The 72,089-nt window shown below is 38.5% G+C and overlaps 3 protein-coding genes and 1 long non-coding RNA gene across 4 annotated transcripts in view; all 4 read left to right on the top strand.

Annotated features, from left to right (window-relative positions):
- Positions 1-853, top strand: part of LOC131012495 (uncharacterized) — a 2,834-nt gene extending 1,981 nt beyond the window's left edge. Inside the window, exons 7-9 of the mRNA XM_057940482.1 lie at positions 46-140; positions 267-376; positions 496-853. Of these exons, the coding sequence (XP_057796465.1) occupies positions 46-140; positions 267-376; positions 496-512 (222 nt within the window). The 3' untranslated portion in view covers positions 513-853. The remainder of the gene's footprint in view (positions 1-45; positions 141-266; positions 377-495) is intronic.
- A 37,146-nt stretch (positions 854-37,999) lies between these two features.
- On the top strand, positions 38,000-38,867 carry LOC131012500 (uncharacterized). Its single transcript, XM_057940498.1, has one exon. The coding sequence runs from the start codon at positions 38,077-38,079 to the stop codon at positions 38,716-38,718; it is 642 nt and encodes a 213-aa protein (XP_057796481.1). The 5' UTR covers positions 38,000-38,076; the 3' UTR covers positions 38,719-38,867.
- Positions 38,868-41,689: 2,822 nt separating this feature from the next.
- Positions 41,690-46,078, top strand: LOC131012524 (uncharacterized). The gene is made up of 4 exons (XR_009097357.1): positions 41,690-42,897; positions 44,650-44,802; positions 44,883-45,257; positions 45,338-46,078. It is a non-coding gene; the product is annotated as an uncharacterized LOC131012524 (long non-coding RNA).
- Positions 46,079-53,644: 7,566 nt separating this feature from the next.
- LOC131013648 (uncharacterized) lies at positions 53,645-54,346 on the top strand. The gene has a single exon (XM_057941777.1). The coding sequence runs from the start codon at positions 53,645-53,647 to the stop codon at positions 54,344-54,346; it is 702 nt and encodes a 233-aa protein (XP_057797760.1).
- Positions 54,347-72,089: the final 17,743 nt, after the last annotated feature.

The raw sequence follows: 72,089 nt of genomic DNA, 5'->3' as shown, positions 1-72,089 counted from the left end.
TTACATGAGTGTTAAAAAGTCGATTTTTCCTTTATGTTATTGAAGGCAAAGGATGATGGTGAAATTGACAATTTAATAATCCAAACGATGAACAAGAAATATCCTGTTATAACGGAAACCTTTTTCCATGAGAGTGACCGGTTAGTGTTTTCATCACTTGTGAATTAATGTTCTAATTCTTCATTCTGCAATTCTAGGCTTTCTATCCTTGTAACATTGCATGTTTGGTTGTTTTATATTCTATATTTTTGGCTGTAAATATATAGATATATGTCGACCAAGTTACTAGAAGTTGCACGCAAGCATAACATAGTGGTTGCTGTTGTGGGAAAGTACCCTATCAGGAATCCAGAAGCACTGGAAAGAACCTATCGAGGTGAAACCGGTTGTTGATTTACTTTGTTCATTTCAAATTCTCTGATCGTTCCACATTGTATTTTCAAATACACGTCTGCTCGATATATGTAATTAACTCTACGTTCTTGAATGTTTTAGATGAAGCAACTTCTTAAGGTACCAATGTCAAGGAATGCAATCACGATGGGCATACTCAGCACGTATCCGATCTTCATGATTTTGAGGTGGTGGTTTGAAAAGAGTTGATTGGCTGTATCATGAAGATTCATGCAAATGAAATGAATATTAATATTCTCACGAGCTGTTGTGAGCATTTGATTTCTTACGCATTTCATTTCATGCAAAATTTGCTGGTAACCTACTACTTCTGGAATCATAAATTAGGTTTATTATATCTTATCTTCTCCTGAATTTATAATATTTTATGGGATTTGAAGTGGAGGACTCGATTTGAATTTATGTTGTTTTATTCTTATTATAATTTTACTATATCTCATTCTTTGAGTATTTCTTATCGTAAATTATCTAGAACTAGAAGCATATTGGAATGCGAACTTATTTCTTTTTGCTAGAACTACTGTGTAACCGGTCGAAAATCGACGAAATTTTTTTTTACATCATAATTATTTATTGTATATTATTTATAATCATATCATATGACAGGGTTTTTATATATAAAAAAATTAATTAACAAAATTAAATTGGTAGTACAGTTCACACTATAATACTCTCAATAATTTTCATTAGTTATATGTTAATTTTTTGTTGATAGTTAGAATAGATTGTCTTTTTATATAAGTTTTTATTTGATGATATTTAATAAAATATAGATGTGGGGTTGGAGATTTTAGAAAAATAAGAAGAAAACAATATATGTTAATTTGACATAGTATATGATGGATGATTGACACATCGTATTTCTTATTAATCGTGTATAAAAAAAATTTACTAAATTTATAGAAGTATAATTTTTTAAAATTGATAAGTAAAATTTAAGACCATATGAAACTTTTGAGCATTATCTTGTCTATAGCTGGAAATATCTCATTTGACTTTTGTACGTCGAACTTCTAATTATCATTTTGTCTGAAGCTTAAAATATGACATTTAACTTATAAGTATCATCATTTGGAATTTGAAAGAATGTAACTTACTTTTGAGCATCATCTCATCTGCAGTTTGAAATATAAGAATTGATTTGTGAGCAGCATCTCATCTGGAGCTCGTAAGACGATAACATTAACTTGTGAGCATGCATCATCTTGTGTAGAGATCATAAATGACTTTTGAGCATCATATTGCCCATAATTTGATAGATTGAAGTTGAGTTCTAAGCGTCACTCATTTGGAGCTTGAAAGACTGTAGCTGAGTGCTACCACTTCTAACTTGTGAATATCATATTGTTTGGAGTCAAACTAAGTTATGAGTGCATCTCCTATGGTGTTTAACAAACACGCATTTGACTCTTTAATAATATATCGTCTTGAGTATGACTGATCAAAAATGAATTTTGAGAACCATCTCTTCTAAAACTATAAAAAAGACTAGTGTATTACCCGTCGAAATTCGACGAGTACATATTTTCTTGTAATTTATATATTTTATGTTATTCTTATGATAATTATATAAAATAATTTTGTATGTAAATTATTTATATAATTAATTAAATTAAATTAAATTAAATTAGTAATACATTTTAAATTATATTAATCTCAACAACTTTTAGTAATTAAATTATTAATTTTATTGAGATCATAAAAATACCCATTAGTTTTCATATGAAATTTTATAGAAAGTTGACGCGTAAGAAAAAAAAAGAGTAGAAATACATATAAATTTGACATAGGTATGATGGAGGATTGATTTGTTGCATTTGTTGTTACAAGATTTATTAATTTTGTTCAATTTTTTTTTTTATTTTTCCTTTTGACCATAATTTTATATGGAGTTTGAAAAATCATAATTGAATTGAAAGTATCATATAATTCCGAACTTCTAAAAGCATAACTAATTATGAAAATAATCTCGCCTGATATTTAAAAGACCATAACTGATTTATCGAACATCGTATCATTTGGAGTTTTAAGACCAACCAAGTTGTGGGCATCATCTCGTCGCAGATTTGACAGATCACCTCTAACTTCTGAGCATCATCTTGTCTGAAACTTGAAAGAGAATCATCTCGTCTAAAACTTGAAAGAGCATCATCTCGTCTGGAGTTTTGAGCATCATCTCATCTAGAGTTTGAGAGAGCATCATCAAATATGAAATTATATTCAACCATGACTCCAATTGTCAACTATCTAACTAACATAACTCTAACAATTTAGATATTTTATTTATGTATGTAATTTTATTAGTTCAAACTCTAAAGAGAAAGGAAAGAGAAGAGTTCTTAAAGCAGTAAAAGAGAGAGCGTGTGCTTTATTTCATCATCGTAGGTATTTATAGGCATTACAGTCGGGGTAAAGTAGTAAATTCGTTTGGTCATCTATTCTGCATGCTCGCCATTAAACTAATTAAGGCTATTATTAGATTATAACTTGTCAGGTCGTTGTCCCCTAATTACAGAGCTGGATTCTGTCCTCATCATCCCGCTCTGTCTAGTAGCCCTGTATTTCCTTCCTTGGGGCAGACTTCTACTCTTTGGCTCTGCTCTGCTAAGTAGCTCCGCCTTCTGGCGAATTGTCTCTGGCGTGTGGCTCCACGCTCTGGCTCCAATAGCTTAGCTCTGACTCTGGATCTGGCGATTTGGCTCTGGCTCTGACTCTAACGACTTAGCTCTGACTTTGGATCTGGCGACTTGGCTCTGGCTCTGACTTTAATGACTTAGCTCTGGCAGCTCTGCTCTGGCAACTTGGCTCTGGCCCTCTGCTCTGGTTAGCTCTGGCTCTGGCAGCTCTGCTCTGGAAGCTCTGCTCTAGAAGCTTTGATCTGGCATCTCTGCTCTGATTAGCTCTGGCTCTGGCATCTCTGCTCTGGCTAGCTCTGCTCTGGCATCTCTGCTCTGGCAACTTGACTCTGGCCCTCTGCTCTAGAAAGCTCTGCTCTGGTTAGCTTTGGCTCTGGAAGCTCTGCTCTAGAAGCTCTACTCTGGCAGCTCTGTTCTGGAAGCTTTGCTCTGCCAACTCTGCTCTGGACTTTTTCCTCTGCCTATTTCTCACAGCTTCTTTGCTCCCTGCTGCTCATCTTTGGTATTCCAAGCAAAGCCATGTGTCCTGATCTTAGGACCTTGCATATTTCACCCCTCATCAGAGTTGATAAATCATATTGCTTCCATGCAACAATCACAACACGCTTGATAGCAGATGCCAAAATTCTTTCCAAAATTTGTTCTTTCTAAAATAATAATCATTCTATATTTAAAATAGTGAAACGCGTTATTAAATTAGGAAACTAATTTAATACTTACCATAGGTGTGTAGGAAGAATCACGGCTAATCAGGAAATGGAGGTATCAAAACAGAGAAGTCGTCGGTGGGGTGGGGCTCGACGGCACGGTGGACGAACTCCAGGGCTCAGCGGCGGACAAACCGCAAGCTCAGCGGCGACTATTTCGCCGGAGTCTAGAAGAAGGAACGACAACGGGTTATAGGAAAAAGAAATCTTAGGGCTCTTGTATTAATTGCTTCGAATGGAGAATTCTCATGGGTTTAAGAAGTGGAAACAAAATCGAACTAATTAAGGAATGGAAGAGGGAGTCAGAGATGAGGCGGAGCAACGCCGCCCTTAGGACGGCGGCGACGCCTGAATTTAGAGGGAGAGAGAGGCGGGCAGTTTAAGGGGGGGAATTAAGGCTTGATTTGAGTGTGCAATCGACTTTAGAGAGAGAAAAGGATTGAGAGAAGAGAGAGACAGTGAAGGGGGAGACGACGCCGACCGGATTCAGGGACGGCGGCGATGGGGTGAGGAAGAGGGAGGCGTGACTTTTGTTTTAAAAGTGAGAATGAGAATATGTAGATTAGATTCTCAAATGCCACGTTGGAGATTGAGATTGAAAAGAAATAATTTGAGGCCTGCCACGTAGGCTAAGGCCTAATCGTATTATAGAATAGATATTATTATTATTATTATTATTATTATTATTATTATTATTATTATTATTATTATTATTATTATTATTATTATTATTATAGTAATGGACGAACAGAAACAAATAAAGTTTGCAGAAATGAAAAATATACTCCCTCCGTCCCGCGAGTCTTGACACGTTTGGGTTCGGCACGGGAATTAAGGAGTTGTAGATTAGTGTTTTAAGTGTGTAATTAATAAAGTATAAAATTGATAAAGTAGGAGAGAGAAGATAATAAAAGTGATAAAATAGGAGAGAGAATATAATAAAGGTGATAAAGTAGAAGAGAGAAGGTAATAATTATTGCCAAAAAAGGAAACGTGTCAAGATTCGTGGGACGGCCCAAAAAGGAAAACGTGTCAAGACTCGCGGGACGGAGGGAGTATTTTTCTTCCCTATATAAATAAAATGTATGGATTTATTTTATAAAAAATAAAAATAAAATTTTAATTATTTTGATAGACATAAAATAAGATTTTGTTTTAAAGTAATCAGTTTATAGAATTTGTGCCTTATTATGCAAACAGTAAATCAATGACCGGACCCGTTTATAATTTACATATACGTGCATGTCTCAATTCAAACTTAATTTAAAATTAATTTTATTGAAACTTAAGAATATAAATATTATATATATATATATATATATATATATATATATATATATATATATGGAGAGGTTCAAGAAAGAACCATAAATAAAAAAAGACCGGAGAACCAATTTCAGCCATTCGATCATCAAGATCTACGGTGGATGCATCATCTTGTTGGATGAATGCAGATCCTGGGTTCGAATCCTGAAGGGAGCATTTTTTTTTTATTTTTTTAGTGCATTAATTTTAACAGCGAATGCATTAATTTTTACAGTGGATGCATTAGATTTGATGGTTCTCCCGTTCTCACAAATAATGCAGTTCTCTCTAGAACCACACCCTATATATATATATATATATATATATATTATATATATACAATATAATATATTGCAACATATACATATAATATGTACGCTATTGTAGTGGGCAAAATTCGTCAACTTGGCTCAAGTCCAATTAACCTTCCAAGCTGGACCAATGACCTAAACAGCCCGGTCAATCCAGCCCGACAAACCTCGGACCAACTTGGATCATTAACAAGGTTGGCCCAATTACTTAAGAAAACTTGTCGTCTAGCCCAATAAGTGAAGTTATACTTATCACAGTATCAACCTGGACCGACCCAGGTTGACTATCCACTTTAGGTCCAAATTGTCTAAACAGTCGGGCTGCATTCGGCCTAAGCCCACCTAGCTAGTTTGCCAGTTTGGCACAATCCTAAAAGGCCCAACTAGTCAAACGGACTGGTCCGTCTAGCCCGAAAAACTATAGATCGACTTAAATCCACAACCAAGCTGGATATATCGCATGCGGCCCAAGGGTTATAGCCGACCTGGATTGACGAAGTTATAAGACCTAGCCGTCAAAACCCTAAAAAAGGTCGCCCAGCCGTCAAACCCTAAAAAGACGTCTTCCACCAAGCTGACGCAGTCAGAGGGAAATCTTCATGATCCCGTCCAAATCGCAACAATCGGAGGGATGAGGGTTTTGATGGGGCCAGGCTGTAAAAACCCTAGCGACTGGATGTCTCCTATATAAACACCCCGACTAGGTCATCAAAGGGGGACGAAAAAATCTTACTTGCTATCGACTCCTTGAATTCTCTCTACTCCGCCGCCTAGCCAACTTGGCCTATCTCCGCCTCCCATATTCCATTATCACAACACACTGTCACCGTTTCCACCATCCGACGCCGCTTACAGCCTGGAGTAACCGCACACTCCAGCCTGCCTTTCTCTCTATTTCAATTCGCTTATCATTCTATTTTGCTATTCCGCTACTGACTTGAGCGTCGGAGGCTCTACGGTCGACACCCCCACCCGGTGCTCAACCTAGGGCTCTTACGTGTTCTTGTGTTGACAGGTTGCTAGTGCCCAATCTATCCGGACGTGCAGACGTCAACTTCAATTGTAGATTTTAGCCTCTACTATTTGGCGCCCACCGTGGGGCCCTAGCAATCAAGCGAATCAACGCACTTTCCTTAGATCTCTACGAGCATCAATCATGTCTGACGGTTGTGACGAATCTGAAACTCCTGATGCACCCCATGTGGCTACTCAGGCTGACCTAGCCGCCTGGATCGCCACCAAGACGGAACACATCACTCTTGATCCCGTCAAATGGTACGTAGGCAACTCTACGGAGCATGGCTCTACGGAGCACAACCTGGCCCAAGAACTACATTTGGCTTGATCCTCGCAAGATGTATGTAGGCGACTCTCCGGAGTGCAGCCACCAACCTCAAATAGCAATGTCTCAACCTGCCCTACGATGTTAACACCTTGCGAAATACAAGTCGCCAATGATGATCCGTCTACGACGACAATATTAACCTATGTCAATAAAATCATCTTTAATCATCAAATTGGATAGACTACCCAGCTTGGAGCAATCGACGGTTATAGTCTAGAAGTTTGTACACATTTATCTTTTATAAATTTGAATATGCCACATGTTCGTCATATTGTACTAGCCACCATTGGTCGAAGTCAGTACGATCTCATCTAATGAAAACCAGCTTGCTTTAATTTCAAGTATTTGACTTAGGCGATTCGGAGTCGACAACTCTACAATTTCAGAATTTGATTAAAAAAATAAGTTCCAAGCTGACATGCTGCATGAAATTATCTGATTAGCTTGCACGCCAAAGTGGGGGCACAACCCGCCAAAGTCAAACGCAACAATAGCTCGTCCCGGCTTGGCAAAATAAATACAAGTATACATATCAAAATCACATACAAGACGACACATATGAATTCAGCCTGGTCTTGTCTAGATGCAATAAAATTCTCCAATATCAATTCCAGGCTGGAAAATTCGAAATGAAAATAAAATGACAAGCTGTGTCTATGCATCTCTTTAACATATTGTTGTTATTTCGATATACAAGCTGCAATATATTGCACAAATTCATACGTTATCGAAACCATGATAATCAAGGTATTTACTTCATCAAATATGATATTCAAACATGTGCACATGTATCAGCAAAGCACATCAATTCATAGAACAAGGCAAATCTCTCAAATATCTAGCAATGTCGACTTTCCAAAAATTCACAAATGAAACATCCTAATAAGATAAATAGCTCAAACTGACCCAATGGTCAAAAGCTCAAGATGGAGATAAAACAGGCACATGTCAATCTAGGAAAGTCACTCCCCGTCTGAGGTCGGTCATCTCTGGTGGTCATCCCGGCAAAGTTGCTAGCAAGCTGCTCCTGCTCCTCCTTGTCAGCCCTACACTCATTAAATTCATCTATATATTGATAGACATCCCAAGTCCTAGGGGGCTGATTCTCGAGATACACCAAGGCCATCTCACTCCAAACTCAAATCTCCGTCTCACAGCTTGCATAAAGGATTTGTTGCTTCAATGCAACAACCTTATCTTTGAGATCCTTGCAGTCCGCTGCAGCTCGCTCCAGCCGACGAGCGTCTTACAACTTGGCAGACTCCAATTTCTTGACAATCTTATTAGCCTTATCACGCGCCTTCTTGACGGCTACCATCTTGTCTTGCCAACTTGCTCGTTCAGCCCTCAACTCATTAAACTCCGCCACCATCGCAAGAGTTCTTTCCATAAGGAAGACAGCTTTCTGCATACTCTACAACAAACACAAAAGTGCAACAAGTTGGTGTCCTTATTTCGATAATTCCACGTTGGTATACGACACAAATTTCATACAATTAAATAGACTCAGCTTAACTCACTTAACTACAGGCTAGTATTTAATTCTTGGTTCACACATCTACAAATAATATTATATATCGGTGGCACCAACTTGTGAGATCCCAACTTGTGAAGACAGATACAAGTTGAATTTCTTATTTGAATAATTCCAAGCTGGTAAAACACCACTATTCATATTGGCAAATGGCTACATGCTATACTCTTTCTTTGAATAGTTCCAAGCTGAAAAATCATCAAATTTCATATTGGCAAACAGATCCAGCCTGACTCACTTATGTATAAGTTGATACTTTGATCCCAAGCTGACAGACAGGTCCAGCCTGACTTACTTATTTATAAGCTGACACTTTCCCATGTTGACAAACGGGTTCAATGTGGCTCACATATTTACAGGCTGATGTTTAATTCTAAATTGGTCCACGCCATCTACCTTCGCGATAATCTCCAAGCTGGCAAGCCAATTCATATATATATATATATATATATATATATATATGCATATATGTGCTAAGCACAAAAAAAAAAAAATGGAAAGATGCACCTTCTCAACCCAACAAATCACTCCAGCATCTCATAATCAACCTACAACAATATGCGCCCCATATTTTATTTGAAGCAAACATTTCAGCATAGCCATCAGACAAACAAATCAATACAAAAAGTCTATCTGCTACTAGATACAAGTATTCTCAAATCTGCATGGGCCCAAACTCATGATAGAAGGATAAAAACTAAATTACAGTTCCAATTCAAACAATGGCCGAGCACAATCGATACAAACCTCAGATAACGATTCAAATTCAAAGATCAGCGGAAACTAAACAGTTGCTAATTCATACTCGCGGCATTTGCGTTTTCATTTAGTGATACTCGGAAATAGCAAACAAAAATTCAAAAAGAGAATATACATTGTTGGCAAGTAAAACCCAATGAAATCTAAAATTCGACATGTTTCCGTCTTGCTACTCGCCAGCCCCTGCAAATACCCAACTGATGATTTAACCATGTAGCGTTGTCCTTACCTAGGACACAATATCTAAGCCTTCATCAAAGCCGGAATCCACCGGTGACTTTACACAAATAAGCTCCAGCAAGATTATTTCATAGTTAATTACAATATCTATCAATTTCATACGAGTATGCAGTCTCTAAGATGGGCAAGTAATACAACTTTATGAACCAAGTCATCATAAAACCGATTGAACCTCCGCCGCTGCCTCCAAAGATTCCGGCAGAGAACAGCTGGATTGAACATCCCAGGTCGTCTCTCTCGCCAACCACAAATCTTCCGCTAGGCCGCCAGCGACGCCATGCCGCCACCTACCTCGCCTCTCTGACTGCTCAACTCTCTCTCCCTTTGAGATACCTCGCTCGACTCCCTCTCAGACCAGTAACTGAAGATTCGCAAATCTGATTCCGACTTCCCCAACACACCTCCTTATCTCGCAAACTGGCAACGGCCGCCGAAATGCCACGCCGCCGCCGCGTGCCGTCCCCTCTTCCCGAGTCGAGCAGCAGAAAAGAGAGGGAGCCACCCCTTTCTTCTTTGGCGCAACGAGTACAACAACAAACTCCCACCATCGCCACCTCCTCTGACCTTCGGTGACCAAGTCACGGCCGTCGCCCTCGGCCCAGGGCTCCTCGCCTCCTCTCTTTTCCCGAACAAGCTTCCTCTCTCAAACGTTGTGATCGTCGCCGCCTATTGAATGGCGGCACCACCCAGATCCCCAAATCGCAGCCGCCGCTGCCCTCTCTCTCTCTCTCAATCTCCTCCATCGCTCAAATCTCCCTCAAATAATATCACAGATTCGATCAACACCACATCTCCTCCTTCGCCTATCCGGCGAAGGGCGTCCCCCAGGCTACGCCTGAAAAACCCCAGGCACTAACCATCGACGACCCTCCTCAGAACTTGAATCACGCCAGCAAAACAGCAGGGATGTCGTTCTCTGCTCGACGGAAGAGATGAGACGGGAGAAAGAGAATCAGACGAACCCATGTAGAAGAGGCAGAACCCTCAAAATTTTCGAACCAGACTGGAGGAAAGACACCTTTGTTTTTTATTGAGCACCAACCTAAAGAAAATAAATGTGAAAAATCCCTCTCAAGAGAATATCAACGATTATCTTTCAGCCTGTAGATAATGCGAATTAGAAAAAATCCCGTATTTAGCACCATTTTCGAGAAGTGCAGGCTGGTAAACAATGCCAACTCCACGCAGGTTAATGGGTTCAACTTGGCTTAAATAGCTCCATCTCGGCCCAAGTATCTACAGGCTGGAGCAATTTCTTATTTCAACAAATGAGCCAAGTTGGAATAATTAAAAAACACTCCTATTTCAAAATTCCAAGCTGGGAGCCAAGCTCACATATCAGCTACGGCCACCGGCGACGCCACGCCGCCGCCGCGCGCCTCGTCTCTAACTCCACCCTGGAGAGCTGCTGACCTCTCTCTCCCTCATTCTTCCCTTCCCCCTCACTCAGAAGAAACGGACAAAATCCGCCCAGCCAGCCGCCGCCCCAGGCGAAAGGCGTCGCCTCCGACCGCCGTTTGCCCAAGGGCCCAGGGCCGCGCCTGAAAAGCCTGATGCACCATCGCCGCCTTCAGCCCATCTCCTCCTCTCTTCTCCTTCACAGGCGCGCGCCGCCGGGAGGCCCCCTCTCCTCTAATCAAGCAATGGCAGAAAAAGGGAGCCACCCATCCAATTTCGACCTTCGGCGAAATCGCTGCCTTATCTCACCCTATCTTTCGTATCCCATTCGATATCAGTCACCATCGCTGTCTATTGAGCGACGACGCCACCCTGAACCTTAGATCCCTAATCTACGCGACCACTGCGACGCCGCCTCTCCGTTGGCAGCAGCCACTACACGACCACCACTCATCCAACGACCATAGCCCCTAAAGCCGCGCCACCCGCTTTGAAACCAACGACCAGAGACTGAACGGCGCCGGCGAGCGGCTGGCTGCCGTGATTTGTCCAACGGAGGAAGCGAGACGGGAGAGAGAAATATCCCCTTCCTTCTTATTTTGAACCAGACAGAGGAACCGAGAGAGCACATCTCATCTTCCTTTATTTTTTATCTCTTGTTTGGTGTGGGCCAGGCTGGAGTTTAGTCAATTTCAAAATTGAATTCAACATACTACAGAGAGGCTGAAGGAATTAATTCGAAAATCAAGCCAGATTGAAATACTCCACAATTTCGATAAACAGGCCAGGCTGGAATACTTAGCAAATTTGCCTCTGCAAGTTTTAACTCTCAGAAATTGAACTAGACTGAAATACTCCACTATTTCGATAGATGAGCCAGGCTGGATGGATACCTATGTTTTTTCAAAAATCAGGCTGGATACATTATAATATTAATTCTGTTTTCCTTCTTCAAATGTCGAATCAGATTGGAGATTAGGCAAGATTGTAAAGATCTACATCAATCGTACAAAATAATCCAACATCTAGAAAATTCGAATCAGGCTGGGATAAATAGAAGATTCGTCCCAGGCTGGAAATGAGTTAATTTGAAGAATCAATTCTATTATTGGGTTCAATATGTTACATACAGGTTGGAGCAATTAGTTACTCAATTTTCGAAAGCTGGAGTAAATGAAAACTTTGTGTATCCTACAATTCCAAGCTGTGTTATATTTCCGACAATAAGCCAGGTTGGAGTAATAGGGAATTTTGCCGATTCCAAAAACCCAAGCTGGGAAACATTTACCTATTTCAAATTTCTAAGAGAAAAGAAAATTCAAGCTGCTCTACATCTCTACAAGTTGTATTCTTTTAGTCCCAAGCTGGACACGGTTATTAGTTGTTAACACAGACTGAATTCTTCATTGGCCAACATAACTACAAGCTGTATAATTTGTATCGACAATAACTACAAGCTGTATTTCGACAAATAAGCCAGGATGGAGAAATTATAAAAAATCTCCACCTCAAATTTCCAAACTAAGAAATATCTGCCTATTTCAACGTGCCTATTTCGAATTTTCAAACTGCAAATTTCAACAGAACAAGAGAAAAAGAATTTCCAAGCTGGTGAAGCAACCCAAACACTACAAGCTGTATATTTTCTTCGAAAAATCTCAACCTGATAAAACAATCAAAATTTATGTTGGCAAATGGATTCATCCTATACGGATTGTCATTTTAATTCGAATAAACTCACGTCATCTACCGTCACAACGATTTTTCAGGCTGACAAGCTAAATTAGATATACGTATATATTTCTCAAAAAAAAAAAAAAAAAACAACTTGTGAACTTTACGTCTCTACAAGATGTATTTTTCTCTTTGAAATAACTCCAAGCTCTACAAGTTGTATTCCTTCTTCAAATATCAAATAAACCTCAAACCGGTAAAGCACTCCAAGTTGGTGAAGCACTCCAAAGCTTTACAAGCTGTATTATGAAGAAAATAAACCTTAAACTGGTTAAGCACTCCAAGCTGATAAAATACCAAGACTCATGTTGGCAGATTGATCCAACCTGGTTCACAAGCTGGCATTTAAAATTTAAACTACTCCACGCCGTCTACTTTCGTGGTATTTTTACATGCTGGTATGCCAAGTTGCATATATACATTTTACCTAGTGCATTACTATCAGATAGTTTCACGCCAAGCTGAGAAGAATTTGTCTCTGACTTGCAAGCTAATTTTGCAATCTCCTTCAACTTGGAAATATAGTAGTCGGTCAATGCAACCGATTGGCTTTTTGCAACCAACTAGCTATACCAACCGAGACAGTCCGATATTTTGACATATTCACCTATGCGGAATAGCTATAATCAAATTAACTATCCAATTAGAAAATTCTAATTGTAGAGTGGGGGGCTAACTGTAGTGGGCAAAATTCGTCAACTTGGCTCAAGTCCAATTAACCTTCCAAGCTGGACCAATGACCTAAACAGCCCGGTCAATCCAGCCCGACAAACCTCGGACCAACTTGGATCATTAACAAGGTTGGCCCAATTACTTAAGAAAACTTGTCGTCTAGCCCAATAAGTAAAGTTATACTTATCACAGTATCAACCTGGACCGACCCAGGTTGACTATCCACTTTAGGTCCAAATTGTCTAAACAGTCGGGCTGCATTCGGCCTAAGCCCACCTAGCTAGTTTGCCAGTTTGGCACAATCCTAAAAAGCCCAACTAGTCAAACGGACTGGTCCGTCTAGCCCGAAAAACTATAGATCGACTTAAATCCACAACCAAGCTGGATATATCGCATGCGGCCCAAGGGTTATAGCCGACCTGGATTGACGAAGTTATAAGACCTAGCCGTCAAAACCCTAAAAAAGGTCGCCCAGCCGTCAAACCCTAAAAAGACGTCTTCCACCAAGCTGACGCAGTCAGAGGGAAATCTTCATGATCCCGTCCAAATCGCAACAACCGGAGGGATGAGGGTTTTGACGGGGCCAGGCTGTAAAAACCCTAGCGACTGGATGTCTCCTATATAAATACCCCGACTAGGTCATCAAAGGGGGACGAAAAAATCTTACTTGCTATCGACTCCTTGAATTCTCTCTACTCTGCCGCCTAGCCAACTTGGCCTATCTCCGCCTCCCATATTCCATTATCACAACACACTGTCACCGTTTCCACCCTCCGACGCCGCTTACAGCCTGGAGTAACCGCACACTCCAGCCTGCCTTTCTCTCTATTTCAATTCGCTTATCATTCTATTTTGCTATTCCGCTACTGACTTGAGCGTCGGAGGCTCTACGGTCGACACCCCCACCCGGTGCTCAACCTAGGGCTCTTACGTGTTCTTGTGTTGACAGGTTGCTAGTGCCCAATCTATCCGGACGTGCAGACGTCAACTTCAATTGTAGATTTTAGCCTCTACAGCTATTAACTAATATAAAATTAATAAAAAATATACATCTAATCACTAATATTCAATTAAAATAATTTATCGTCTATAGATTATAATTTTTTTCTTATCAGACATGTAAATCTAATTTTTATCTAGAAAAAATAAATAATAAAATTTATTAATTTAGATTATATGTAATGTTAATATTATTATATATATATATATATATATATATTTATTATTAATTATATTTATTATGATTAATGAATCTTTATATAGAATGTAATAGTTAATTAATTAATAAATGATGAAGATTATATATGGTAAATTTTGAAATTGTGAGATTTTAGATATGCCACATAGGTTAAGGCTTAATCCTATTATATAATAGATATGTCTAGCGGAAATTAATCTTTATCAATTAATTAGTCAATTTATATTGTCATTAATTTAAAAGGATAATTTGTCACATTGAACAAAATAAAAAACTTATGCAGACATGCCAAGATATGCCAAGATTTAGTTATAAATATATCAAGTCAAATTTTATTATATTTTATTTTATATATAAATATTAGTGTTTAGAAAATCATCTTATGCTTACTAAACAATTAGAATTTTCAGCTTTCTCAATGATAGTACCATGGTATTCTCGTCATTTTTTTTAAATTGAATAAATTTAGAGCTTTCACATCTATCTAAATTTCCCTCGAACCAATAACAAATAATTGAATATTTCAACTTGATTATTGAATAAATTTATTCTCAATTATAACATGACCTTATTTAGATTATTTTTCATCATGGATGTATTAATATTTATTGTATTTATATTAAATTGTTATGTATAAAATATTGTTAATTAATTGATTAATTTTTATAAAAATTAAGTTAGATAATTAATTATTTCATAATATATATATATCAAGATATTATATTGATGGTTTAAAAATACATACATATACACACACACACACACACACATATAGATATATATATATAGGGGAGGGCTACGGTAAAAAAACTTCTTAAAATATAAATATAAACGTTTTTTAATGTACGAATTTTATCCAACAGGGTTACGAATTCATCAAACATGGTTACGAATTGCGAAAAATATTTTTTTGCTACCTTTGGGATTCGAACTCGGGACCACGAATTCATCCAACACACACACACACACACACACACACACACACATATATATATATATATATATATATATATATATATATATAGGGGAGGGCTAGAATAAAAACACTCTTAAGTGTATAAAATATAAATGATTTTCAGCCCTTAGATCATCAAGATCTACGGTTGATTCGTAACCATGTTGGATGAATTCGTGGTCCCGAGTTCGAATCCCAAAGGTAGCAAAAAAACATTGTTCGCAATTCGTAACCATGTTTGATGAATTCGTAACCCTGTTGGATAAAATTCGTACATTAAAAAACGTTTATAATTATATTTTAAGAAGTGTTTTTACCGTAGCCCTCCCCTATATATATATATATATATCTATATATATATATATCTATATATATATATTTTCAACACACAAATGCATATATATATATATAAATTTGATTTTAATATTCTATTAATATATTATATATATAATAATAAGTATTTATTTATTTAAATTATGAAATTATAAAATATTAGGACCAATAAATAATTTAGGTACATATATAATAGAAACTATGTTAAAAAGTAAATAATATTATATATTATTTAGATATAGATGTATATTTATCAAATATATATGTGTATATATATATATATATAGTATATTGTGAGATGAAAAGAAAATTAAAAATATTTAATGCATTAAACTTTGATATTATTATACTAAATTAATTACAAGGTCATGTTATAATTGAGAATAAATTGAAACTTGGTGTATTTTCTTGTCAGACTATAAACTTATGTTATAATTGAGATTAAATTGAAAATTGATGTATTTTCTGGTCAAATTATAAAGTCATGTTATAAACCAGAAAATTGACAAAATACATGTATTTTCCGGCAATAACCCCTTTATTAATTTATTATTTTAATATATGCATTCACATTGTTCAATAAATTTAATTATTGGCCAAAGTAATAAGTACTTATTAGATAAATTAAATTGACTTTTTAAACAAAAATATAACTGTTTATTTGACCAATTAAAACTAATTGACCAAATTAAATTGGTGTTGCAAATATAAAAAAAATGATATACTACACACTAGTATTTATATAGATTTTAGTAAAAATGAAGTTTGATCAAAGATAAATGTAAGATACGGATGTGACTTGTAAAAAAAAGTGAAAATGAATGAGAATAAAGATATTTCAAAATGCATGAATTTTAGAATTCCACATAGATAAATTTCGTTTTCCTATTCAGATTTAAACTATACATACAAATTATAGATTCAAAACCTATATGCATTTTCATAGTTTAATTTTATAGAATAATCATCATCTTAATTGATTTATTTTATATAAGCTAATATATTATACTCCCTCCGTCCACGAAAAAGCGCCCCATTTGGGTGCTGGCACGGGTTTTAAGAAAGCTGAAAAATGTGGTGTAAAGGTGGTGTAAAAGACTAAAAGGGTAGTGTTAATGTATTGTGGTTACTTTTACTAATCTTGCACTAACTATTTGGCATTATTTTATTAGGTGAAAATTCAGAAAATAAATATATAAATAAAATGGAAAATAAATAAACTGGAAATAAATAAATAAATAAGTAAATAAACTGGAAATAAATAAACTGAAAATTCAAAAATAAATAAATAAATAAACTTGAAATTCAGAAAATAAATAAATAAACAAACTGAAAATTCAGAAAATAAATATATAAAAAAATGGAAAATAAATAAACTGGAAATAAATAAATAAACTGAAAATTCAGAAAATAAATAAATAAATTGGAAATAAATAAATAAATAAATAAATAAATACATAAATAAAATGGAAATAAATAAACTAAAAATTCGAAAATAAATAAATAAATAAACTGAAAATTGAGAAAATAAATAAATAAACTGGAAATAAATAAATAAACTGGAAAATAAATAAACTGAAAATTCAAAAATAAATAAATAACTAAACTTGAAATTCAGAAAATAAATAAATAAATAAACTGAAAATTCAGAAAATAAATAAATAAATAAATAAACTGGAAAATAAATAAACTGGAAATAAATAAATAAATAAGTAAATAAACTGGAAATAAATAAACTGGAAAATAAATAAACTGAAAATTCAAAAATAAATAAATAAATAAACTTGAAATTCAGAAAATAAATAAATAAATAAACTTAAAATTCAGAAAATAAATATATAAATAAAATGGAAAATAAATAAACTGGAAATAAATAAATAAACTGAAAATTCAGAAAATAAATAAATAAATAAATAAATAAATAAATAAATAAACTGGAAATAAATAAACTGAAAATTCAAAAATAAATAAATAAATAAACTTGAAATTCAGAAAATAAATAAATAAATAAACTGAAAATTCAGAAAATAAATATATAAATAAAATGGAAATAAATAAATAAATAAATAAATAAATAAATAAATAAACTGAAAATTCAGAAAATAAATAAATAAACTGGAAATAAATAAATAAATAAATAAATAAATAAACTGGAAATAAATAAACTAAAAATTCAAAAATAAATAAATAAATAAACTTGAAATTCAGAAAATAAAGAAATAAATAAACTAAAAATTAAGAAAATAAATAAATAAATGGGATTAATTGTGTGGGTTAATTGCATAGATTAAATAAAAGTGTGGATTTATTAATGACATAAGTTATAAATAAATTGAAAAGTAAAGGGTATGAACGTACAAAAAGGTAAACAGGGCACTTTTTCGTGGACAAAAAAAAGGGGTAAGTAGGGCACTTTTTCGTGGACAGAGGGAGTATATTTTAAAATTTAATATGTTAGCGCCTATAATGCACGGATTCGCCTAAAATCAACACCGTGCAGTATCCGATTCGCGCGGGGGGCGGGTGCGGGCGCGATTCGCGTGGGATTCGCCACCTGGCGAATCTCCCCAAAAAAAAAAAAAATCGGATTCGCGAATCGGGTGCGCCAATCTCACGAATCCGGCTGTGGCGAGGGAGATATAGAGGAAGGAGGGGATGTTTCCGGCGAGGGAGAGGACCGACTGTCGGTTCTTCGTCGGAGGAGGAGCCGCGTCGGCGAATTTTGTGTGAATTGCGGGCGGATTCTGGCGTGAAACCGAGAGAGCGAGAGAGAGAGAGATCTGTGATGTGCGCGAATTTTGTGTGAATTGTGGCCTTCAAACGACGGCGGCGGTGGCGGTTAGAGAGAAGAGAGGTTAGAGAGAAGAGAGAGCAGCCTTGAGAGGGTGAGTGTGCGGTGTGGGTGTGCGACAGAGGGAAAGAGAGAGAAATAGAGAGGTTAGAGAGAAGAGAGAACAGCCTTGTGGTGCGTATGAGTGTGTGGCTGAGTGTGTGTGAGTGTGTTTTAGTGTGTGTATTAGGTTAAAAGAAATTGGGCTTGGGCTTGGGCTTCTAATTAATTAATTGCTTTGGGCCTTTAACAAATTTTAATTCTTTAAATGGTCATATATAATAACAATATATATATATATATATATATATATATATATATATATAGCAGACGTATCCTTCACGAATCGCACCCTATAATTTTTAAAAATCTGTATCCCCACACCCGAATCGTATCGCTCCCGCACCCGCCCCCTCGCACCTATGCAACATAGGTTAGCGCTTATCATTGATAGAATACGCTTGCAAAAAAAAATTGATCTGCTTTACATAAACTAAGATACTATGTTATATCTTAATAGAATGACAAAAAATGATTTAAGATTCAAATTGTATCATTTTATTTAGATTTTCAATTTGTGAAGTTTAATAAAAAAATGATGTGTAATTTAAAATCTGATTAAAAGATTACAAAATATATTATTCAATTTAGATGTTTAATTTGTAAAGCTTTATCTCAACGGCGCCAATTTGGTGGACGTCGTATACCACCAAAATAATTCCTGCAGAATTACCAAAATAAATTAATACAATGGCAAGCAGGGTCGATCCCACAGAGAGCAGTTAAAACCATTCAAATCCCTAAATCTATAAAAACGGTGATGCCACCACGCCTTAATTTTGAAGAAAATATTAATTAACTAAGAAAAGCAAATTAAATCAAATAAAAATAATTCTTGAATTAAATCAATTAAAAAGGTAATTCGGCTCAAATAAATCCACACTAATTTAATCTTTGATCCTTGACGCAATAATTAATTAATCCCTATCAACCAATTAGTTATAGGATACCGTGATACGCACTGACATACCCCAATTCCTACTTACTGTGTCGATAGACAGCTAGATACGCTAGTCTTGTCTATTTCCCTTATTAAAATATAACCTAGCTGGATACGCCAGTCTTAGATTTAATATTCTAATAGCATTAAGGTGAAGGAACCCAATTTATACCAATTATCCTAGATACGCTAGTAATAATTAATATACCAATTAATTCCTACTACGAACATGGTAGTTTTGCCACTAATCAGCCCTATTCCAACAATTACGGATTGAAGGTGCTAATTAACTATAATCCAATTAAACCTAAGTTGATCAGAATTAAATAAAATTGGAATTATCCTTAAACCTAGGAATTAATCGAAATGAATAGGAATCAATTTTAAAACCAATTAGGTCTCACAGATCATTAAATTAGAGTTTCATTATTCTCGCCGAATTAAAAGATTTAGCTACTCATGCTTAAATTAAAAACAATCAAATAAATAAAATAAAACATAATAAATAATAAAAGCAAATTAACGAAAATAATTTTGCAAGAAATTAAATCAAACTTGAACCGAATTGAAGAGAATTCGTCTGCCTCAATCCAAGTTCCAGCCGCTATGATAATTGAATGAACGAGAATTAAAAACTAAAGCTAAACTATGGAATCAACTGCCAAACACGTAAACACAATTTGCATGGAAGAAATAATTTGGTGGACGTCGTATACCACCAAAATAATTCCTGCAGAATTACCAAAATAAATTAATACAATGGCAAGCAGGGTCGATCCCACAGAGAGCAGTTAAAACCATTCAAATCCCTAAATCTATAAAAACGGTGATGCCACCACGCCTTAATTTTGAAGAAAATATTAATTAACTAAGAAAAGCAAATTAAATCAAATGAAAATAATTCTTGAATTAAATCAATTAAAGAGGTAATTCGGCTCAAATAAATCCACACTAATTTAATCTATGATCCTTGACGCAATAATTAATTAATCCCTATCAACCAATTAGTTATAGGATACCGTGATACGTACTGACATACCCCAATTCCTACTTACTGTGTCGATAGACAGCTAGATACGCTAGTCTTGTCTATTTCCCTTATTAAAATATAACCTAGCTGGATACGCCAGTCTTAGATTTAATATTCTAATAGCATTAAGGTGAAGGAACCCAATTTATACCAATTATCCTAGATACGCTAGTAATAATTAATATACCAATTAATTCCTACTACGAACATGGTAGTTTTGCCACTAATCAGCCCTATTCCAACAATTACGGATTGAAGGTGCTAATTGACTATAATCCAATTAAACCTAAGTTGATCAGACTTAAATAAAATTGGAATTATCCTTAAACCTAGGAATTAATCGAAATTAATAGGAATCAATTTTAAAACCAATTAGGTCTCACAGATCATTAAATTAGAGTTTCATTATTCTCGCCGAATTAAAAGATTTAGCTACTCATGCTTAAATTAAAAACAATCAAATAAATAAAATAAAACATAATAAATAATAAAAGCAAATTAACGAAAATAATTTTGCAAGAAATTAAATCAAACTTGAACCGAATTGAAGAGAATTCGTCTGCCTCAATCCAAGTTCCAGCCGCTATGATAATTGAATGAACGAGAATTAAAAACTAAAGCTAAACTATGGAATCAACTGCCAAACACGTAAACACAATTTGCATGGAAGAAATAATTTGGTGGACGTCGTATACCACCAAAATAATTCCTGCAGAATTACCAAAATAAATTAATACAATGGCAAGCAGGGTCGATCCCACAGAGAGCAGTTAAAACCATTCAAATCCCTAAATCTATAAAAACGGTGATGCCACCACGCCTTAATTTTGAAGAAAATATTAATTAACTAAGAAAAGCAAATTAAATCAAATAACCCTGCTGTCTTCGACCGAAAGAGGTCGCCGTCTCCGGTTTCGGGACAGCACACACCGAAGGGCACGTTACACCAGATCATTGGAGCTCAGGCCGAGCATCTTGTTATCACCAGCGAGAGGATTCATGATTGGCAACAACCGAGGGAGGATATGCAGCATCCGAGCATGGAGATGCAGCAACAGCAGGCGAAGTTATCTGATCAGCTGCAGCCGGTGACGTCCGTTCGGCAGCAGCAGCAGGTGGAGTTTCCAGATCAGCAGCAGCAGATGAAGTTTCCTGAGCAGCAGCGGGGCTCCGATCAGCAACAGCTGTCACACCCCAATTCTTGAAGGAATAAATATAATCGAGGTGTGAATAATTCATAGAAATAAACAAGGGAAAAACCTTGTTAAAACCGAAATAGGATTGAAAGTCGGGCTATGCCCCTTTGGATCACAAGTTTTGTTTCATGCTTCTGACAACCGACATTCATTGGCATAAATTTAGTAGTGAAGAGTCTAAGCTCGGTCAAGTATATCATTTGAAATTTAACATGAAGATCTTAAGTTGGGATAACAAAAGACGGATATGAGTGAATGCTACAGCGGAAGTCTAAAATATGAATTTAAACCCTAGCCTCAGCTCCGCCCCGTCAGCACCAGCCAACCAACCTGAAAACATTTGAAAGTATTTTTGGGCTAAGTACTAAAGTACTCAGTGAGCATGCATTTTCATAAACATTTCATATTTTTTTTTCTTAAAGACAGTTTATCCAATCATACTTGACATAACTTAGAAGGTTTTAAATTGAAAGAACTTCTAAGCATGTTAAAATAATTTATTTCATTTGTGCGCACATGTCACACTCCCTTTCTGTTACTCGCTGTGATCCCGGACCTTTTAGCCACCGACGGATCCATTTCTCCCATTGCACTTGCCCTGAGGATGTAACTCAGACAAGTTGAATTGACCTCGGGACGCTACCCAGGCAGGCCCTTACATTACATGCTTCGGAACACATCCAGCAAGCACCCTTATAACGCCTCTTAGTTAGTGCCCGATGGAGATCAACCCACTGAGTCAGCTAACGAGTGTACACAATTCTCAAATAACTTGTTAGGCCATAAGAGAACCTCAATTGATTCGTTGTGGCGAGCCTTAAACAGAGCAGAGTGCACATAAATATTTTATTGGATAAACAGTTTGCATTTCATTGAATAAATAATTTGCATTTCATTGAAACATTTAGAGCTTAATAACTCAATCATACTTTATACATTTGGAAAGTAAGCCCACCTGCTTAGGCAAAGCCTGTCGTTTAACTTAACTCTGAATCGGAATAGCAGTGCTAATCCTCCTGACGTTCAAAGCCTACAAGAAATCTATTCTTAATAGGTCTCTTAATCTAAACTCAAGTCATGGTGTAGTGCTCATCATCCTATGATTCACTTAGCCGGGTTTTCAAAATTTTAAGAATAAATACTTGAAAACAATTCTCTTGAGTTAAGAACACCAACAATATTCTTACTCGTCTTTCTTTTGAAATCGGAGTTTTAAATAACCAATTAAAACATGATGCAATGCATGACTCCAGAAACTGAACACGAACAGCAGCCTTAAGTTCATGCAAACTCTAACATTTACACTTCAAAACTTCATCATGCTCATCAACCATCCTAGAACACAAACACATCAAAACCCTTAACATGCATCATCTTCAACCTCAAACTTTCATAAAAAAAATGGCAGCCTTGAACTTCAAACTTTGGTAGCCAAGATCTTCATAAAAACATGCTATTTTCATGCTTGGAAGACTATGAATTTAAAGCACAACAATCCTAGCATGCTCCTAAGCACAAACGACAAGTTACAACAATCAAATGGAAATCGAAGGATGAAGAGCAATGAAGAACAAAAGCGGGCTGCCCAACTGGGTTTCCTAGCTACGGTTCGAACCGATCTTAACTCTTTCATTAAACATGCTCGATAATTACCCAAGAACAACATACTAAAAATTCACATCAGTCCGACAACGTTTGAAAAAAAAAGTCGAGAATCGACGTTTTTTCAACGTCGACGAAAACTAAGAATTAAACCATCAAAACGTAGGTTAAGCTGTTACCTACTTGAATCTATGATCGAAATGATGATCGGGGCTTGTCTCGGCACTCAAATCGGAGCTTGAAACCACCGTCCAAGCTAAAAAATGGTGTTTGGCGTGATAAGTAGGTGTTTGAGTGTGAGTGTGTGAGAGAGAGATAGAGAATGAGTGTTGTGGGCTGCCAACAGCCGTGTATTTAACAAATTGGGCTGCTGGGCGGTTGGGTGGGGTGGTCATGGGTAGGGTAGGTTAGATCTTTTAGGATATTATCCCACTTAGTTGTTAAATATCCCGTTTCGTCTCGTTTTAACGACTAATTACCCACATTCTTCGTTACTCGCCCTCTCAACCTCTACTCAATTTCATTACACTCGTAATTCTATATAAATATAGAAAATGCAAGCTCGTTCTCGAAATTCTGATAAACGAGATCTACACGTTTATCGAAAAATTCCGGTTTACTATTCACTTGTCGTTCAAAAATAAAAACTTTCATTTTTGGACTCGTATCGAAAAACTAAGAATATTTCTCGACGACGTGCACGTAAGATTTTGAAAGTCGACAAAAAGACGAAATAGCAGTATTTTACTATTCATCATCAAAAAGTCCAAAAATTTCAAAAACGTCGTAACGGACTCAGATCTCACTTCCGAGTTCACCGTTCTCATTCAAATAATTATCTCGAATTATTCGAATACTCAAACTCAAGCAATTAAAAGCTTAAGGCCTAAATAAAATTAAAGCTCACTCATAAAAATGCTTGAATGCTTAATTAAATAAATATGCAAAGCATATAAATTTAATTACTAAATTTACAAATGCTTTTGTAAATCATTTTTGTTGGAATTAAAATAATTTCTTTTTCTCAATCCGGCGTGAATCATCTTAAATCTAAGTTCAAAAATTATTCTAAACTTAATATTAATGGGCGGGGTATTACATCCCTCCCTCCTTATAAAAATTCCGTCCTCGGAATTACATATCTGGTATTCTAACTTGTGATACTAGTCGTTCGTTTCATTCATCTCTTTTGTGGCCTTTTCCATCATGTGATGGTTCTACTTCTTGACGAGAACAATATTATTGTCTCGTAAAACTTGAACCTTGCAATCAAGTATCTGGACTGATTTCTCTTCATAACTTAGGTCCTGGCTAGGACTATCTCATCTTGCTTCTTTGATTCTTTACTAGATGTGATCGACTTTCTCGACCAGCCTTGATACTAGTTTCGGATCTATCACTGGTGCAGTAGTCAGCCTAGTCTTGAGTTCCTTAAACTTGGTTTACAAGCTTCGGACCAAACATGCTTAGTCCCTTTTCTCAAAAGCTGAGTCATTGACCTAGCCAATTTCGAAAATCCTTCGATGAAACTTCTGTAATAACCTGCTAGACTGAGGAAACTTCTGATTTCATTGACGTTTGATGGTGCCTTCCATTCCTTGACTGCTTCGATATTGGCGGGGTCTACTTTGATTCCTTTAGTCAACACTATGTGACCGAGAAACATAACTTCCTTTAACCCAAATTCACACTTGTTGAATTTGGTAAACCATTTCTCATTGGGCAGGGTTTTGGGTACAATGCGTAAGTGCTCTTCATGTTTTCTTCGGTCTTAGAGTATATGAGGATGTCGTCAATAAACACTAAGACAAAACTATCAAGATACTAGTGGAAAACTCTGTTCATTAGGTCCATGAAAACGGCTGGGGCATTCATTAATCCAAAAGGCATCACGGTGAACTCGTAAAATCCGTAACGCGTTCGAAACGCTGTTTTTGGGATGTCTTCTCTTTTCATCCTGAGTTGGTGGTAACCAGATCTTAGGGCAATCCTGGAAAACACACCGGCTCCTCTCAACTAATCAAACATGTCGTCTATCCTCAGAAGAGGATATCTATTCTTATGAGCTTGTTTCAACTTCTTATAATCAATACACATCCTTAGTGTATCATCTTTTCTTTTGACATCTTGAATTAGTGCTTCCCATAGTGACATACTATGTTGCATGAAACTAGGTCTGGTGAAAAATTTGGTAATTCCTTGGGAAAAATATCTTTGTACTCTCAAATCAGTTGAACTTCTTTAATTGTTTCCTTCGTCCTAAGTCTCCTTCTTAGATTGACTAAGGAATTCTAACATCAAACTTGTCTCGTCATCTTGATAACTTTCACTTCAAAGCTTAATGGCATTCCTTCTGCCATGTAAACTCATTTTCTCATTATTGTCCACCATGTGGACCACATATTGACAACTGGTTGAAAAACTTCATCATACTTACTATCTGCTCCAGTTCTTCGCTTGGGATTCCAAAAATCGCTTTGATTATCAAATCTATTGTAACAACTATATAGTGCGAGTCTATATATTGGGATGATGCTCTTCCTCGAGATCAAAAATCTTAATTGACAATCACCGAGATCTTAGTCATGTGGGCTGGCCAGACCCAACAAAACGAATCACTCAGTCAAATGGGATCTTCGCCCCCAATCATGTCAACTTCTTATTCATGTAAGGCTCTGGTCAAACTTCTAACTTAACATACTTACTAATAAGTACTTCATCATAAGTCACTGATACCATGAAGGTCCATTCTATGCCGTTCTAGCAAAGCTATCACGACTAACATCATAATCATAAGCAACATAAGTTCTTATGTGAAAAACTTAATCTCACCGCTATTGAAATAGCTCAAGTGAATCCTTAGTCTTAAGGCATTGCCTCTATGTTGTAACATATCTATGTTAAACATTTCTATTTTACCAATCCTTACTTAAATCGATCAAGTGGTGCTATCACGACTAACATTCTCAAGGCATTCTTTGGTGGTACTCAAACGGTTTGTAAGAGGACTCATCATTCTAATCGTATAGGCAGCTAGCCTAAAATGACAACATAAAGCTTTCTCATTCATTCATTCATTCATACATACATACATACATACATACATACTTCTGTTTCTTTTAAAACCTTAACATATATGGACATTTAAAGTCCCTTTCTTGAAATCTTTGCTTGTGCCGGAAAGATTCAAGGAATCTAACTCGACCATACATACATTGATTCGTTAAGGGCTCGGGTTGTCCCAAACACGAAACTATCGTTAAGGGTTCGGGTAGTCCCTAACACGATACTTGCTTATCTTATCGTTAAGGGCTCGGGTTGTCCCAAACACGACATACATACATACATTGGTTATATGAGTCAAAGGCTCAAAATAACTATATGAAGGCGATAAGCAATTCATATAACATCATTCATTGAAAGCGCACACTTTTTTCTTGGAAACATTCATAACATCTGAAATACATATACGTATAATTTTGAAACTATTATCGTACCTTGATTGCGGCAGTGTGACGGCGAGCTGAGGGCTACTGACATTATTAGAAGTCTAGAGATACTATTCTAGACTCGACATCAAAAAAAACTTTATGGTTATCAGAGACATGAAAGAAAACTTATGCTCTGATACCATTCTGTCACACCCCAATTCTTGAAGGAATAAATATAATCGAGGTGTGAATAATTCATAGAAATAAACAAGGGAAAAACCTTGTTAAAACCGAAATAGGATTGAAAGTCGGGCTATGCCCCTTTGGATCACAAGTTTTGTTTCATGCTTCTGACAACCGACATTCATTGGCATAAATTTAGTAGTGAAGAGTCTAAGCTCGGTCAAGTATATCATTTGAAATTTAACATGAAGATCTTAAGTTGGGATAACAAAAGACGGATATGAGTGAATGCTACAGCGGAAGTCTAAAATATGAATTTAAACCCTAGCCTCAGCTCCGCCCCGTCAGCACCAGCCAACCAACCTGAAAACATTTGAAAGTATTTTTGGGCTAAGTACTAAAGTACTCAGTGAGCATGCATTTTCATAAACATTTCATATTTTTTTTTCTCAAAGACAGTTTATCCAATCATACTTGACATAACTTAGAAGGTTTTAAATTGAAAGAACTTCTAAGCATGTTAAAATAATTTATTTCATTTGTGCGCACATGTCACACTCCCTTTCTGTTACTCGCTGTGATCCCGAACCTTTTAGCCACCGACGGATCCATTTCTCCCATTGCACTTGCCCTGAGGACGTAACTCAGACAAGTTGAATTGACCTCGGGACGCTACCCAGGCAGGCCCTTACATTACATGCTTCGGAACACATCCATCAAGCACCCTTATAACGCCTCTTAGTTAGTGCCCGATGGAGATCAACCCACCGAGTCAGCTAACGAGTGTACACAATTCTCAAATAACTTGTTAGGCCATAAGAGAACCTCAACTGATTCGTTGTGGCGAGCCTTAAACAGAGCAGAGTGCACATAAATATTTTATTGGATAAACAGTTTGCATTTCATTGAATAAATAATTTGCATTTCATTGAAACATTTAGAGCTTAATAACTCAATCATACTTTATACATTTGGAAAGTAAGCCCACCTGCTTAGGCAAAGCCTGTCGTTTAACTTAACTCTGAATCGGAATAGCAGTGCTAATCCTCCTGACGTTCAAAGCCTACAAGAAATCTATTCTTAATAGGTCTCTTAATCTAAACTCAAGTCATGGTGTAGTGCTCATCATCATATGATTCACTTAGCCGGGTTTTCAAAATTTAAAGAATAAATACTTGAAAACAATTCTCTTGAGTTAAGAACACCAACAATATTCTTACTCGTCTTTCTTTTGAAATCGGAGTTTTAAATAACCAATTAAAACATGATGCAATGCATGACTCCAGAAACTGAACACGAACAGCAGCCTTAAGTTCATGCAAACTCTAACATTTACACTTCAAAACTTCATCATGCTCATCAACCATCCTAGAACACAAACACATCAAAACCCTTAACATGCATCATCTTCAACCTCAAACTTTCATAAAAAAAATGGCAGCCTTGAACTTCAAACTTTGGCAGCCAAGATCTTCATAAAAACATGCTATTTTCATGCTTGGAAGACTATGAATTTAAAGCACAACAATCCTAGCATGCTCCTAAGCACAAACGACAAGTTACAACAATCAAATGGAAATCGAACGATGAAGAGCAATGAAGAACAAAAGCGGGCTGCCCAACTGGGTTTCCTAGCTACGGTTCGAACCGATCTTAACTCTTTCATTAAACATGCTCGATAATTACCCAAGAACAACATACTAAAAATTCACATCAGTCCGACAACGTTTGAAAAAAAAAGTCGAGAATCGACGTTTTTTCAACGTCGACGAAAACTAAGAATTAAACCATCAAAACGTAGGTTAAGCTGTTACCTACTTGAATCTATGATCGAAATGATGATCGGGGCTTGTCTCGGCACTCAAATCGGAGCTTGAAACCACCGTCCAAGCTAAAAAATGGTGTTTGGCGTGATAAGTAGGTGTTTGAGTGTGAGTGTGTGAGAGAGAGATAGAGAATGAGTGTTGTGGGCTGCCAACAGCCGTGTATTTAACAAATTGGGCTGCTGGGCGGTTGGGTGGGGTGGTCATGGGTAGGGTAGGTTAGATCTTTTAGGATATTATCCCACTTAGTTGTTAAATATCCCGTTTCGTCTCGTTTTAACGACTAATTACCCACATTCTTCGTTACTCGCCCTCTCAACCTCTACTCAATTTCATTACACTCGTAATTCTATATAAATATAGAAAATGCAAGCTCGTTCTCGAAATTCTGATAAACGAGATCTACACGTTTATCGAAAAATTCCGGTTTACTATTCACTTGTCGTTCAAAAATAAAAACTTTCATTTTTGGACTCGTATCGAAAAACTAAGAATATTTCTCGACGACGTGCACGTAAGATTTTGAAAGTCGACAAAAAGACGAAATAGCAGTATTTTACTATTCATCATCAAAAAGTCAAAAATTTCAAAAACGTCGTAACGGACTCAGATCTCACTTCCGAGTTCACCGTTCTCATTCAAATAATTATCTCGAATTATTCGAATACTCAAACTCAAGCAATTAAAAGCTTAAGGCCTAAATAAAATTAAAGCTCACTCATAAAAATGCTTGAATGCTTAATTAAATAAATATGCAAAGCATATAAATTTAATTACTAAATTTACAAATGCTTTTGTAAATCATTTTTGTTGGAATTAAAATAATTTCTTTTTCTCAATCCGGCGTGAATCATCTTAAATCTAAGTTCAAAAATTATTCTAAACTTAATATTAATGGGCGGGGTATTACAACAGCAGCAGGCGAATTCCGATCAGCAGCTGCAGCAGGCGAATTCCGATCAGCAGCAGCAGCAGGCGAATTCCGATCAGCAGCTGCAGCAGGCGAGTTCCGATCAGCAGCAGCAGAGGACGTCCGATCAGTAGCCTCAGCATCAGTCCGATGATCAGATCGCAGTCGATGATCAGAACGCAGTTGCTAAACAACAGGATCAGGGGACGACTTTGGATAGTCGGCGAACGACGGGTTTGGCACTCGAAAATCAAATAAGAGTTCAGAGAGTTGCCTCTTCAGCTTTGCAAAATTCTTCAGCTTTGCAAAATTCTTCGGAGCAACCTAAGAGGTCGAGAGGAAGACCTCCCAAGTCGGAGCAAATTCGTAGGCCTTTTGTGGAGAATAGTATTAAAGGACGCTTAAGGAAACCTCCGGAGGTGCCCAATGCCAGATCTGAACAGATTATTCAAAATAAGCTCAAAGCTTCCTTTGATGCAGGCAATAATCCTAGAGATTATGTGGTGGATAGAAGCGGTTCTTCCAGTGCTAGATCTATGAGCAACATCGCTTCGCAAAGTTGGGCGGATGAAGTGGAAGCGGGGAATAACCCCGCCTTCTTTTCTTAACCTCATGAATGTTATTGCTTGGAACGTCCGGGGTATGACGGACGAGTCTAAGCGCCTCCTTTGGGAGCACTGTCGTACTTTTTCTCCTATTATTGTGGGAATTATTGAGCCGAAGGCGAATATTAGAAATTCTAACCACAATTATTGGTCTTCTCTGAATTTGGTCCCTGCTTTTCAGAATGAGCGGCATGACAGGTGTTCGAACATTTGGGTTTTACATCATCCTGACGTGGCGTTTAGATTGGTTTTTTCTTCGGAGCAGACGGTCATTGCGGATTGTCATTGGAATTCTTTTGATTTCCGGGTAGCGATTGTTCACGGTGCCTCTACTCATGTCGAGAGGAGGTCTTTGTGGGCGGATCTCATTCGCTTTACTGCTGACAGCATGGTGATTTTAGGGGATTTTAATGCTGTTAAAGGTGCCCACGAGAGGATCAGTAGTTGTATGCCTAGTCAGGCTTCCTGCAGAGAGTTCTGTGACTTTATTGATGACACTGGTTTTATTGAGTCGGCTACTTCTGGGCTTCGGTTTACTTGGTCTGGTCGGCGTTTTATGCCTCGACATGTGGAATCTTTTCTTGATCGTGCTTTATACTCGGAGTTGTTCTCTTCTTTGTGGCATTCTGTTCATACTCTGAACTTGGCTAGATTGACTTCTGACCACTCTCCGATTGTGCTTCAATGCAGTTTACCGCCCCAAACCAGACATAGGTTTTTCAGATTTTTAAACATGTGGGCGATGCATCCGACTTTTTATGCTTTGGTGGAGGATTCTTGGAGACAAGATACTGGGGTCCTGTGTCCAATTTATAAGGTTATGTTGAAGCTTAAACGGCTTAAGAAGGAGCTGAAGATTTGGAACAAAAATGTTTTTGGTAACGTTGATGCGCTGGTGGATGACACTCAGAGGGAGTTGATGGATATCCAGATGAGTATTTCGCTTCATGGTTATACGGATGAGCTGTTTGACAAGGAGGTTCAAGCCCAGGCTAATATTAATGTTGCCTTGTCTCGCAAAAATTGTTTGCTTCAGCAAAAAAGCCGAGTGTCGTGGCTCACGGATGGGGACAGGAACACTGCTTTTTTTCATGCTACACTCCGCTATAAGCACAAGCCTAGGGAGATATCTCAGCTTATGATTGATGGGACCAGAGAATCGAACCAGGACAGAATCGGTGGGCATATTGTGGATTATTTCACCACTCTTTTTACTGAGGATAGTGGCTCTGATGTTGGTATTGAGGCGATTGAGGCTGTTATTGACCCTGTTATTTCAGATGATCATAATGCGGTTCTTTCGGCTTCTCCTTCGGAGGAGGAGATTACTGCTGCTGTCTTTAGCATGGATGCTGATAGCTCGCCTGGACCTGATGGTTTTTCTGGGAAATTTTTTCAGGTTTGTTGGGATATTATTAAGCATGATGTTTGGGCGGCGGTTCGTATTTTTTTTTTGAGATCTTACCTTCCGTCGGGATGCAATTCCAACACTCTCATTCTCATTCCGAAGAAAGAGAATGTCATCTATGTTTCTGACCTTAGGCCAATTGTTCTTTCCAATTTCTTGTTCAAGATTATTTCGAAGGTGTTGGCAACAAGGCTCAGCGGGATTGCAGCGCTTTATGTTTCTCAGAATCAATTTGGGTTTATTAGTGGTCGTTCGATTCATGATTGCATTCTGATGGGATCTGAAGGTTTTAACTGTTTGAAACGTACGGGCAGGGGGCAGAATATGGCCTGCAAAATTGACGTCCGCAAAGCCTTCGATACTCTTCGTTGGGGTTTTCTGTTGAATGTTCTTAAGGTTATGGGGTTTGATGGGAGATTTATTGTTTGGATCAAGATCATTCTTACTTCTGCCCGGCTTTCCATTCTTTATAATGGGAAGCTTTATGGTTACTTTGGTTGTTCGAGCGGTGTGAGGCAGGGGGACCCTCTCTCTCCTATTCTCTTTGGGATTGCTGAGGATGTCCTGAGTGCTCTTTTTCGCAACTGCGTTATTTCTGACCATCTTACTCCCATGTATATGACTCGTTTGCAGCCTTTTCCCACCCATCTTCTTTACGCGGATGATATTCTGGTCTTCTGTAAAGCCTCTGTTCGGAATGCAAGGACGATTAAGAAGATTCTTGACTACTACAGTTGGATTTCTGGGCAAACTTGTAGCAGTGAAAAGTCTCATATTTACTTCTCTGCTAAAGTCCATGCCGTTACTCAGCGTTCTGTTCTGAGAGATTTGAATTTTGTGAAGGGAGTGGCTCCCTTTACGTATCTGGGGGTTCCGATCTTTGATGGGCGTGTCCGTACTTCTTATTTCAGGCCGATTCATGACCGGATTTTAGCAAAGTTTTCCAGATGGCGTGGGCGTCTTCTTTCTATGGCTGGTCGTCTTTGTCTGGTTAAGTCGGTCATTCAGAGATCTATCACGCACTCTATGATGGTGTATAAATGGCCCCGTTCCTTATTGAAAGATTTGGATGAGAAATGCCGCAATTTTATCTGGACGGGTGATGTTAGAAAGACACCTTCTTGTTCGGTGAGCTGGAACCGTGTTTGTGCCATCAAGGAAGAGGGGGGGCTCGGTATCCGGTCCTTCTCTCTAATGAACAAGTGTTTCTTGATGAAAATGACGTGGAAGCTTATTTGTGGCAAGAGCTTCGGGTTTTCGATGCTGCAGGAGAGATACTTGAACAATTTCCGACAGGTGAGATGTGATTCGATCTCGTCGTCTGTTTGGCTTGGTCTTAAGGAAGAGGTGAGCGATCTGGTTGATAATTCCTACAGCTATATTGGTGATGGTACGGCCACGAACTTCTGGTGCGATGACTGGCTGGGCTACAGAATCTATGAGAAGTGCAGGGTTCCTCTTTATGTCCAGGATTTGCTAAGACATTCTGTTGCTGATTACTTCTATGATGGGGTGTGGCATTTCACCCAGGATTTTATTAATGCTTTCCCTGAGATTGTTGGTGATATTTTGGTGCTTCCTATTGGAGAGAATTCTGACACTCGTTACTGGAAGCCTTCTATTCATGGTACGGTCACTGCTGCTCTTGCTTTTTCTAATCAATGCCATCGTTTTCCTCGTGTTAGCTGGGGTTCTTGGATCTGGAAGAATTATATTCCAGTTAGACGTTCTTTAGTCTGCTGGCGGATTCTCCATGATCGTCTTCCTACTTATGATCGCCTGATTAGATATGGTATGATCATGCCCAATCACTGTGTTTTTTGTTTTTCCTCGGGAGAAACTATGGATCATGTTTTATGGTCTTTTGGTTGCGTTAGACCTATCTGGATCGAGTTCTTGAGTAGGTTTCACCTTTCCGATGATGTTGATGCTGCTGATTTGCATAGTTTTTTTGTTAGGGCCTGGGGGTACAAGTTGAGTTCTCAGTTGGACAGTTTCTGGCGTGCTGGCATTATCACTATTCTTTGGGCGATTTGGACTCAGAGGAACTCTTGCATCTTTGATAACAAACGGTTTGATCAAAGGCAGATCATACATGTTGTCAAAGTCGCTTTTAAGGAGATGGAGAATAATTTTAGTCTTGGTCATATGAATAATTCTTGGAAAGATTATACTATTCTCAGATCGATTGGTGTTGCTACACGTGCTGCTCCTCCCCCGGATTTCATCGACGTGCACTGGTGGCCTCCAGCGTCCCCTTGGATCAAAGTTAACACGGACGGCTCTGCGATGGGTGCTCCGGTAAATATTGCGGCTGGTGGAGTCTTCCGAGATAACTTTAATTGGGTCCGTGGCTGTTATCATTATAAGGGTGGCGTTGGTTTTGCCTTTGAAGCGGAGCTTCTTGCGGTTATCAGAGCTATTTTCATTGCTCATGAACGGGGATGGCTTCATTTATGGGTTGAGTCTGATTCTATGTACATTGTGCATCTGCTTGGGGAGCGTTCTACTGCGGTGCCTTGGCGTTTCATCGCGTTATGGCGTAAGGTTATTTGTCTCCTTCCTGCGTTTAAGCTTCAGATTTCTCACATTTATCGGGAAGGAAACAAAGCTGTTGATATTATGGCTAACTATAGTAGAGATGAAGGCTGGTGGCCTTATGCCATTGAGGATATTAAGGAAGCTGTGAGGCTTGATATGGCAACTCACAGTCATAATCGTATGCGCTGATGGCTTGCGTTGGCGGTTGTTTGTGGGAATGTTCCATATGGTCTTTTTCAGTTTTCTGGTGCGCTAGATACTGGGCCATATGGAGTCGGATTCCGCTGGTTGCGTCGTGTTTTAGACAGCGACAAGAGTTTTTTGGCAAGATCTTTGGTTTGGTCTTCGCTTCTGCCGATTCCTTCGTTGATGATGGGGGAGCTGCCTTTTGGTTTGTTTGCTGCTGTTTTCTGATGCGCCTGTTCGTCTTCGATTTTGGTTATTGTTTTCTCTTCTATTTTTCGTGATGGTTTTTTCTTCTTTGCCTTTTGTGGCTTTGGTCTGCGTTTTTTGGTTTGGGAAACAAGCCGGGACAGCTTCAGGACAATGGTTAGGCCGGAGTTCTGGAAGCGGTTCCACTTCCGCTTGTTTCCCTCTTGTTGGTTTCGTCGTAGACGAGTACTCTTTTTCCTCTCTAAGGTTTTTCCCATTGGGTTTTCTTTAGAGAGGTTTTAATGAGGCTCGGCCCTTAGTCTGCTCTCTCTTGTGCTTTCAAGGGTTCTTAGGTTCTTTGCTTTCTTTCTTTAATAAAGTCGCAATTTAATAATAAAAATTAATTTGGGATTCAAAATTTGTTTAACAAAAATTTCATAAAGTATATATTTTTGTTTAAGTTATGAGCTTAAAAATGTGTCATAAAAAATCAATATGATATTCAAATTACTTTTTTTTTTGTGATCAACATTTGCTAAAATATTGTAAAGGTAGATGTTGAATTATAGAATTAAAAAACTATAAATAACATAACTAAAATGTAATTTATTAATTTATTATTTTAATATATTTACTCATATTATTCAAGTAAATTAATTTTGTAACAAAAATATAACTATTTATTTGACCAAGTAAAAGTTAATTGACCAAATTAAATTGGTGTTGCAAATATATAAAGGAAAAAAATACTACACACAAGTATTTATATAAGTGTTAGTTAAGATGAAGTTTGATTAAAAATCAATGTGGGATGAGAGATGTGATCTGTGGAAAAAAAAAATCAAAATGAAGGAGGATATATAAGTTTTAAAATGCATGAATTTTAGAACACCACGTAAATAAATTCGGATTTTTCTTTTATAAAAAAGATGAATTACTTCATTAAAAATAATGATTAAATATAATGTAAATATTATTACTATTATTTATTACATAAAAAATACAGTGCGAAAATTTAAAATTACATCATCTATGAATTTTCCAAATTTATATACATATTGTATAACGCAAATTATTAAACATATAGTATGCGGTTGAACCCGCTATTAAACATACATATATACATTATTTGAGATAAATTAATCATAGTTAGTAGTGGTGCAGTGGTAGCAACGCCCCATTTTATTCCAAGAGGTCAGGAGTTCAAAACTCTCAACTTCTCCCCCGCTCATGCGAATTTTGTCGTTTTTTTTTGTCCCCATTTTCCCCCCATTTTAGCTAGCTTTGCTCATTTTTCTCTTTTTTTTGGTCCCCATTTTTTCTGGCTTTTTCTCCCCCCCCCCCCCCACACCTTTTTTTATCTCTCATTTTTCTCTTTTTTTTCCGTGTATTTTTTTTTCTCTCTTTTTCCTTCTTTTTTTTTCTGCTTTTTTACAATATTTTTTGTTTTTTTTAATAATAATTATTTGAAATAATTATGCATACTAATAATTATACTTATCAATAATTACTTTTATACTTATTAATAATTACTTTTTCTTACAATAATAATTATTTGATCGAACAACTAAAAGCATAAATTCTCATGAATAAGACATATCAATAATTATTTTTATACATATTAATAATTACTTTTTCTTACAATAATTATTAATTGATTAAATAATTAAAAGTATAAATTCTCATGAATAAAAGTAACAATTATCGTGAACAAATGTAATAATTTATAAATATTACATTTCATTGTAACAATAATTACTTTTTGTTACGACAATAATTACTTGATCAAATAATTAAGAATAAAAGTATTAACGAGTGAAAACAACATTACTTTTCTTCACATCAATAACTATTTTAACTTACAAAAATATTTTTTTGAGCAAATAAATAAAAGTACAAATTCTCATAAATAAAAATAATAATTACCGTGAACAAATGTAATAATTTAGAAACGTTACATTACATCATATCAATAGTTAGTTTTCATTACGACAATGATTACTTGAATAAAAGTAACAATTATTATAAACAAATGTATACAATTTGTGGGAACAAATGTATATCTTATACTAATTAAAAGTAAATATTCCTATTAGAATTCATGATTTAGTGTTCTGCAGAGTCTAGTGTTCAGGGTTTAGTATTCATGATTTGGGTTTAGTTTTCATGGTTTAGAGTTTAGAAAATATAATACTTTATATTGAATGAAAGGTAAACATTATATTAACATAAATATTTATTTGTGCTAACAAATGTATATTTTATACTTATTAAAAGTAAATATTCCTATTAGAGTTTAAGATTTTGTGTTCAGGGTTTAGAAAATATAATATTTTAGATTGAATGAAAGTAAATACTTATATCAACATAAGTCTACATTTATGCTAACAACTGTATATTTTATACTTATTAAATAACGTAGAAATAAATAAAATACATAAAAAATAATCAAATAATTATTCATGTAATCATTGTTGTAAGAAAAAGTAATTATTGAAATAATGAAAAGTAATGCTTCGATAAAATTACTTTTTCTCATAATAATAATTACTTTGGAATAATATAAAAATTAAAAAAATACAAACATAACAAAATAAAAATGCATTAAAAAAAATTAGAAAACAAGTACTCCCTCCGTCCGCCAAAAGTGGACCACTTTGGCTGAGCACGGTATTTAATAAAATTGGTGATAATTTTGATGTAGTGGAGAAAGGGTTCCACCACTTTATGAGATGTGTGGTTGAGATTGAATTTGAGGTGGTTTTTTTGTAAATAAAGAGTGTTTGTAAGGATAAAAGATTAAAGTGGATGGTGGGACCATTTCTATAAAAGGAAAGTGGTATACTCTTTGCGGACGCCCGATATAGTAAAAATGGTCCACTTTTGGCGGACGGAGGGAGTAATTATTATGCCAAAAATTTAAACTGAAAAATAACAAAAATGAAAAGATAAAAAGCTGAAAAAAAAAGATAAAACAAATAAAAACGGAAAAATAGAGCAAGGAAGTTTAGAACCCCTCCCCTTAGGGAAAAGGGGTGGAGGAGCAATTATCCACTGCACCACATAATAGCTTTGGTTTTATTTACCAAATTTTATATTATATTGTGTTAATGCAGGTCAGAGTGACCGCATACCGCACCAGAGGCTATCCCATTGTATAAATGCACATTAATATTACTTAGGTAACTATTAATATTACTTAGGTAACTGATAAATATATAAGGAAATAAAAACAATTATATATATATATATAATGATTAATTGAATTAATAATAATTATTTAAAGCATAAAATGTAGTAATTAGAAAAAAGAGAATAGAAGAATATGAGAGTGCCATGCAGGATAAAGAATTATTGTGGTCTCTTTGAGATGTATCTTATAATAGATAGATTTCAATTGGAATCCATCTTCTTTTTGTTTCCTAATAGAAGTTCGAATCCTTCTACTTCAAGGAACAAGCACTCGGCCACGTAAAACATTACTATTACTATATATTAATCCCAAATCAAAAATTCCAATTATCACAAACACTCTCTCTCCCAAATTATTGCCATTCTAACACACTATTCTCTCTCTCTTTTTTCTTCGATCTTTCTCGAAACCATGAACATAAAAAATAACTATTGTGCCGGCGTCGCCACCACCTTCAAAGTGACCCACCGGCTGCTCCGCCACTCCATCCTCCCTCACCTACGGATTAAATTCACCTTCTCCTTCAAAATTGAACACTTTTATATTCTAGACACAGAATATTCCCCAACTCCATTGTTTATTGAATGTTGCCCTTCCGACGACAGCAGCTCCGCCACCGTGCACGTCGGAGCAATCTTGTCATTCAAGGATGTGGCGGAGGCTGTCGTTCGTGGCGTCGGGAACCGCCTCACCGATGACAAAAGCAGGGAGTTGATCGTGCGCGCGTGGGAGGAAATTCGCGAGGAGTTTCCGCCGGAAACCCGACTACCTAGGCTCAAGACTCTTGATCTTGGCTTCGACGTGAAGATCAAACACCATCATCTCTTTGTCAAGAGATATCGGCCGCGGTCATTGGAGAAGCACCGTGGCGGCGGTGGGGATGATGAGGAGAGGTGTTGCTGCATCTGCTTGCAGGAGCTCGGCGGCGGCGGCGGAGGAGGAGAGTTTTGGATGCCGTGTTCGCATGTGTTTCACGACGGCTGCGTTAAGGAATGGCTGAGGAGAAGCCGTACATGCCCGCTTTGCCGCTACGAGACGAGATGCCCCAAATAGAGAAAAAGTGAGAGAGAAAGAGGGAGATTTTTTTTTTTTTTTTTTTTTTTTTTTTTTTTTTTTAATGTCAAGAATTTTATCAAAATAGTTATCTTCGTATGTAAAATTAAAAAATACAAAGGATAAATAAGTAGCGATTTTGGCTTAAAGTATTTTGCCGTTAATTTATGTGAATTGGCTTTTAATTCACAATTTAAAAGTTTTGTTGTAGTGATTGTAGAGGCTAAAATCTACAATTGAAGTTGACGTCTGCACGTCCGGTTAGATTGGGCACTAGCAACCTGTCAACACAAGAACACGTAAGAACCCTAGGTTGAGCACCGGGTGGGGGTGTCGACCGTAGAGCCTCCGGCGCTCAAGTCAGTAACGGAATAGCAAAATAGAGTGATGAGCAAATTGAAATAAGAGAGAAAGGCAGGCTGGAGTGTGCGGTTATTCCAGGCTGTAAGCTGCGTCGGAGGGTGGAAACGGTGACAGTGTGTTGTGATAATGGTATATGGGAGGCGGAGATAGGCCAAGTTGGCTAGGCGGCGGAGTAGAGAGAATTCAAGGAGTCGATAGCAAGTAAGACTTTTTCGTGTCCGTTTGATGACCTAGTCGGGCTGTTTATATAGTGGACATCCAGCCGCTAGGGTTTCTACAGTTTGGCCTCGTCAAGGCCCTTATCTCCCGGGTTGTTGCGATTTGGACGGGATCACAAAGATTTACCCGTCTGATCGTGTCAGCTTGGTCGAAAACATGTTTTAGGGTTTGACGGTTGGGCCTTGTAACTTTGTCTTTCTAGGTTGTCAATAACTATTGGGCCGCGTGCAATATATCCAGCTTGGTTGTGGACTTAAGTCGGTCTATTGCTTTCTGGGCTAGATGGGCCAACCTGTGTGACTGACTGGGCCTTTAGGGTCGTGCCAGGTTGGTGAGCTAGCTTGGTGGACAAGCTTGATGGGCCAGGCTGGGTGCGAATTATTCGGCCAGACCGTTTGGATGAGTTGGATATGAAGTGAGGTAGTCAGCCTGGGTCGGCCCAGGTTGATCTTGCAATAAGTATAATTTGACTTATCGGGCTGAACGAACAAGTAATTGGGTCAGCCTAGTCATCACTCCAAGTTGGTTCGAGGTTAGTCGGGTTAGATTGACCTATTTGTTTGTCTAATTAGTCCAGCTTGGAATGTTGATTGGGCTTGAGCCAAGTTGACGAATTTTGCCCACTACAGTTAGCCCCCCACTCTACAATTAGAATTTTCTAATTGGAGAGTTAATTGATTATAGCCTTTCTGTATAGGTGGGGATATCGGACTGTCTCAGTTGGTAGAGCCAATCGGTCTGTAAAAAGACAATGATTCAAGTTGACATTGACCAGCTATTCAAATTGCCAAGCAGAAACGAATTGTGATATTTGCCTCGAATCGGAGGAATACTAACGTAGGCCGATACCAGCCGTGAAGGTAAATGGTGTGGACCAATTCGAAATTAATTGATAGCCTGTAAATAAGTGAGCCATGTTGGATCGATTTGCCAACATAGGATTTGATACTCTATTAATTTGGAGTGCTTAACCAGCTTTGAGGATTATTTGAAGAAAGAATACAGCCTGTGGAGCTTAGAGTGCTTTGCTAGCTTGTAGTGGTTTACCGGCTTGAGGTTTATCTGAAAAAGAATATAACTTGTAGAGACGTGAAATTCACAAGTTGAGTTCCTTTTTTTTTTTTTAAATATACGTATATATATAACTTGGCATGCCAACCTGGAAATTGTTGTAGAAATAGATAACATGGGCCGATACCAGCCTGTAGATGTCTGAGCCAATGATTGAATATCGACTTGTAGATGTGTGAGCCAATAATTAAATACCAGCCTGTTGTTAAGTGAGTTGGGCTGATTCTATTTAATTGTATGAAATTTGCGCCGTTTACCAACGTGGAATTTTCGAAATAGGGACACTGGCCGTGAAGGTAGATTGCGTTGATCAATTCAAAATTAATTGTCAGCCTGTAAATACGTGAGCCAAGCTGAACCCATTTGTTAACGTGGGATGGAAGTGCCAGCATGTAAATATGTGGGACAAACATCCTGAGATTTGTTACGACGTAGATGACGCGAGCCTATTTGGAATTGAATGACAGTTCGTACAGGATGAATCTGTTTGCCAACATAAATTTTAATTGTTTTGTCAGGTTGAAATTTTTCAAAGAAATAATGCAACCTGTAGTTGTTTGCCAACATGGATCGTGGTATTTTACCTAGCTTGGAGTTGTTCCAAAGAGAAATAACAGGTTGTAGGAATTTTATTTCCACAAGTTGAGATTTTCTCCCACTCCCTTTCTGATTTTTTTTTTTTGGCATTGCGCTTAACACACATGCATATATATATGAATTGTCTTGCCAGCCTGGAGATTATCGTGAAGGTAGATTGCGTGAACCAATTTAGATTTAAACATCAGCCTGTAAATATGTGAGCCATACTGGACCCGTTTGTCAACATGGGAAAGTGTCAGCTTATAAATAAGTAAGTCAGGTTGGACCTGTCTGCCGGCGTGGGATCAAAGTATCAGCTTATACATAAGTGAGTCAGGCTGGACATGTTTGCCAATATGGAATTTGGTGATTTTCCAACTTGTAACTATTCAAATGAAGAGTACAGTCTGTAGCTGTTTGCCAATATGGGTCGTGGTGTTTGACCAACTTGGAAAAATATTGTTAGAGCAAGAATATAAGCATGTGTCTATTTGGATTTGGTATTTTACCAACTTGAGGTTATTCCACATAAAAATAACATGTTGTAGGAAAAATTGGCAAGCTGGGATTTTCATAAAGTGTATATATATATTGTGTACTTGACTCGCCAGCTTGATAATTGTTGCGAAAATAGAGAATATAGGCTTATTTGAAATTAAATACCAGCCCGTAGATGTGTGAGCTGAGTTGAATTCATTTGACTGTTAAATCTTGTTCGGCCGAAATTCGCAGCCTGGAAATTGAGATAGGTAAATATCTCTTAGCTTGGAAATTTGAAGTAGGCAACTTTCTAATTACTCCATCCTGGATCTAATTGTCGAAATAATTAAATGCTCCAGCTTGTAATATTTTGAAATGGGCGAATTTCCAATTACTCCAACCTGATTTGTATGTCGAAAATAAGTTTATTATTGCTCCAGCCTGTATGCAACATATTGGATTTAATTTTCCAATGGGCTGATTCCAGCCTGGCTCGCGAAAAGAGGAGGGGACGATTCAAATAGGCTATGCTCCAGCCTGGCTCGCAAAATGAAGAAAAGGCAGATCCCCTTTCTTTCTTATCTGGTTCGAACAGAAGAAGATGGGAGATATCCCTATCTTCCCGTCTCATTCCCTCCATCGACAAACAACGACAACCACCTCCGTTTCGCCGACGCCGTTCAGACCCTAGCTCCGCCGGAAGGAGGGTCGTTGCGGTGGCGGTCGCATCTGCCTCGAAGAGCGAAGATTGGCAGCGATTGGTGCCTAGGGTTTCAGGCGCGGCTTCGTGGCTACGATTGTTGGGTGAGGACCGGCCAGGAGGCGGCGCCCTTCGCCGGATATTCGAAGGAGAAGGGTTTGTTTGCTGGATCTGTGGGTTTTTTTTTTTTTTTTTTGCGCCGCCACTCGATTGACGGCGGTGGTAACTGAGATGGAGAGGGAGTCGAGAGAGAGGGGTGAGACCGAGCGACGATTTCACCGGAGATAGAAACTGGAAGGGGTGTCCCTCTTTCTTTCTGAGTATTATCAGAACTTGATGTGGCTTGATTTTGCATGCAATGTTGCCGGAGTTTGGAGAGTGGGAAGAGAAGAGATGAATTAGGGCGGCAAGTCGGACAAGCTGTGACGACAAAGTCTGTCGCTGCTCGATTCGAGAAGAGGTGAATTTGGCCGCGCACGCTTGCTAGGGAGATGAGATGGTGAGAGGAGGCAACGACAATTGCGATTTGGGGCCTAAAGCTCTCAGGCGGCGTCGCGGTGGTTGCGTGGTGTCGTCGGTGGCAGTTTCTATTTTGCGAGATGAGAGAGACAGAGCTGGGGGAGCCAAACCCGGCGGCTCTCTGGGGCAAATCATGCTATAATTTCTTATATCTTTTGGAATTCTTATAATTTAAGATAAATTTGAGTGAGGAGCTCTCGGTGGATTCAATTGGGAAGCTTTTGTTGGTAGATATGCATCTTCAGGGGGTAAGGCATCTTCATGAACTTTCGTGTAGGAACAGTCCATTTTCTTTAGATTTTTTAAAGCCGTAGTTGATGGCGTGATATATATATTTTGTTCGTTGGTAATCCACGTGGACTGATGCTTGGTGGGTCGAAAGGTGAACTATCGCAGCTTTGATTGTTGTTGGTGGAGTTTTTCTGCAAATGGTTTACTTGCAGCATCTGTAAACATATTCGTGCGGCCTTTACGGGCTTACAACAAAAGGAAATTTCTTGGATGTTGATTTGTGTGTATCACTAGCAATTGTATAGAAGTCGAGCTTGGTGTATTAATCTTGTCTATGTCCAGCTTTGAAAAGATAATATAAAAGTTGACATGTAGCATACAATATTTCTTCATTAGCCTTATCCTCAAGTTGACGTGTGGTAATGATTTTAAGGGGTCCCTTTAACCAATCCCAATGGATTTTGGGTGCAGTAAAATTTGTCAATAATGCAAAGTATCCTTGTAAGTAGATTATTTAAAGAACCTTGCTATTAGATTTTGTAAAGCGTGCTCTACTTGGTATTATTTTGAAGATGAACTGAGACACATTTGCTTGCATAGTTTTACACTAATTTTGACATAACAGAGTGGAGTAGCATTGCAAATCATCAACATTTCACGTATATTACATAAATTCAAAGCTTTAGGCAGTGATAAAATTCAGAGATTGTTTTTGTTGACCTCTCTTGTAGAATTAATGATCGTGAAATTGAGGGAATTTTCGGAGCATTTCATAATTGTTTAATGCTAGAATGTCGTCATCTTCCTCCAATGTATGCCTAAATATCAAATTCTCATCTCGTTTATAATTCTAGCACTGTTATGTGCAATAATTTTGTCGACTTTGAGTTTATCTAATATCATTTTCATCTTTGCTTTGTTGCACTTTGTATTTCTTAGCAATTTTTTTCTTGAGGTATTTTTGGATATGTCTGCATCTTTTTTGTCGAGTGGGTCGAGTAGTGAACATTATCGATTGTCGTATGATGACATAAGTTGTGTAGATACTGTGAATGGCGTGATAAGGATCAGGTCTTGGGCCCGACGTTGTGTTTGATTCCACGATTGGTGAAAATTGTTATGGACCGCTTGAAGGTAGAATTCTCGCGTACAAGTTGGGAAATAGGAGCCCGAAATCTGTTATCACATTTGACAAGTTGGATGAACTTCGTGCTGCCTATGCTATTCCTCTTTGTGCCAATTTGGCTGCTCCATCTGATTCGAAAAAGCCAGATTGGTTATATCTAGGATGGACGGTCATGTATGAGTGTTTTCTCCAGATGAGTATCTGTTTTCTTCTTCCTCGACTACTGTTCGAGGCTTGCACTTACTATCGCATTGCTCTGGGTCAATTGGTTCCGAACGTGTGGCGCATTCTCATGGCCACTCAAGTTTTTAGCGAGCTGAGGGGTGTTCACTTCAGTTTTTTCTGAAGTTTTACAGGCTTACAGTTTGGAGACGCATAGGACTGATAATGTTCGATATCAGTTTAAGGCTAACCGCCCGCTTGTGCTATCTCTTCCAGATAACGCTAAGAATTGGCGTTCTAGATATTTTTTCATATCCAATAATGCACTAGGGGAACTGCGTGATTCGATTATTCCACAGGCGTGGGAAGCTTGAGTGTTACATGTTCGATGACTTGGAATTTGAGTATTTTTTGTTGTAGTAACATGTTATCATTTTTATGTACTCAATACTTACGCTTGGCATATTTCTTTGTTTTGTAGTTTGTCTAAGGAGGGGGCCTATCGGCTTGTCTTTTGATATTGCTGGGAAGATCGACTGGTTTCTAAGCTTTAGCGAAGAAGAGCATCATTTCTGCAATATTGTGACCGAGGCGAACTTATGAGTTAGTTCTTTGTGGAGACGCGTTCCCGCAGGTATTGCTTATTTAGTAATTCTACCTTATTCCAACTTTTCACCAATATAACTAAGTGCTTTTATTCCAACTTGGATGTAGATCACAGGATGTCGAAGCCATATGTTCCACCACTGCTTGAGAAGGGCGCTGCCATGGAGGTGATCCGTGATTGAAGGAAAAAGGCTGCCAGCTCGAGTGGCGCGGTTACGGATGATGTTGCTACAGTGTGTACTTCGTGATCGTCTCCTGCTCCAGCCCGAAAAAAAGGGAAAGAGGTCTGCTGAAGTCGACCTGACTCTGTCCGATCAAGTGGATGATTGCATCAACTTGTCATTTCTAAACGTGTTGGCACATTCCCAGCCTGGATCTGTCCGTGGAGTGGCCAAACAGTTACTACTCCCAAGTGACAGAGGTTTCTTGAGAAAGAAGGGGGATGGAAGTGTTGCTAGTGAGCTCTTTGATCAAACCTTTTTGGTAAGTATTTTAGGTGTAGATTATTTTGTTGACGTGAATTTTTGATTTTTCACCTTGTTGCATTTTTGTGTTTGTCGTAGAGTTTGCAGAAAGTTGTCTTCCTTAAGGAAAGAACTCTCGCGATGGTGGCGGAGCTTAATGAGTTGAGGGCTGAATGAGTAAGTTGGCAAGACAAGATGGCAGCCGTCAAGAAGGCGCATGATGAGGCCAATAAGATTGTCAAGAAAATTGGAGTCTGCCAAGCTGGAAGACGTTCGTCGGCTGAAGCGGGCTGCAGCAAATTGCAAGGATCTCGAAGTTAAGGTTGTTGCGTTAGAGTAACGAATCCTTTATAACAGTTGTGAGACGGAGGTCCGCGTTCGGGGCGAAATGGCCCTGGCATATCTTGAGAACCAGCCCCCCAAGATTTGGGATGTCCAACAACACGTAGATGAATTTAATGAGTGGAGGGCTGGCAAGGAAGAGCAGGAGGCGGTGTTAGCTAGCAACTTCGCCAGGATGACCACCGGAGACAACTATCTTCAGACGGGCGATTGATTCTCTTAGGCAGAGAAGGGATTTTGTTGTTTGTTTGCTTGTTATTATTATTTTCTTACGTTGCACTATTTTAGACTTGACTATTTAGCCGGCCTCCTGTGTCAGCGTATGCGTGCTTTATATCCAGCTTGGACTTCAGACCATTGGGTCCGTTTGAGCTCTCTATCTTTTTAGGATGTTTCATTTGTGAATTTTTGGAAAGTCGACATTGCTAGATATTTGAGAGATTTGCCTTATTCTATAGATTGATATGGTTTGTTGATATCTTGTATCACCATTTCGCATGTGAATTTGTTTAGAGCATAAATGTACACATGTTTGAATATCCCATTTGATGAAGTAAATACCTTGATTATCATGGTTTCGATAATGTATGGATTGGTGCAATATATTGCAGCTTGTATATCGAAAGAACAACAATATGTTAAAGAGATGCGTAGACACATCTTGTCATTTTATTTTCATTTCGAATTTTTCAGCCTGGAATTGATGTTGGAGAATTTTATTGCATCTAGATAGGACCAGGCTAAATTCATATGTGTCGTCTTGTATGTGATTTTGATATGTATACTTATTTATTTTGCCAAGCTGGGATGAGTTATTGTTGTGTTTGACTTTGGCGGCTTGTGCCCCACTTTGGCGTGCGAGCTAATCAGATAATTTCATGCAGCATGCCGGCTTGGAACTATTTTTTTAATCAAATTCTGAAATTGTAGAGTTGTCGACTCCGAATCGCCTAAGTCAAATACTTGAAATTAAAGCAAGCTGGTTTTCATTAGATGAGATCGTACTGACTTCGACCAATGGTGGCTAGTACAATATGACGAACATGTGGCATATTCAAATTTATAAAAGTTAAATGTGTACAAACTTCTTGACTATAATCGTCGATTGCTCCAAGCTGGGTAGTCCATCCAATTTGATGACCAAAGATGATTTTATTGACATAGGTTAATATTGTCGTCGTAGACGGATCATCATTGGCGACTTGTATTTCGCAAGGTGTTAACATCGTAGTGTAGGTTGAGACATTGTTATTTGAGGTTGGTAGCTGCACCCCGGAGACTCGCTCGGATCGTATCCGTCTGCCTGTTGGTTAACTTGGGTTGGCATGATTGTCAGATTGGACCCTAGTATGGTGGGTTGTATGTGCCTGTTCAATTGTGGACGTTGTGAAAGTGCGTTGATTCGCTTGATTGCTAGGGCCCCACGGTGAGCGCCAAATTGTAGAGGCTAAAATCTACAATTGAAGTTGACGTCTGCACGTCCGGTTAGATTGGGCACTAGCAACCTGTCAACACAAGAACACGTAAGAACCCTAGGTTGAGCACCGGGTGGGGGTGTCGACCGTAGAGCCTCCGACGCTCAAGTCAGTAACGGAATAGCAAAATAGAATGATGAGCAAATTGAAATAAGAGAGAAAGGCAGGCTGGAGTGTGCGGTTATTCCAGGCTGTAAGCTGCGTCGGAGGGTGGAAACGGTGACAGTGTGTTGTGATAATGGAATATGGGAGGCGGAGATAGGCCAAGTTGGCTAGGCGGCGGAGTAGAGAGAATTCAAGGAGTCGATAGCAAGTAAGATTTTTTCGTGTCCGTTTGATGACCTAGTCGGGCTGTTTATATAGTGGACATCCAGCCGCTAGGGTTTCTACAGTTTGGCCTCGTCAAGGCCCTTATCTCCCGGGTTGTTGCGATTTGGACGGGATCACAAAGATTTACCCGTCTGATCGTGTCAGCTTGGTGGAAAACGTGTTTTAGGGTTTGACAGCTGGGCCTTGTAACTTTGTCTTTCTAGGTTGTCAATAACCATTGGGCCGCATGCAATATATCCAGCTTGGTTGTGGACTTAAGTCGGTCTATAGCTTTCTGGGCTAGATGGGCCAACCTGTGTGACTGACTGGGCCTTTAGGGTCGTGCCAGGTTGGTGAGCTAGCTTGGTGGACAAGCTTGATGGGCCAGGCTGGGTGCGAATTATTCGGCCAGACCGTTTGGATGAGTTGGATATGAAGTGAGGTAGTCAGCCTGGGTCGGCCCAGGTTGATCTTGCAATAAGTATAATTTGACTTATCGGGCTGAACGAACAAGTAATTGGGTCAGCCTAGTCATCACTCCAAGTTGGTTCGAGGTTAGTCGGGTTAGACTGACCGATTTGTTTGTCTAATTAGTCCAGCTTGGAATGTTGATTGGGCTTGAGCCAAGTTGACGAATTTTGCCCACTACAGTGATAAAATATGGTCAATTCATGACTAAGAAGGATTTTGATCATGAATAATGGGTAAAATTATGTTAATTACTTCATGGTTAAGATGATTTGTGATTATGAATTATTATAGTAAAGGGTAAAATTGATTATTTTTATTTATCTATTTTATTCTGTATTAGTAATTTTTACAATTGTACAATGACTATATTAGTTCACTCAACTGTAATTATGTATTTGGATTAATTATAACAATAAACATATTTTTTACCAAAATTTAAAATTTTTAGGCGAATATTAATTAGAGGTGTTCTTGGGTACAACCGAGTGTACCGTATAACTAGGTTGCACTCTCACTTAGACCTTGACCCGCATCCCGGTTTGAATCTGTATCCTGACTCGAATTTTATAAATAACATTATTTGTTTGCGGGTCAACTCGGTTGTACGGTACACCCAAATTGTACCCAAATTTTTGTGTATTAATTAAAGCATGCCAATTATACAGCATATATATCATATAGGCTGAGAATTATGACATCTTGGTCATTTTACTATTACACCATGACTCTGTATGTAAATGTAATTACAACACCACCTTAATGATTTTATTTATAATTACAATGCTCCGAATTGTTCGTAGCAATTGTGTCATGCCGAATTTGCATACGTAATTAAGTACCACTAGCATTTTGCAACCGTACGCAATACACTAAAATATTTTTATATTTCTTTATATATATAAATTTCATATCAATTCAATTATTATATTCAAAATATAATAAAAATATATAATTTCAATTGAAATATATTTAAGCTGAATATAGAAAAAAAATAAAAAAAATAAAGAAGAATTCAAAATAATAGAGTTGATGTTATGAAAGAAACTAAAATGAAAATGAAAAAAAAAAATATTCAAAAAGATGAGAGATGAGAGTATTTATTAAATTTTAATCTTTAAATAAATATAACTTTTACATTATAAATCTAAAATTTTCATAAACTATATCAAATTAAAGCAATTGTCGTAATCTTTTATATTTAGCCAAATTCTAAAATTTTAGAGAAGAAATAAAATAAAAATTAAGAAGATAAAGGAAAAAAAAATATAGTTTACAAATAAACCATCAAGTTTATTATAATCACAATTGCCACACAATTTTGAAATTAATTTCAAATTGAAATTAATTTGTCTTTTTAATATATTATAGATTATAGACGTGCAATGATTTTTCCAATAAATAACTCATATTATATTTAACCTCAATATATTGCATTTTGTATTGTTTTTTTTTTTTTTGACATAATTACATTTTGTATTGTTTCAATCGAATTCAATGTTCATATTTACTCTAGTTTATAAGATGAAAATTTATGATCTTTTCGTAATTTGTAAGATGAAAATTTATGATTTTTCCTTAGTTAAATTTCCCCATACATTATTATTAAAAGTTAATGTTTATATGAATTTATATAAGTTATTGAGAGCAGTAATTACTCGATTTTTTTTTTCTGTAATTGAAAATTTATTGTAAAGATCGATGAACGCAATTAAACTACAATTTATACATGTTACATAGATAGAAGTATATTGGTAAGAGAACGTATTCTTTCTGTCCCCTTTGTAAATCTCATCCAGAGGACCTGAAGCATTTACTTTTCTCCTGCTCTCTCTCGATGAACATCTGGAAAACTATCTTGAACTGGCTTGGAGTTCAAGCGGCGCTACAACAATCTCTGTCCGAGCATTTTCTTGCCTTCACTAATCTTGGTAAGAAAGCGATGGTCAATTTTCTTTCTAGTGTTTGGATTTGCACTATTTTGTGTATTTGGAAGATGAGGAATGTTTGTGTGTTCAACCAAGGGAAATGTGACATTGATAAAATGGTGGCCGAGATAAAGTTGAGATTGTGGAGTTGGTCTAAAGTTTACAAGTTGGGATCGGCGAACTGGGATTTTCGATCTTGGGTCATCTCTCCAAATGTTCTTAACTGAAGTTGCAGCGGCAGCTTTGTGTTTCGTCTCAGTGGCTGTCTTCTTGTGAGGCTTTTTTTTTGGCTTTTTTTGGTTTTTTCTCCCCTTGTGTTCTTCTGTTTTTTGGCTGTTCTCCGGCTGTTCACTTCTCTCTTGTGGTACCTCTTGTACCTTTTTTAATAAAAATTTTCCTTTTCCTGATTAAAAAAAAAAAGAACTTCAAATAGTGTCCATATATGATTAACAAAAAAAGTGCCAATGTTTTAATAAAGTACTATTAGTTTAATTAGACCTTAATTAATAACTATCCTTCTTTATTTTTTTGATTCCTAATATAAATTTGAATCCTTCTACTTCAAAGGACAAAGCATTCGGCCTCGATATATATAATCCCAATTACATCCGATTTTTTCTTCAATACCTCTCAAAATTGCAACTATAATTCTAAAACACCAATCTTGTTTTATTTGCACTTTTCTTGAAACATGGATTACTACTGCGATCGTATCTTAACCACATTCGAGCCGAGTCGGGGGGGCCTCGGCCCCTCCGAGCTCCATCAACTAACTATCAAATTCGATTTCTTCATCAAAACCGAATACTTGGAATTTATCCCAAATCAAGAAGATCACACAACCCTAGACTTGATCGAATCCTTCCTTATCTCGACCGACGACATCTCCGCCACCGTGACCGTCGGAGACTCCCTGTCGCTCGAGGACGTGGCGGCGGCCGTCGGAGATGCCGTCGGCCACCTCCTCGGCGACGGCGATCGCGAGGTGCTGATCCGTCTCGCGTGCAGCGAGGTGCGCGGGGAATTTCCGGCGGCGGAAACCCTAGTGCCGCCTAAGCACAAGATTCTCGAGATCCGCTTCGACGTGGCGATCCAGCACGTGCACATTTACGCGGCGGAGAGCGGCATGGTGCCGGCCGCGGAGGCGTCGTTGCTGCTGTTGGAGGAGTGCGCGGTTGGCCGTGGGGAGAGGCGTTGCTGCATCTGCTTGGATGAGATTCGCAGCGGCGGCGGCGGAGGAGCGTTGAGAATGCCGTGTTTGCATGTATTTCACGGCGGCTGCATAAAGGAGTGGTTGAGGAGTAGCCATTATTGCCCACTTTGCCGCTATCAGATGCCGACGGAATGTAGAGATTAATTTAAGATTATCTACGTCTCAAGATTAATCGTTAGTATAGTTTAGTATTGTATTTGGGTTAATAATCATGACTATAATTTACACGAATTATGCTCAAATTGTTATGTGAAATATTTTCTTAGAATTTACTGTATATAAATATATGAACTATATAAATCATATAATTTTAACCAATATTTTTTTTACTACATTTTAACCAGTAATTTGGTCAATGAGTACATGAATTTTCAATATTTTGTAATTTAACTCGAATTAAAATTTCGAGAATTAATATCTTGTAGTGTAACATGAAAGATGAAGAAAGCTGCATTGTTTGTATAGGCTATTAATATGGCTTCTTTCTTTCTTTCTTTTTTTTTTCTTGAATTCTGAATTCAATTTTCGTTGGATTGCGATTATAGCATTACGTTAATATAATATTTTACAGTAAAAATATCTTTAATTTTATTCAACAAAATTTGTACGCTGTTAAGGAAGTTGAAGATGTCATAGTATAATTTTTTTCAGAGAAAAATGTTTTTTAATTGAAAAGTTCTAAAAGCTGTTTGTAGTTGCAAATTGCGAGTAAGAGATGTGACATTGGCAATGGCGGCAGTCAACCAATACCAATATATATGTTCTTTCATGCTATCGTGTGGTTCGCCGAGCTTATAAGTTGTTTAAGAGCTTATAAGCTCTTCAAACTGTTTGGCAAAATAAGCTCTTAAACAGCTTGTAAGCTCCAAAAATAAGTTTCAAGAGCTTATAAGCTCCTAAAAAAATAAGTTCATCTATCTCAATTTATTTTTTTATAATCTCATATGCTACAATCATTTTATACATATTTTCATCATATATTATTCAAGTTCATTTTTCTTCAATTTTCTCTCTCTAAAAAAATATTCTCTCTCTAGCAAAAAAATTATCTCTCTAGCTGCAAGCTCAATTATCCAAACACTTTGACAACTTATAAGCTCTTAAAAATTACATTTTATAAGCTTTTAAAACATCTTATAAACTCGAAAAATTAATAAACTTTTTAAAATAAGTTTAGCCAAACACCCTCTTAGTACATGTTATGAATGGAACAAGTTACAATGTTAATTAATTTCAAGATATGTGTTGATTAATGAGGTTAAATAAGGAAAATATATAGTTATGGTAGGGAACGGAAAAAGATGGCAATGGAAAATAATTTCCATGCTTGTTCAATTCAATACAAATTAATTAATCAATAACAATTAGAATTATTGTACAAAATATAATTTTAATTTATTACCCACACGGAAAGAAAGAGAAGAATTTGATATCCTATAGATACAGTTAGGGCTAGTAATCGGGTCAGTTAAAACCGAATAGATTTTTATTTAATTTAAAAAAAATGCGCTTCTAATACTACTCAAGGAATTTGAACCTATTCCCTTAATAGTAGGATATTTTACTTTGCATGATGATCACTTTGCATGATGATTATATGCATGATTGATTATTTTTATCTTCAATAGTAGGATATTTCTAATCTCATCATTTCCATGGGATAAGAATCAGACAAAATTAGTTTGAATGATAAAAATAATCAAGGGTCTTGAGATATCCCAAAGTTGCAATGCATCAAAGTAAACAATTAGCTTTATTATTTTTATCTATCAAAGCTAATCCTCCAAAGTAAACGCCGTCTTAGGGATTTTACCCACTCCACCAACTTATCATTTATGTTACATAGAATATATAATTATTTTATAGAAACTTGTAATTATTTTCGATTGATTTGTTTTAATTTTATTTTTAAAATAAAATAAAATATTTTAATTATTAATTCGGTCAATCGATTTTAACTGATTGATTACCAATTAAACCGATGAACTAAATTTTAGAGAATTCGATAACCGAAACCGAATCGAACCGGTGAAAATCGATTAAATTCGATTCGGTTACGGTTATAACCGATTAATGATACTCGTTTTACCACCCCTAGATACAGTCAAACAAATTTTGATCAATCAATCAATCTGATACAAATTTTTATTAATTAATCGGGTATGAATGAGATCAAGTCTTAAAAGTCTTCCTTATAGTTATAGATGCTAATTTCTTTTTTTGATAAATTTAAAGTTAAATAAAAAATAATTAATAGATGCTATTATAACTCTATTTACTTTAGGGAAAAACCTAACTCGTGCATATGATCAATTAATGGATACATCTAGGCTAATATTTGAACTTTTATATTTAGATTACATCCATATATGAAGTTGGATATTACCATATAGAGCAACCATATACCAAATCAAGTAATATACTCCTACACGGCTATATGTAATCATAAATTCACAATTGCCTATTATTAGTAGTTTAGATTTTAGATATATGTTACGTACGTTATTACCTAATTAAAGTATAAAATCTCATATTTCGAATTTGTATAAACGAAAAGACACAAATTGAGTCCGAATCCATTTCCATCAAGAAATCAACTCATAAATACATTATTCCAATCTCATTAGTCCAATTATCTCCTATCAACCTCGAGTTCGAATTTTCACCAAACATGAGCGACTTCGACTCATGCCGCCCCTCCGTCAAGTTCCACACCATCAACACCGGATTCCGCCTCTCCGCCCGCCCCTTCGTCAAGTTCCACACCATCAACACCGGATTCCGCCCCTCCGCCCACCCCCAACTCCGCATCACTTTCACCTATCTTCTCTCACATTGGATTAAAAACAAACATTCCACAACCGCAAGATTGATCGAGCTGGTCCCTCCGCCGCAACGCCCCACCTCGGCCGCCGTCACCGTCCCCATCGGAGAATCCCTGTCGTACGACGACGTACGGGTGGCCGTCAAGGGGGCCATCGGGGACCGCCTCTGTCTCGACGAGGCCTCGATCATCCGCCGCGCATGGGAGCACGCGCGTGAGAATTGTCTCCCGGCGGCGCGTGGGAGCACATGCGAGCGCGAGGAGTTGATCGTCATCGAATACCGCCTCGTGGACATCCTTCCGGCGTCGTTCCGGCTGCTGGAGGATTGCGAGGTGGACCGCGCTTCCGACTGCATCATCTGCTTGGAAGATCTCCTCCACCGTGACATCCATCACGGCGGCGGAGCGTTGAGGTCGCCGTGTTCGCACGTTTTTCACGGCGGCTGCATCATGAAGTGGCTGAAGAAGAGTCCCGGTTGTCCGCTTTGCCGCCGCGAGATGTCGGCGGAATCGACTCAAAAAACAGAAAGAATTAGGGTGAAAAATTAGTTTTGTTGTCAAGGAAAGTATATCAGTGATTTTTATTCTATTGTTAGTTTCAAGACATTGCATTGAATTAATCATTTAATTAGATTATGTTTTGTTTCCTTCCATAAATTAAGATGATAACATTATTATTAAAATGCGATTTTATTAAAAAGAAGAAAAGAGGAAAAAGAAACTTAAAAACCCTTGAAAGCACACAAAAGCAGACTAAGGGCTGAGCCTCATTAAAACCTTTTCATGGAAAACCCAGAGGGAAAAACCAGAAAAGGAAAAAGAGTGCTCGTTTAATGATGAAAAACCACGACCAGAAGAGCGGAGAAGAAAGTTTCTGGAACTCCGGCCTAACCATCGTCCCAAAACAATCCTGGCTCAAACCAGTCAAAACCAAAACAAGAAAACACAAACCTAAAAAGACAATGGCCGGTAAGACGCCGTCGCCATAGTCTAACAAAAAGAAAAAGAAAGCAAACCTCAGCCGGTTATACGCCGTCGCTAAGGAATCCAAACGGACCACAAAAAAGCGAGACATAGGCCGGTAAGACGCCGTCGTCCATGTCCCAAAGTAAACAAGGTAAAATGAAATTTTTGGCCAGTTATACGCCGTCACCAAAAATCCCTCACTCACCCTTAACAAAACAGAAGTAGAAAGCCGAGAGTTCGTCACCCACTTATCCCTGTACACCTTCGCTCTCCCAAAGGCACTGTCGAGACCAAGGCCGGTTCCCAAAGACAAAGACGCCGTCGCCCAAGTCCCCGAATCAACCAGATAAGGAGAGATTTTTGGCCGGTTATACGCCGTCGCCAAAGATCCCTCACCCACCCTATACAAAACAGAAGTAGAACGCCGAGAGCTCATCACCCCCTCTTCCCCTGTACATCGTCGCTCTTCCAAAGGTAAAGTTGAGAAAACCGCACCAGAGTATCAACCAGCCGAAGCTCATCAACACACCGTCCGAGCCCCAGCTACGCAAAACACCAAAACCAAAACAGCCCCACAATATTAATTCTTGATACGAACACGACTGTGGGTCGCCATATCTAAAGACACCGCAGTCTTAATTTCCTCAATAGCGAAAGGCCACCACCCTTCGATCCGAGCATGATTAGCCATAATATCAGCTGCACTATTTCCTTCCCTATAAATATGCGAAATCTGTAAGCGAAAATTAGAAAGCCGACTTAAAGTCTGTTTCCAAAGGGGTAAAAAGCGCCAGGGAACATCCAGCGAACGCGAGTGCAAAAGTTGAACTACATAGGACGAGTCTGCTTCAATCCAAAGCCAATGCCATCCTCGAAAATTAGCAATTCGAACGGCATGCATGACCGTCAAGAGCTCCGCTTCATAAGCAAACCCAACACCACCCTTATAGTGGTAGCAACCACGGACCGAACCCCAGTTATCTCGATACACTCCACCAGCCGCAATGCTCCCAGGAGCACCAAGAGCCGAACCGTCCGTGTTAACCTTAATCCACTGACCAGCCGGCGGCCACCAGTGTACCTCGACCATCAAAGGAGAAGGGGCAGCACGCATGGCGACCCCAATCCGCCTAAGCACCAAATAGTCCTGCCAAGAATTATTAGAACACCCAAGCTTGGGAAAATTGGAATCCATCTCCTTAAACATGACTTTAAGGAACCCAAAAATCATATTAGAATGAAAACTAACATCATTATAAATCATTTGTTTGCGACAATCCCAGATTTTCCAAAGAAGATTAATCACCCCTGCCTTCCAAAAGGACCGAACCAAAGGACTAAGGTCTTCATTCCAGGCAGCAACCAACGCACTATGAATATCCAAGCAATCCAGAATGTGTGCCTTGGCAAACCAATCTAAGAAAGCCACCCAAATCTGCCGAATGACACGTCAATTCCAAAACAAATGGTCAATGGACTCCTTAGCCATCCCACAAATCACACATCTATTGGGGCCGTGCATGCCCCGTTTGATGAGACCATCTAACGTCGGCATCTTCCTATGCAAAATCCGCCAAGTAACAAGAGATCTTCTGTCAGGAATAAAACGCTCCCAAATCCAAGTTCCCCAACTGACCTTGGGAAAATGAGAAGACTGCGAAACATAAGCAATGGAGGCTGTAACCTCCCCACTAACAGAAGGTTTCCAGAAACGAGTGTCACCCTCCTCCCCAATCGGCAGCATCAGAATATCCACCATAATGTCAGGAAACTGAATAATAAAATCCGGAGTGAAATGCCAAACTCCATCATAGAAATAATCGCTCACAGCTTGCTGCAGGAAGTCCCTAATAAAAATCAGAATATGGAGCTTGTCAACCAACTTATAACCCAGCCAATCATCATGCCAAAAATAAATATGTTCTCCTGTACCAATATAAGAATTAGAGTCATTCACCAAGGTGCTCACATGCTCCCTAACACCCGTCCAGAAAGGCGAAGAGGCCAAATACGTCTTAGCATAACCAAACTTAGACAAGTATCGAGTGGCTAGGACTGCTGGAGCGAAGTCACGGCCTTGCACTAACCTCCAGGCAATCTTCATGAAAAAACTCCTATTCATGGCCGAAAAAGACCTGACCCCAAGACCACCCTCCGACCGAGAAGCACAAACTCGAGACCAACTCACCGGACAAGAAGGTTTTTTCTCCACATTTCCCGACCAAATAAAATTGCGGCACTTCCGATCAAGTTTATAAATGAGAGATTTAGGCCACCTATAAATCATCATTGAGTGAGGCACCGAGCTTTGAATCACAGAACGAACCAAGCAAATTCTGCCAGCCATAGATAAATGTAACCCCTTCCATCTTGAAAATTTATTGACAATCTTGTCATAAATGCCTATCAAGTAAGAGGCACGCATACGACCAGAGAAGATAGGAACTCCCAAATAAGTGACCGGTAAAGATCCCATGGCAAAACCAAGCTCACGGATCACATTATTCTTCATGACACTGGAGACGCCACTCCCAAAGAAAACATGAGATTTAGCATGATTACAAATCTGTCCCAAAAGATCACCATAGAAATCCAAAATTTCTTTAATTTTGCGAGCGTTCCTCACCGACGCCTTACAAAAAATCAAGATGTCGTCAGCATAAAGCAGATGAGAAGGAAAGCGAGCCCCTCTACTGAAGTCCATGGGAATGAGGTGACGAGAAGCAACACAATTGAGAAATAAGTGACTCAAAACATCCTCAGCAATGCCAAAAAGAATCGGAGAGAGAGGGTCACCCTGACGCACCCCTCTGGAACAAGCAAAATAGCCACTCAACTACCCGTTATAAAGAATGGAAATCCGAGCAGAACTGAAAATAATGGAAATCCACTCAATGAATTTTTCATGATATCCATTAACCCGAAGCACATGCAGAATAAAATCGCAGCGCATAATATCAAAGGCCTTGCGAATATCAATTTTGCACGCCATATTCGAGCGTTTGCCCGTGCAATTCATGCAGCTAAAGCCCTCAGATCTGAGCATGATACAGTCATGAATCCAATAAAACCAAATTGGTTTTGAGACACCCCAACAGCCGCCACTCCACCCAATCTGGTAGCTAAAATTTTTGAGATGATTTTGAAGAAAAAATTTGACAAAATGATAGGTCTCAAATCAGCCACCGTCTCCACCACATCCTTTTTAGGGAGCAAAATTAAGGTGCTAGCATTGCATCCTACGGGCAGAGAAGAATTGAGGAAAAAAACACGAACAACAGTGAGAATATCCAAACGGATCACGCTCCAGCCGCTCTGATAAAACTTCCCAGAAAACCCATTCGGGCCCGGCGAACTGTTCGCATCCATACTGAAAACTGCGGCCATGATCTCCTCATCATCCGGAATACGAGTAAGCTTCCCATTCTGATCCTCAGACACATAATGATCGATAATCCCTTCAAGCAAATCACTGTTTACGCTGCTGGGACCTTTTTCCTTAAAAAGAGAGGAAAAGAAATCAATAATATGTTGCTGAATATTCTCCCGATCATACAAAATAGCATCGCCAATCTTCAAGTGCTCAATCCTGTGATTCTGCTTTTGAAAACGAATAACACGATGGAAGAAAGTAGTGTTACGGTCACCGTCCGTAAGCCAGTGCGCACGACTCTTTTGCTGCAAAAAGCTATTCTTCCTTGCCAAGACAGAAGTCAGCCGAGCTTGGTGAGCCACCTCCTCATCAAAAAGAACGTCCGTGTAGCCTAGATCAGAGATCCTATTCTGAACATCAAGCAAGGAGCTCTGCTCAGATTGAATCTGCATATCCACCTGCCCAAAAACGTCTTTATTCCAAACCCGAAGATTATTCCTAAGTCAACGAAGCTTGAACATGACTTTATAAATAGGACATCGAACGTTTGCCGTCGCATCCCAAGAAGACGCCACTCTCTCTTGAAAGTTCGGATGAGAAGTCCACATATTTAAAAACTTGAAACGTCTCCCATTAACCGTCTCAGCACTGCATTGGAAGACCAAGGGAGAATGATCAGAGGTGAGTCTTGGAAGCGCATGAGTGTTAATAGAGACCCACAAATTCGCGAAGCCAATGGAAAAAAATGCCCTGTCCAATCGAGATTCCACATGCCGAGGAAGAAGTCTCCGTCCAGACCACGTAAACCGACTGCCAGAAGAAGGCGATTCAATCATATCCGAAGCCTCAATGAAGTCGCAAAACTCACTGCAAGAACTTCTCAGAGGCGCCACCAAACTACGACGTTCATGTGCACCCTTCACGGCGTTGAAATCCCCAATAAAAACAGTGTTTCCATCAACGAAAGAAAGAAGATCAACCCACAAAGCACGCCTAGAAACATGATCATTATCACCATGCACAATAGCGACTCTAAAGTTGTAAGTTTGCCAAACACAATCAGCAATAATAACTTGGTCCGAAGAGAGCAAAATAGTCGTCTGAACGGAAGGACTAGCAAGCAACCAGATGTTCGACCTCCGAGGCTGTCGATAATTCTGATGACGGGGAACCATATTAATCGATCTCCAGTAGCTCTGACGAACTTTATGAAGACTTTTCTTGGGCTCAATAATGCCCACAATTAAAGGTATGAAGGAATGACAATGCTCCTTAAGAAGAGATTTAGAATCGTCTGAGAAGCCGCGAACGTTCCAAACTAGAAAATTCATGAGAGTTATAGGTTGATTCTGGACTGAGAGGACCCCAGTTCCGCTTCCTTATCCCACTGTTGGTTAGCCACGTTGTCCATAGCCTGCAGACTATCCGACTCCTGATAGTCAACAATGTAATCATGTGGCTGATGCCCAGCATCAGCTGCCTTCCGAAGACGATTCTTAATACTCTCTTGCTGAAGAAGAAGAGCCTTATTATGGTTGCTGGCATTCTGATCGTTTTTAGGAGGCCGCCCTCTGCCTCGTTTAGGTAAACTCGAGCCCAAGACATCCTGCTTAAACCTTTTCGCTTTTATATCATTTTCCATAGCTAAAGTTTTCCGCACATTTTCTTTATGTGCAATTAAAGAAGGAGCATTAGTGTTCGGCGTTTCTCCTCTAGAAGCCTGCTGAGGCAACCTCTCGCAATCCCGCCCTTGTAGCTCCTCAGGAGGTGAAACTTGATCCGGACCTTCTGCCATCTTAATCGTAATGTCCCCCAACTGTTCGACGCATTGCTCCACAGAAACATGCCGTTTTTCTGGGCCGTCCCCCAACTGTTTGCTGCAATGCTCCAAAGGCAGTTGTGCAAGACTATCTACCTTCTTATCAGTAGCATCCCCCAACTGTTTGTTGTTTTGCTCCATAGAAGTCTGCAGCTTGGCTGCGACGTCCCCTTCCTGTTCGTGAATATGTTGCGGTTGAGGTCTCATCTCCTGAGTCAGCTCGTTCTCATCCGAGGTTATGTTCACAACAATATCCCCACTTATATCATTCCCCTTGGAAGGATCCCGCCCATTATTCTCCATATCATCATGATTCAAAGAATCCTCAAGGATGGCAAATCTGTTACCATCCGGTGACCCCGAGTGCTTGTGTTTGTTCCCCGAGCTCCGATTACACAAAGCCTCCAAGAGATCAGGCCCTGAAATCTCCTTATGCTGGTTATCACTCGCATATTGCTCATCAGCCCCGACTTCCGACTCCGAATCAGAGGCCACCACTCCCTCCAAACCAACGAGCTGCTTATCCCTGGACTCTTTTATCTCAATGACCTGCCATGCCGGCTCTTTTGTTGTCGTCGCTTCAAGCACTATTTTTTTCCCTGCTTTCCCTCGCCGACACTTGTCCGGCGAGTGACCAATTATCTTACATTTAGTGCAAAATAGAGGAATATATTCATAACTGAATTCAATGTTAAAAGAATACTCTCCTCCATCGATCGTCATGTGTTCCGGAAGAGCTTGAGAGAGATCGATTTCCACTAAAATACGAGCAAAGTGAGCCACTTCATCGTCAATAAAAGTACCATCAATCTTCAACAGTTGTCCCAGCCATCGACCAATGCCCGATAGAACCTCCGGGTGCCAGAACTCCACCGATAAGTAGTAAATTCTCACCCAAACTTGTGCCAATGAGGACGATTCTTTATAGGGGTTAAAGTAACGTACCCAATCACGAAGACGTATTGACCCGACAGGAAGATCCCATATCACATGGCGTTTAGCAGTAGCCTTGTCTTCCTTGTTGAGAAACTTTAGAGTATAGTACCTTCTTCCCATCGGCATGAGAAACCACGGGGATTTAATCGCCCATAACGATTGTAATTCCGCTTTAAGTTCTCTGGTAGTCCTAGGCTTTTCGCCCTTATTCATCATGAAGCGACCAATAAGCGCATGTTGGAATTTCGTAGCTTGAAAAAGCTGGATGTCTCTTGGAACTTTCAGCACACCGTTCCCTTCTTGAGCAAAGGGTCGAAGTGCATGAAATTTGTGAGCCGGCAAATCCGGTTTCTTAGTCTTTTGCGGAGCCGCAACTTGGGCATAAGAGGCCACCGCTTCAGCCTCTTTCACAATAGAAGAAGAGGAACCAGAGAGCAGTTTCTGATTCTTAGGCGTCGGCGCACCAACCAAACTAGGGTTAGGGTTTTTCGAAACATAGCCGACAACATCGGGGTTTGCGGGTTTAACGAAATTGTTTGACACCGGGGGAAGGTTTAGGCCACCCCTATCGAGCATAGGCTGCGGAATTTCGCCGAAAGTCATGATCGGAAAGCAATTAACGGTGGTAAACTAGGGTTAGGGCACGCTTGAGAGAGAGAGAGACGACATCTGCTAGGGCTTTCAAATCAAGAAAACATATACTATACCTAGATACTATACACCTATAGACTATAGTATATTAAAAGGTCAACTTTTAATTTGAAATTAATTTAAAAATTGAATGTTAATTTTATGATTATAATAAAATTAAAAGTTTATTTATAAATTATAGATTTTTTATTTCTTTGTTTTAATCTTTTTATTTCTCTATTTTATTGCAAAAGTTATCTATAAATACTACTTATTTTATTTTAACTAATGTAATATTAAAATTTTAATTTTAATGAAATATTCCATTTTAAAATTGAAAATGTTAATTTGAATAAACTGAAAATGAAATTTTTAGAGCCATTTTAGAGCCCCTTGCTACGGAGGGGTGACTCTTAATGAGGAACATCCTTTTAGAGCCTCCAAAGGAGCTCTGCCATTGTGAATGATCTAGGTGTTATGATAAAAAATTTATTATTGAAAAATAAGTTTACATTATATTTCAAATTATAATAGGAGTAACTACAATATGACTCCAGCTAATCCTTTCCACATGAATTTAAAAATTACACAGGAAACATCAGTTATTGAATTTTGTATGATGGACTGGGACAAATTGAAATGACAGCACATTACTGAGGTTATCTACATAAGGCAATTTTAGGAGTGTAAACAGAGAAGATGCATGTGTGTCCTCTGCCAGTGCAGTTTTAAAAGCGTCATCCAGTGAGTCATATAACAATTGAACCGATGATAATTTTGCTGCACTTCTAATTTTCTGGAGAAACAATAAGTTTGAATTAGCTATAATTTCCTATTCACAACAAATTTCTGGACAACAAACTATTACAACAGAAGGCAATTTCGAAATTTCATATTACCATTGCTAATAGAAACATAGATAAGCAGTAGGCTACATAGTCTAAAACAAATTTCAGCAAAATAGAGAGTGAGAGAGGCCAAAGTTGAACGAATACACATACCCGTGTTTATTTTTGAAAAAATGGCGTTTATTTTCAAAAATAAACTGGCGTTATTATAATTAATGGTCACAATTATACAGATAAAATAGACTAATTTGTTTCTAACCTTCGTGCGGAGAGAGCGGACAGAGAGAATCGGTGGGGCGAGAGAGAGTGAGAGAGGCCGAGATAGAGGTGGGAGGGAGCAACGCGCGGACACAGAGAATCGGTGGGGCGAGAGAGAGTGAGAGAGGCCGAGATAGAGCAGGGAAGGAGCAACGCACGGACACAGAGAATCGGTGGGGCGAGAGAGAGTGAGAGAGGCCGAGATAGAGGAGGGAGGGAGCAACGCGCGGACACAGAGAATCGGTGGGGCGAGAGAGAGTGAGAGAGGCCGAGATAGAGGAGGGAAGGAGCAACGCACGGACACAGAGAATCGGTGGGGCGAGAGAGAGTGAGAGAGGCCGAGATAGAGGAGGGAGGGAGCAACGCGCGGACACAGAGAATCGGTGGGGCGAGAGAGAGTGAGAGAGGCCGAGATAGAGGAGGGAGGGAGCAACTATTCAGTCAACCAACTAATTGACCATTAATATTGTTAATCAACAACTAATTGATACTTTTATTTTGTGTGTTGACGTATATATAAATAGACGAGCATTAAATTTTCTATATATAAAAATGATAGCATAAAAATTGTTTTATTGTTATCATGTATAGTTAATTTTTTTTAAGAGATGTATAATTAAATTGATCGGTATAAATATTCATAACAATTAAAATATAATATTATAATTTATGTATTTTTATATATAAAGTGAAGATGAGTATGACGCTGACACTGTCACTCACCCCTGATTTAAGCAAATATTCCAATAAAAATGACTATTATGATATCGTCAAAGACAGACAAATCTATATAATATTTAAAAGAGGTGGTGGATGTAACTTACCGGTCATGCTATTTTCGAATCTCTACTTTCTCATGGGAACCGTAGAATTGCGCGGTTCTATGGTTAGTGTTTGGTGTCAACATAAACTTGATGGTCATGCTATTCAACCACTTTTCCTAAAGCGTAGCATTTGACTAAGTTTCGATTATTCATTCTTCTACCTACTTCAATCAATAATCTACAAGATTTACAATTTATTCTCCAACAAATAATAATTAACAGAAAAGACGAAACAGTCAAATAAATCGATTACTCACTTACATCTCAGTTCTCGATGGTGCTAACCGAGAGATGGTGGACGGCGACGGCGGTGGCGGCCTGTACTGCTGTCAGTCGGGAGAGAGGGAGAGAAAGAAGCAGATGGGGACTAGGGTTTTGAGATATGACAGATTGAGGATTTTCCCTTTTGCGTAGGGTACTGTCAAGGAGAAGAGAGTAAGTTTTTTAATTATATTTTTATATTTTATACACTTATTACCATTTTGCAAAGAAAAAAAAAACCCACAAAACACTGATTTGATTTACCTGTATCAGATGCTCAAAGCTTTCGAAGTGAGGGAGACGAAAAACTTGAAAGCTCTTTTTAATTTCAATGAAGTGCAAACGGAAACAAAGATTATAGCATTTGAGTAAATGGAACGAGGTCCATCGCCAGATGCATAATAGCAATGGCAGGCTGAGGCTCAAATAAGCCCTACAATTAAATAAATATTTAAATATTCTGAATTTCTTAAAAAAAAAAAAAACTAAACACTAACCCGCCGCCCGCCCACCCTTCTCTCTCTTTCTTTTTCTCTTCTTCTTCCCCCACCCCTCTTCCTCTACGGCTCTACGGCTCTGCAACTCTTCTTCTTGCCCCAGCCCCTCTTCCTCCACGGCTCTACATTCTGCCCTTCCATTTTATATTTTTTTTACCCATGCGTGCATGATGCTCGGTGCCGCCCTCGAGCCATGAAGGTGATCACTAATTTTATTAGCAACAAAAACTACCGCAACTAACACGGTGTAATTGTAGTATAAACAGCAATCGGATATCGTATCCACAGGGATTGTAACACGAAATCACTCTATCTATTTCCTACACAAACTTTCACAGTATGCAAGTAAACAAATATGAAGGTGACTATTAAACTAAAATTAACTAAATAAAACTAAAGAGCATAAACACTATGATGATTAACTCAAATAAAAGGAAAGCTCTGACCCTAGGGATGTATTTTCACTAATCAACTATATGCATTCAACCTATTGATTCAATTACCAATTTTAATCCAACCCTGATGAAAGATCACTATGTTAATCACAAGCGTCTCTAACGACCACCTATGAATGTAGATTAATTAATCCCTTTTCGCATTCAAGACTCCAAGGAATAAATTAACTCCCAATAGCACATAAAGAATAGCTTCCTATAGCTTCACCTGTCGCATTCAAGACTCAAGGCTAACACTATATCATGCATTCCTGAATCGGCTGAACAATTATCGCATTCAAGACTCAAACTGAACAGCTAAACATGTAAATCATTGATCAGATAATTCACAAGAGATTAAGCACCAGGAATCATGAATCATAAGTTGGAGGGCAAATTGATATCAATAAATCAAAAACACATAATCAATTAGCTATATACAAACCCTAGGTTCAGATTAGAAGACTAGCCAGACATCACAAAAGAAAACATAAACATAATTAAATTGAACGCAATTGTAAAAAACTAAATTAAATAAAAACTGAATGAAAACTATTGTAGCGACTTGAATCTTCAATCTTGTGGAAATCCAATCCAAGCAGTAAAAACTGGAAAGAAATAAATTCTAAAGCTATGAAATTGAAAAATAAAAGTTGGGAACTGAAAAAGGAACCCCAAAATAGGTCAAAAGAAGACCTATTTATAGTGTCAGGGTAAAATACAGAGTTTGAGCTCGAAAAGACTTCGAAAAACGCATAAAAACGCAAAATAGCGGACTGGCGGCGACCCCCCCGGCGGGCACCCGGCGGTCGCCGGCTCCTTTGTTGATTCTCCACTGCACGCGGCGGCACCCGGCGGGCGCCGCTCGATCGCCAGCCACGCCGATTTCTCGGCGGGCTGCGCGGCGGTTTTCTTGTTTTGGTCATAACTTTCTCGTCCGAACTCCGATTTATGATCCGTTTGCGCTCACGAACTCGTATCGAGACGATCTACAACTTCTATTTCAGATAAGTTTTCCAAATTCGAACTCAATAAACCTGAAAGTTCCTTGAAAGTTCGAATAAGAATCATGTTTCAAAAGATAAAGCAAATTAAGCATAAAACAATCATCCAACACTCAGTTTCCTATAAAATAACATCATATGAACACTAAAAACCATGGAAACATGAGTGTTATCAACTCCCCCAAACTTAAGCCATTGTTCGTCCTCGAATAATGGGAAGAATAAAATCAATAACACGAATGGGTAAGAAATCTAGATCATCAATGCCTCCGAATAATAAAGAATAATAGAATTGTCAAATCCTTAATAATCAAGCACAAAATTCACCAATAAACACAACCTATAGCAAAATCAACCTTGACATTCCAAACAATTGAATCTCACAAGGTATGTGTATCACTCAACTCTCAATTTGATGGAACGGGACGTGTATACTCTCATCGAATTCAATGCAATATAGATCACTTACCATAAGCTTGCCAATCGTCTACAATCTCCATCGCTAAAAGTGTGCCAAGACTAAGATCAAATAGGTCTTTATTTTTGGGTTATAATGTAGGGACATTGGTTAAGGTAGGGAAATATAGGTTAAGTGACTTCAAATAGATCAAGAACACCAACCTTATAACTTCACAAATCAAGTATGGAATAAATTCCATCTTCCACCCAACTATGTCACCATAATCAACACATCTCAAGGGATTTAATCATCGCAAAACAGAACTAAACACTCTTTTATGCTCTCTATTTATTTCCAACAAACAAAGTCGATTTTCTAACAAATTTCTCAATATACACTCGACTTTACACTTTTTTTTTTTTCTCTTTCTTTTTCTTTTCTTTTTTTTTTCTTTTTTTTTTTCTTTCCACAACTTTTCTAGAGCTTATAAGAGTAAATAGTAGCACAAAATCATCCCTTCTTTTTCACAACCCACTTTGAACATTCACCACATAAGGATCCCCATATACTACATCACCCCCTATCATCCGGCTAAAGAATAAAAGCTAAATAGGCTCAAAGAGGATAACAAAGGATAAAATATTCAAGGACAGTGTTTGGGATAAAAAATGTGGCTAACAAAAGATGGCCTAAAATCATCTCCTAATCCTGGGCACAACAGCAACCTCGACACAGAAACCATGGCAAGTTCTAGAAGATCACCACATGCATGACAAAACTCACAATAAAGAATAAACTGTGCATGAAAAACAGTTATGGCTCAAAATCTCACAGGTTTATTCAACGTCCAAAAGTCAAGGTCAAAATCACTCTAGAATTATGCAAATTAGTTCCAATTATGCTTAAATCATCAAAGAAAATCAAATTCAATTTTTTTTCACAGAAATCATCATTGGCATCTCACCAGAAATCTAATGGAGCAATAATCATCTCAACAACAATCAAACACACACCACCAACCAAGCAGGATTAAAATAATAAAGCCAACAAAAATAATAAAAGTGATACACATATCTACTCTCACCCCCCTCCCCCAAACTTATTACAGAACATAAGTTCGAAAATAAGTTTGGAGGGATGATGATATGTGTGTCACTACTCACAGAAACACATGCTCCATGGTGGTGGTATGAACAAGGCGCGAGTACCCGAAACTTCCAAGCTCAACACTGAACTAAAACCCCAAAACAAAACAACGAAACAAAAAGAAACAAAACACAACAAAAAGAAAGAAAAACAAAATAAAGAAAAACAGTTGGGTTACCTCCCAACAAGTGCTTAATTTAACGTCTAGAGCTCGACGATACCTCATGGTCTCAATGAACATCAAACGCAGCGGGCGTGACAGACCGCCTAACACGAACAGAGACAGCGGACTCATGCGCATCAGCTGCGTGAAAGATAACGCTTCCATTCGGCACATCTATCATAGCCTTCCCCGTAGCTAAGAATGATCGACCAAGAATCAACGGCGGATTTGTATCTTCAGGAATATCGAGGACCAAGAAATCCGTAGGGAAGACGAGCTTGTCAACCTTCACAAAGATGTCGTCAAGCTTTCCTCTCGGCTTCACTCTTGATCTATCCGCCATCTGAATCTCCATCGAGGTCGACTTGAGATCTCCAATTCCCAACCGCTTGAAAACAGAGATGGGCATCACATTGACACTAGCCCCTAAATCGCAAAGAGCCTCGGGAAAGAGCTCTCCTCCAATCTCGCACTCAATGGTGAAGCTACCCGGATCTTTCTTCTTCGAAAGTAGCTTCATTGGCAGCTCAGTGCACACAGCTTTTGCCTGCGGGATTTTCTTATCCTCATCACCCATCTTCTTGGTGTGAACAACTGCCTTTTCTTCTTTATCCTTGGGATCCTGAAATTTTGAGAGAGTTTGAGGCTGTGCACGCCGGTCCGATTCTTCAAGTAGTCTCTCAAGCTCATCCACTATACGTCTATGCTCTGTCTCATCGGGATTGGCAATTTTTTTCTCATTCTTGCAATGGGAGATCTCCAGCTTGATTTCCTTGGCATCCACCTTTTTGCTTGGCTGCACAGCACATTGCTCTTCAAGCACCTCCCTCTTCATCAGCCTACGGGGGAATGGAGCCTTTGGGATGTATTCCCTAAGTGGAACAGGAGCTTTGTATGGTTCCTCAATCAGAGATTCATGCTCCTTGCTCATCCTCCTATCCTTTGGAGACAGAATACCATCGAAAATAGCATTGCATTGGCCCTTAGGATTGACAGTAGTGTTGCTTGGGAATTGGCCCGGCTTGTGCTGTGCCGCCGCTTGGTTGGAAATCTGACCAACTTGATTCTCTAACATCTGTACCTGCTTAGATAATGCTGAGAAATTATTCTCCATGTTAGAGATTTTATTTCCAACATTCACCTCCATCCCAGTCATCTTCATGAGCATCTGCTTCATCATGTCCTCCATCGAATCCTTCTTTGGCTCATTGATGACTCCCCCACTAGAAACAGAAAATCCTGGTGGAGGTTGCACAGCATTGTTTGGGTTTCCATAGGAAAGATTTGGGTGCGGACGTGCTCCTGGCTGAAACTGCTGCTGACCCTGCTGATATGGCTGACCTCTGTTATACATCCCTGGCTGTCCTTGCTGAAAATTCCCATAATTTCTGTCATTGATATAATTGACGTTTCCCAAGCCTGATGGGTCTATCACAGCTTGCTCATGACGTCCAGCATTCAGTTCACCAATTTTTGCAGTCAGCTCTGCCAGCTGTGTAGCCATCGCTGCCTGTTGAGTAACCATAGCTGCCATAGGATCAGAAGTGGACGCAGCTGCAACCTTCTTCAGTTGTATACGCTCAGATGGCCATTGGTAGCTCGTCGAGGCCATACTATCAATAATGTTCCACGCTTCAGAACTGCTTTTCTGAAGTAGAGATCCACCTGCAGCTGTATCCATGTGCATCCGTGTACGCTCCCCGCAGGCATTGTAGAACATTATTACTAGTGTGCCTTCATCAAATCCATGGCCTGGGCACTTTCTGAGCTTCTCCTGGTATCGCTCCCACGTCTCCGCTAGCTTCTCTCCCTCGTACTGTTGAAACTGCACTATGTCCATCTTCAATTTCAACGTAAGGCCAGGCGGATGAAACTTTCGTAGGAACGCATGAGCTAAGTCCTCCCACACAACATTATTTCCCAGCTGCAGCGTATGATACCACGACTTCGCCTTATCCCGCAGTGAAAAGGGAAAAAGACGAAGACGGATAATGTCATCAGGGACACCATTCATCTTCACCGTGCTACACAGCTCCAGGAAATGCGCCAGGTGCGCATTAGGGTCTTCGGTCGCCTGTCCACCATATTGGCTCTGTTGAACCATCGTGATCAGACCCGTTTTCAGCTCAAAGTTGGTAGCGTTCACACGTGGGGGCTCCTGGTATACATACTGTGGTATGAACGCTTCATTGATGGCTGGTTGTTTCGGAGCCTCTCTCGTCTCCTGTGCGTCAAGCAGCTTCTTCAACTGCTCTTGCAGAGCTCGAATTTGGATTTGCTCTGGAGTAGCCATCGTATTATCCTCAACTTGATTCTGTTGCTTCTTAAGATTGCGCAAGGTCTTGTCGATTTCAGGATTCAACTCAAAGAGAGGAGTCTCGTGAGATCGTGTGTTCATATGCAACCTACAGAAACGCAACTTATAAAAGCCAGAAAATAAAAATAAAAACAAATAAATCTTGCAGTACTATTAAGTCCTATTGGAAATATTAAAGTAAAATCTAAACAATCCCCGGCAACGGCGCCAAAAAGTTGATCACTAATTTTATTAGCAACAAAAACTACCGCAACTAACACGGTGTAATTGTAGTATAAACAGCAATCGGATATCGTATCCACAGGGATTGTAACACGAAATCACTCTATCTATTTCCTACACAAACTTTCACAGTATGCAAGTAAACAAATATGAAGGTGACTATTAAACTAAAATTAACTAAATAAAACTAAAGAGCATAAACACTATGATGATTAACTCAAATAAAAGGAAAGCTCTGACCCTAGGGATGTATTTTCACTAATCAACTATATGCATTCAACCTATTGATTCAATTACCAATTTTAATCCAACCCTGATGAAAGATCACTATGTTAATCACAAGCGTCTCTAACGACCACCTATGAATGTAGATTAATTAATCCCTTTTCGCATTCAAGACTCCAAGGAATAAATTAACTCCCAATAGCACATAAAGAATAGCTTCCTATAGCTTCACCTGTCGCATTCAAGACTCAAGGCTAACACTATATCATGCATTCCTGAATCGGCTGAACAATTATCGCATTCAAGACTCAAACTGAACAGCTAAACATGTAAATCATTGATCAGATAATTCACAAGAGATTAAGCACCAGGAATCATGAATCATAAGTTGGAGGGCAAATTGATATCAATAAATCAAAAACACATAATCAATTAGCTATATACAAACCCTAGGTTCAGATTAGAAGACTAGCCAGACATCACAAAAGAAAACATAAACATAATTAAATTGAACGCAATTGTAAAAAACTAAATTAAATAAAAACTGAATGAAAACTATTGTAGCGACTTGAATCTTCAATCTTGTGGAAATCCAATCCAAGCAGTAAAAACTGGAAAGAAATAAATTCTAAAGCTATGAAATTGAAAAATAAAAGTTGGGAACTGAAAAAGGAACCCCAAAATAGGTCAAAAGAAGACCTATTTATAGTGTCAGGGTAAAATACAGAGTTTGAGCTCGAAAAGACTTCGAAAAACGCATAAAAACGCAAAATAGCGGACTGGCGGCGACCCCCCCGGCGGGCACCCGGCGGTCGCCGGCTCCTTTGTTGATTCTCCACTGCACGCGGCGGGCACCCGGCGGGCGCCGCTCGATCGCCAGCCACGCCGATTTCTCGGCGGGCTGCGCGGCGGTTTTCTTGTTTTGGTCATAACTTTCTCGTCCGAACTCCGATTTATGATCCGTTTGCGCTCACGAACTCGTATCGAGACGATCTACAACTTCTATTTCAGATAAGTTTTCCAAATTCGAACTCAATAAACCTGAAATTTCCTTGAAAGTTCGAATAAGAATCATGTTTCAAAAGATAAAGCAAATTAAGCATAAAACAATCATCCAACACTCAGTTTCCTATAAAATAACATCATATGAACACTAAAAACCATGGAAACATGAGTGTTATCAGAAGGCACACCAGCCCGCCACCCTTCCCTTAGTGCCGACTCGAGTCCGCGCTATATATGTGGGTGTTAGGTCCCGGGGGGTCTCGAATAGGTGTATGGGGGGGAATACACCTATGAGCTATTTTTACAAAATACTCAATCAGAGGGACCTCAAGATAGAGATCTAAACGAAACTTTGCACGCAAACAAAGACACCTGTTGACTGAAAACAGTTTTGACCAAACAGGGTTGACGACTAATACTGAACGCTCTTCAGTAAGGAGTTATCAGTTAAGCTTCTGTAACTTAACTGATGCACTTATGGGCTTCAGTCGAGTTTGCTAAAACAGAGATGATAACACTCTTCCTGACTATCAAGAGATAGATCAGTCAGACTGATATCATACGCAACGGAAATTAAACTTAATTTCGCAATAGCCTTGGTAGAGCACGTTGTTGGTCTTAGGTTTCTCTTTGCCGTTAATCAGTATTCAGTTTATCAATTGAAACAACACAAGTAGGAATGTAAAACTGAAAGCAGTAAACAACACAGAGACTTTTACGTGGTTCGAAAAAACCTTTCCTACATCCACGGTCGGTTGATCAGACCAACAAACCACTCCGTAAGTGCTTAACAGGTGCACTGCAAACCAAACTGTGTGCTTGCCGGGTGCACACAACCGTACCACTGAAGAAAACCCTTCTTCAGTAACCACGCTTCACTCGCGTCGGATTTCTCTTGCTTAGCACAACCCGCACTAAGATTCTCAGAGACAGAAAACCCTTCTGACCTCTGAATCACTCAAAA

The sequence above is a fragment of the Salvia miltiorrhiza genome, chromosome 2 (genome assembly GCF_028751815.1).
Source record: "Salvia miltiorrhiza cultivar Shanhuang (shh) chromosome 2, IMPLAD_Smil_shh, whole genome shotgun sequence".
In the NCBI taxonomy this organism is placed as follows: Eukaryota; Viridiplantae; Streptophyta; class Magnoliopsida; order Lamiales; family Lamiaceae; genus Salvia; species Salvia miltiorrhiza.
The sequence above is the reverse complement of the archived record's forward strand: the minus strand, read 5'-3'. Positions and strand labels throughout refer to the sequence as shown.

Coding starts and splice junctions, on each gene's coding strand:
- LOC131013648 (XM_057941777.1), top strand. CDS start 53,645: ATGAGCGACTTCGACTCATGCCGCCCCTCCGTCAAGTTCCACACCATC.
- LOC131012500 (XM_057940498.1), top strand. CDS start 38,077: ATGAACATAAAAAATAACTATTGTGCCGGCGTCGCCACCACCTTCAAA.